This window comes from Antechinus flavipes, chromosome 1, assembly GCF_016432865.1.
Source record: "Antechinus flavipes isolate AdamAnt ecotype Samford, QLD, Australia chromosome 1, AdamAnt_v2, whole genome shotgun sequence".
Taxonomy (NCBI): Eukaryota; Metazoa; Chordata; class Mammalia; order Dasyuromorphia; family Dasyuridae; genus Antechinus; species Antechinus flavipes.
The window spans coordinates 633,015,813-633,087,901 of record NC_067398.1 but is presented as its reverse complement, the minus strand read 5'-3'; positions in this window follow the sequence as shown (position 1 = coordinate 633,087,901).

The following is a 72,089-nucleotide window of genomic DNA, read 5'->3' as shown; positions in this document are numbered from 1 at the left end:
AGATGAGAATTCAGAGATCATGTAATATAATACACAAGAATTACTGTAAAATATACCCTTCCATGTAACTCTCAAATACCTTTCTTCCTTTCCAACCTTCTTATAATTTGTTCTCTTCATCTCTATAATGGAAGGACTCTGGCTTCCTTGCTGCTTTTCACAGTCAAGAGTATGAGGACCTCTTTCCTGAGTTCCCACCTTCTACTCTACCCCCATGCCTGGAATATTCTATCTCTCATAGATGCAAATTAAGCTCATCCTTGTGGAATATCCTTTTCCTGCTACAGCTAAATAAATCTCTCTCTCTCTCTCTTTTTTTTGGTTACTATTGAAAGACCCACAAATGCCTTACTTTGTCCTCATTATTGAGAGCCATCATACACAGAAACAACCATTACACTTTTTTGGATAACTATTGTGAGGGACAAGCAATATTTTGAAACTGTGATTTCATTTATCTCCATGAATGGTAGAGAAGTCTCAGTGTGAAAATCCCCTCCTTGAGCCAAAATCTTCTTGACGTCAAGAATGATCCTCTATTCCTCTAATCACCAGGTCATTTTGATCAAATTGATACTCAACCTTTGATATCCCTGCCATCCATATGTTTTCTCTCTCCATCTTGAAGAATTGAGAAAGTATCCAATTATAATAAGGGAAGGCTAGCTAATATGGTGATTGTGATGATCAGTTCATAATACAATTGCTCTCAGCTTCCTTCCACTGGAGAAAGAACTTGGGTGAGTCTACTTTGGACCATGAGTGATTGTAAAATTGGTATGATGTGATAATGAAAAGTCTTCTAATTATTGATAAAGCTAGAAGAACCTAAGACTCCCAATGGACTGAGACAATCATTTAAACATATATATATATATATATATGTGTGTGTATATATATATTTCTGGGGATGCCCTATGCCCATAAGTCAAAGAGCACCATCGTCTCTAAAGAATTAAAATCACAGGTCACCCAAAAGGCAGTGGAAAGGTACGTGGTGGTCATGAGTAGACATCATCATACTACCAATGGATAAATGATACAAAGATGGGGTACAAGATGTGTTGTCAGAGAGATTTTTAATTGGAAAAAGTGGTATAACATCTAAGCACTACCAAGAGTGAGGAATAACTGGTGAATAGCCAGTGTCTCTGGAGCAGTATCAAATTCAAAAGATCCCTGCTGGCTCTATATTGCCTCTCCTTGCTTAATTGCATGTATTAGAAGTTTTTCCTCCTAGCATTAAACTACATACACAAACATGACTTTTCTCTATTCGCTCTCTTCTCCTCAAAAAAGTTATGTGGGCACTAATGTAGAGTACAGTCTACTAAAAAAAAAAGTCAGATTTGAATGTTTCATAAAACAAAGTCATTTTAATGACATAGTATAGTTACAAATGATCAGGAAAATGTTCCCGGCATGATATATGAGTGTAATGTATTACAAAAGGAGGAAGGATGGTGAAAGCTTTGCCATTTAGCTATGACCCAAAATGCATTCTCTCCAAGAGCCTCTCATAGATACTATTCAGTGACTATTATTTCTATGGTAGTAATTCTCCTCAGGCACAGTTCATCATACTCAGATGCTGGGCTGGCAAACCAAAATGATCCAGTGGTAAGAGAACCAGTATTGTGTACTAGATTGGGCAATGGAGTTGGAATTAGGAACAAATTTTGCCTCAGCACTTGCTAGGTATGTGTCTCTGGGAAACTTTCTGTACATTAGAGTGGGGACTGCCTTCTGGCTTTCTTTGTATTCTTAGAACTTAGTACAGTGCCTGGCAGACACATAGTAGGCCCTTGATAAATGTTAATTGTCTTGATTCATTTTCCTTATCTATAAAATGAAAGGATTTTTTTTTTAATTTCCTGGCTTCTAAGGTCTCTCTTCAAACTCTAAATCTAACATACAAAAGAATATTTCTTTTATTGTATAGTTAACAGTGACAAGAGATTTTTCTTAATTAAATCTTCCTGTACTGGGTAAGATAAAAATGATCTAGATTATACAGAAATACAGATTTAGCTGTATAAAGAATTTTCTGAACATAGTTAATTGGTCATTGTATGTGGAATAAGGTCTCTAATTGAATGTCATTGGAATCTGTTCTTGACCTTACACAATTTAACAATTTAAACAATGACATGGATATAAACATAAGATAAAAATAATTCGCTAAATTATCAGATACTACAAAACTAAGAGACAGCTAGCATGTGATTTAATAATCAGAATGTTAAAATAAATCCAGCTTGGCTAAATATCCAGTCAAATCTAATCAGGTGAAACTTGAAAGAAATGAGATAACTGAAACTGAGAGAGATTATAACTTGCCCAAGACTGCCATGTAGTAAAAACAGAACATGGATTCTAACATAGATTCTTTGATTTAAAATGTGGTACTCTTTAGACTGAATCATGCAGTGTCTCTTCAATTGCCAAAGTAATGTAGAGTGCCTCACATCCAATTAGGTATCATCCAATTATTGTCCGTATGTACTGCCAAGAAAGTAGAGTGATGAGTTTTGCCTGCCCAAATTCCCTCAAGATTTCTCAGTCTTCAGAACTTTTAACCTTCTCTCACTAGCAACAAAGTACACCACAATAGTTGTATACAACTGATCCATGATAGACATGTAAGCCTTGAATTCTGGACATTAATAATCAAGTAGAAACCTTGGCCCTGAATTTTTCTTTTTCCTCCATTGTGATATTCTTATCAACAACAGATTTCTTCTATTTTTTTTTTCCCAAATAGTTGGTCCTTGACAGACTGTTATTTTATTACTGGGCAGGTTACAACACTGATTATGCAATTTAGCATTCTCTAACTTATTAACCTATATCAACTGTACAAACTTATGTTACCAATTTCACTATAACTATTGTCTTATTAACTTAATACCATCCTTCTATTATTAGCCCGTTTGTCCTCCATAATTCTGATCCCAAGAATATATACTACTAATCTTTCATCCATAATCACAAATCAAAGAATCAACCAAGCAACAAGCACTTATTAAGCGCCTATTTGCACAAGACATTGTGCTAGGTATTGGGGATACAAAAAAAAAAAAAAAGATTAATTACCTGCCCTCCAGGAGCTTAGCTTTAGGAGTAAAGAGAATTAACTTCCACCTACTGCAATCCCCATAACTTACAGATAATAAGCATGAGGTCCAGAAGGAGTAAAGGATAACCCCAAAGTCATAGGTTTTCAAACTCCAAATTGGGTTTTCTTATCATTTCATCATACTATGTCCCCTGTTTTCTGCAGTAAAGAAGTTGCAGAGGCTGGTTTAGGTTTAATGTTAAGAAAAATTTCCTCACATTTAGAGTTGTCTCAAAGTGGTATAGTTTGCCTTAAGAGACAATGGCTTTCCATCATTGAAAGTCCTTAGACAAACATTGGATGAACACTAACAGGAAAGGTTGTTGTCTCTTTCTGGAACAGCTTGGTCTAAATAGCCTTTAAAACACTTTTCATCTCTGCAATTTTTTGGCATGATTTTATTTTGTGATTGTGATTTTATTAATATTTTAGGTAAAAAAATTTTAAAAGAATATGATTAAGTACATGAACAAAAAGAGTCTAAATTTTCTAGGCATTAGTGAAGATTGTAGTAGTCAGAGAAACCTTTGTAGAAAAAGCATGGTCACATGGGTACATGGCTGCCCCCAGTTCTCAATAATTCCTGGGTAATTTTAATAAAAATAATGACTCACAGTTTAATAGTACTTGAAATTGTCCTATCCTTATAATAGCCTTTTGAGGTAAATATTCCTAGTTTTACATTTGAGAAAAGTCAAAGGGGTTTAGAGACAACTAAAATCATACAGCATTTAGGATGGCACATCTTGTTAACTACAAGTCCAACACTGTTTCCTTCTTTCTGCTTCCTTTACTGAGTTAGTAATTCATTTTTTTTTCATTTATTCATCCATTCATTACACCAAGCTATGTCATCGACATTGGTGATTAAATAGACATGGTGGTAGAGATTAGTTCTGAGTGTGTAATACTGGTAGAATAATGAAGAGTGTGAATGAGAAGTAATGTGACACGTGACTGAGGAAGAAAGAAAAGAAAGAAGATAGGAAGGAAGGATAGAGGAAAGAAAAGGAGGGGGAAAAAGGGAGGGAGGGAGGAAAGAATGAAGGAAGGAAGGAAGAAAATGAGGAAAGGGAAGAAGGAAGGAAGGAAGGAAGAAAATGAGGAAAGAAGGAAGGAAGGAAGGAAGAAAATGAAGAAAGAAGGAAGGAAGAAAGGAAGAAAATGAGGAAAGGAAAGAAGGAAGGAAGGAGAAAATAATTTATTAAGCACTTACTATTTTAATTTACTAAGCATCTATTATATTAAATGTGTTAAGTGTTTTACAAGTATTATCTTATTTAATACTTCTAACAATCTTATGAGGTAAATACTATTATTATTCTCTTTTTATAGGTGAAAAAACTTAGGCAGACTGAGGTGGAGTACATTGCCCAGAATCACAAATCTAATATCTAAGATCTTTCTGATTCCCAGTTAATTACTCTATCCACTATGCTACCTAACTTCAGAAAAGAAAAGGGAGAGACAAGAAGAAGGAATGAAAAGGAGAGACAGAGACACAGAGACTTAGTGAGAGATAGAGACAGAGAGAATAACTGGGAGAAGGACACCTGGGCAATAATTTTGTGTAAAGGACAGAGAATAAATGCATCTCCAGACGTTAGAAGCCGGATAGCTTATATTTGATTCTTGCTTTGAATGAGCTTGAGGAGAATTACTTCCTGGGCAAAGGCACATGTACATGTACATATGTATGTATGGATTCACATGTTCATACTTATATGTGCATTCTGTGTATGAATATATGTATATTTGTGGGTATGTATATACACAATATACATACAAATAAATCATATGTCTTTAAATATATACCTAAATGTGTGTACATACACAAACATATACACACACACATGGGTGGAATCCTGAGAAACTGAATGTAGGCTCTGGACCCTGGCGTCTATCGGGCTGGCAGCAATGATAACAAAGTCCTGTCGGGTTCTGCTCATCCAAATAGAACATTTATGAATTGTCTGTAGTTTCAGGGCCTGTGACTTGGTTGGAGATAGTGCAAATGGATCTAAACTTCAGGAAGTGAGATCAGCTTTTCTGTGAGGAGATCCAGGAGGGATGAAACTGGGTGGGGTGTGTGGTGCCCTAGAGCCCCAGAGTAAATAAGGGAACAATTTATCCGTCCTTCCTGTGTATGCAAATTACAATTTGTTCTGAAGAATCCTTCCCCAGTTTTATATCATTTGCAAATGTGAGAAATTGTTTCTACAACAGGTGTGCATGTTCATTTTCCAGGTGCATAACCACAACCACCTCTATTAGAGCTATCCCCAGGCACTCATAGCCTGCAGTAATATCTTTTCAACATGGAAACATTCATTTTTATTTTAATTAGAAAAGCTAGGATATCTCTCTATATATAATACATGTGTATATATATACAAATATATACATACTATGTATGTATACACATATATAATACATGTGAATTTACATATATACATTCTTGTATTATACATATTTATTTTGCTCTTATCAAAAGTTCAAATATTTTAAGGTTCTTGAGATACTTAGACTTTTAAGCTTGCTTTATTTTCCTTTTCAAATATTACCATTGAGATTAACTGTCAAGTTCATAATTCTCTAGAATGATCAAGTTATTAAGACATATGAAGGAGGCACAGCTTCTGAGACAATTTCTGTGGTGAGACTATGTCTGTGTTCAGTTCTAGACAGATTTGTAAAAGGATGTCCATTGATCAGTAGAATCTGAATGACCATCACGAGGCAGGCTTTACTGGGGATTCTTTGGGGGTATGAGTGGGACTAAATGGTCATTGAAGTCTCTTCTAATTCTGAATTTCTGTGATTTGCAATTTTGATTTCCAATGTTATCAGTTCATTGCTATGTACTTGCATTCAAGTAAATTGGGTCTAATGGGTATATATCAGAAGATTAAAGGTTTTCACAAGATCAAAGTACTTCAGGGATTAGCTGATCCATCTGAACATTTCAACCCATCCCTTACCTCCCACCCCAACACCCCCCACACACACTCTTAGCACTTTAAAATAAAGAGAAATGATTTGCTTGATATTTCCATGGCAACCTAAGATACAACTCTAGGTGGGCTAATTCCAAATTCATTCCTCCTTGTATAGCGTTTACTCCCTGGCCCTCACGGCCTAAGAATTCCGGGTAAATTGGATTTCATCCTCTCTCAGATACCCTTAAGAGGATTGGGGTATCTTTGCATTGGTACTAGCCCCTACTGATAGTGATCCCTCAAGTTTAGCAGGGAATCCACTTCATCCTTGCCCCATTAAGTCACTAACTGTCAAATTACAAAGAATATTTACAAAGAAATATTTACTTCAAAAACTATCACAAGCATACAGATTTCCTCCCTTTCCCCTCAACATGCAGGAAACATAACCTTTGACCACTACTGCCATTATCTTCGACTCTGGGAAAGGGAAAGGGAATAATAACTCAGTTCCTATAGTTCCCATAGCCCTACTTCCAAGTACAAACCCTCTATAGGGTCATTCTAACTCCTCAGAGCTTCCATGCTGGGATAGCTGGCCATAATATCCCACCTGAAACGTTAGTTCCAAAGTTGCCATTGTTCAAACTACCCATCCAGTGGGGGAAATCCAGCACATGAAACTGAGAAGGATGAATAACACAACAGAAACTTAGAAGTGGGGTAAAAGAAATGAAGCAAGGAGAGGAATTTCGTCCTCCTCACCAGTTCAGTCCAGTTCAGTTCAGAACCTGCAATGGAGGTAAACTGTAATCTTCATCTTCTGGAGTCAACAAGAAGGAACACAGAAAAGAGGGCTAGAAAGAGAGTTCATCTCAGTTTAACCGTTTAAAAATATCTACTTTGCCTACACTGTCAAAGGATTCTACACGGCTTCTATATCACAGAGGCTCCAAGTCAGGTGACTGGACACATCCAGACAAGCCTCCTTATAATTCTTTATCTATAGTCATTATTTTGATTTTATTACCCTATAAGGGTAGAGCTCCATATTGGTCACACTAGAAGATACTGTTTCTTGCCCCTTAAAGAGTTTACAATCTGAGACAAAAGAATAGGTACATACACTAATAAATATATGCATAATATTATAATATATGTGTAATATTATATATAATAATATCATTTGACTTTGTCAAAGACTGAAAAGCTAATATGAGAAAACTGCTTTCAAAAAATTCAGATCAATGACTTACATGAACTGATGCTAAGTGAGGTGAGTAGAACCAAGAGAACATTATACACAGCAACAAGATGGTTTTGGCTTTTTTTTTTTTTTTTTTCAATAGTGAGATGATTCGGGCCAGTTTCAATGGACTTGTGATGGAGAGAGCCATCTGCATCCAGAAAGAGGAACATGGGGACTGAGTGTGGTTTACAACATAGTATTTTCACTTTTTTTTGTGGTTGTTTACTTGTGTTTTTTTTTTTTCTTTCTCATATTTTTTTACCTTTTTGAACTGGTTTTTCTTGAGCAGCATGATAATTGTGGACATATGTATAGAAAAATTTCACATGCTTAACATAGATTGAATTATTTGATTTCTAAGGGAAGGGATTGGAGGAAGAGAGGGAGAAAAAACTGCAACACAAAGGCTTTGCAGGGGTGAATGTTGAAAACTATTTATGCATGTGTTTTGAAAATGAAAAACATTAAAATTTAAGAAATTATGGTGCTCAGAACTGAACCTAGCACTCTCAGAGTAGTCTCCTTAGGGCAGAGAACAGCAGGACTATTACATTCACCAGTGGCCTGCCTTTTCAGTTCTTCTAGGGCAAAGCCAGATGGTTATTCTTCTTTCCAAGAGGCTGAGTTCATTAATTCAAATAGAATTTCTAATTTCTATCTAGAAGTAAAGGCCTAGGAATTCAAATACAACTTCTCTTCAGGGGAGAGTTGTTTGGATAGACAAGTTCCCACTAGCCAATGAACTCAACTTTCCTGTATAGTCTGTGGTGTCTGCCATTGGACGTATTTGACATAATTTCATTCCCTTTTTAAGGCTGCAGTCCAAGAGGTTTCATACTTCAATCATCTTCACTAAAATGACAACGGGTAATTTTAGCATCTGGGCCTAAGGTACTTCCTGCATCATTTCAAATTTTAAGTGCATTTTAATCATCTTGGTCATCAATTATCTCACTTTAGTATATAGCTCATAGTTCTATGTAGCTTTAAGATTTATAATACACTCTCCTCATAGATGTCCTTTAAAGGTAAATAGTATTATCACCCCCATTTTACAGTTGAAAAAAGTGAAGTAAAGACAAACCAAATGACTTTTCTAAGATCATACAAACATTTAACAATGAAGTTTGAATCCAAGTCTCTTGACTTTAAATCCATTGCTCTTTATAAAACATTACCTTATATATCACACACATAAAGAACTTACCACTGCAAGCAAACTTCACTTACTAAGGAAGAATGACATATTTCAGGTAATTGAACTTTACTATTAAATGAGAATTATATCTGAATTCACCAAACATTTTGACAAGTTAGACTATTGAGCTGAATATAATAAGAATTATATTCATTAAGGGGGAAGTGTAGGCTTATGCATGGTTTCAAAAAAATTCAACTTTACAAAAAAAAATTCAACTTTATAAGTTCAAGGAGAGCAGAGGCATGGATTAAAAAAAAAAAAACAGATTGAGAAAGATCTTGACCTTTAGGAAATAATATATTTGGTTTCAAAGCTTTTGGAGATACTGGCCAACCAATTTTTAGGACTTCTTATTTTCAATCATTGCTTCTTGTAAAGTCCGGACTAACTCCCTGGAGGCCTCAGGATCAGCCAAAGTCAGGATAAGTAAAAGTCCTTGGTCTTCAAGTGGAAAAAGGAAGGAGACAGACAAACTGCCAGGAGTTTTGCCAAAGATCTCTTCACGATTCTGGAGTCCAAAAGCGTCTTCTTGTCTTCTCAGGCTCAGTTGCTTCCAGCAATCTGGGCTTCTTGCAACTGCTGGGATCATGACCAAAGATCTGAGTTCTATTCAGAATGTTTATACGCATCAAAATGATTGAAGAACTTTAAATGGGAAGCAGAGTAAAAAAAAGAAAATTGTAAGACATCTACCAAGAAAAGAATAAGTAAACAGATATCTCATTGTACTTCTAGAAGCTATTTTTAAGAGAGAGACAGAGAGACAGAGACACACATACAGAGAGACAGAGAGAGACAGAGAAAGAGAGAGAGAGAGAGAGAGAAGAGAGAGAGAGAGAGAGAAGAGAGAGAGAGAGAGCGCTTTCTTGGAATGTTTCAAATGCCTCTCATTTACAGAATGTCCATTTTTGGTTATTAATTGTCAGGATCAGGTTTACAGATTCTGACTCAAAAGCATACACAACATCAGGAAGAATAAAAATGGTTAATGATGTAATACTGGGAAAGTAACAGAAAGATTGTTTTTGTATCTGATTAATACACCAAATAACTTCACTGGAGAAAGCAATTGCATGAAGTTTCAGTGAATTTCTTACAAGCCATTTCATAAACTGTTAAAAATCTCAAGACCTGATTGCAATTTCATTTCAATACTCAAACCGTAATACTCTGACCTGGGAAGTATGATACTGCCCAAACAGTGAGCATTCGCTAAGTGCTTACTCTCTGCAAGCTAAGCTCTGGGGATTCAAAGAATGGCAAAAGTTAGTCCCTACTGACAGAGAGCTCACAGTCCAAAGCAGGTAGCAATATGCAAACAATAAGTAATAACATTTAGCATTTATATAGCACTGAAGGTGTGCAAAGTGCTCTACGGATCTCATTTTATCCTCACCAATAACTTGTAAGGGAGGTGTTATTACTATCATTGCCATCTTACAGACTCATGTCTTCCTGAGTCCAAGCCATCCACAGAGCTCCCCGGTTGCTCCTACACTGAGACTAACTAAGGTTACTTTGTTCAGTCATACAGAAAGAGGCTGCTAAGAAGGTGGTGCCATTGATGGAGAATCCTTATCACCTGCAGGACCAAATTCAACATCTGTAGTGGTCAAAGCCCTTCATAAGCTAGTCCCCACTACCGCCATTACTGTCCCCCCTCCCCCTCACACCTTTCTAAGTCTCCTCATACCTTATTCCCTGCCAGGTCCACTCCATTCACTGACATGCTCTCCAGGCTGTTCTACAAACAAGGTATTTTCTCAGCTAGAGAATTTTCTCTGGCTTTCCCCCATGTTTGGAAGGCTCTCTCTCCTCATCTCCACCTCCTGTAATCCCAGCGAAAAAACAAACTTTTATAGGAAGCCTTTTAACTTCAGAGCCTTCTTTAATCATTTCAATTTTTCCTATAGATTGCTTGTGTTTACATATTTATTTGCTTGCTGTAGATATTATAAGCTCCTTGAGGGAAGGAATAGCCCCAACTCTTTTTGTATCTCCATTGCTTAGCACAAGGCTTGGGACTTAATAAAAGCTTATGGACTGTCAGACACTATCTTCCTTTGGAGAGAGGAGCAGCCTTTGTTCAAGTACTAATCAATTCCTGGACATGAAATGAAATGAAGGAGGCATATGTCATGGAGTTAAAAGAAATTGAAATCTAGGAGAGCCACCTGGGCACCTTGTGGTTCCTGCCTTCATCAGCATGTCTGCTTTTGTTTGCATAATCTGATCATTGGTTCTCTAGAGAATTTTTATTTTATTTTATTTTTTTGCAATTCTCTTGGGGCTCCAGCTAGGGGCCACTGAGAGCTGTACTTGGGAGTGACTGTCCCATGTTATGCTGAGGATATTGGAACAGGTGCTGATGTAGGAGACCACAGTCGGGGAAGTGGTCAGTGGGGTGCTTTGACAAGAAAGCATTATGCTTTCCTGTGTCACTTTGAATAAATGCTCTACAAGTAATGACAATTTAAGTTCCTCAAAGTCAGGAACTGTTTCAATTTTGTCTTTATATTTCCAGTGTTTAAAAAGAGCCCCAACACACACACACACACACACACACACACACACACACACACACACACACACAGATTTTTTTAAAAAGTCATATACTCAAAAAAATAAAACAATTCATGCAAAAACAGCATTGCCAATAAAAGCAACTCTGAGAAAATTTAGAAATCTGATTATGAAAACAAAAACAAAAAGTAAATAAAAAACAACAACAACAACAAAAAAGAAATCTGATTATGATAAGTCATGGTTTATAACCCAGACTAAAAATGAAACACCCTAGTCATCATTCTCTTCCTTCCTACCTTTTTCCCTTTTTCTTTCTTTCTTTCTTTCTTTCTTTCTTTCTTTCTTTCTTTCTTTCTTTCTTTCTTTCTTTCTTTCTTTCTTTCTTTCTTTCTTTCTTCTTCTTCTTCTTCTTCTTCTTTCTTCTTCTTCTTCTTCTTCTTCTTCTTCTTCTTCTTCTTCTCTTCTTCTTCTTCTTCTTCTTCTTCTTCTTCTTCTTCTTCTTCTTCTTCTTCTTCTTCTTCTTCTTCTTCTTCTTCTTCTTCTCTTCTCTTCTTCTTCTTCCTTCTTCTTCTTCTTCTCTTCTCTTCTTCTTCTTCTTCCTTCTTCTTCTTCTTCTTCTCTTCTTCTTCTCTTCTTCTTCTTCCTTCCTCCCTCCCTCCCTCTCTTTCTCTTTCTTTCTTTCTTTCTTTCTTCTTCTTCTTTCTTTCTTTCTTTCTTTCTTTCTTTCTTTCTTCTTCTTCTTTCTTCTTTCTTTCTTTCCTTCCTTCCTTCTTTCTTTCTTTCTTTCTTCTTCTTCTTTCTTTCTTTCTTTCTTTTCTTTCTTCTTCTTCTTTCTTTCTCCTTTTCTTCCTCCCCCCCCCTTTGTTTCTTCTTTCCTCTCTTGGTTTCAAGTTCTCTTCCACAAAATAACTAATATGGAAATGTTTTACATGATTGCATATGTATATATATAACCTATATCAGATTGCTTACCATTTCAGGGAGGAGGAAGGGAGGGATGAAAGGAGAGAATTTAGAACTCAAAAGTTGAAAAAATAAATTATTAAATATTGTTTTTACATGTAATTGGGGAATAAATAAAATATAATTTGAAAAATGAAGTGCAATCCTATTGTCACTGGAAAGTTAAAAGGACCAGCCTTGAACATACCAGAGAATGATTGTTTAGGAACACTTAGCACAGGAAGCTGTCACAGAGTTTTGCAGATCATCCTTTTCTTTACTTCTTTCCCCTGTCCAACACCAACATATTTTTGGAAATTGAACAAGTTGTTTCAACATTGCAATAATTAAAAAGCAATCACCAGTAAAAAGCAAACACATTAAATGAAATTCATGTGATATGTGGAGATTAGGAGTGTGTCTGTCTTTAGTTGGCAGACAAAAATTTATTTTTAAAGTAGAGTGTGTGTCTCTGTATGTCTTTCAGTATTCAGTTACCGCCTACTAAAGGGCTTGGGAACTGTTCCATAAAAACATATTCTTCACTCTTAGACACACATCATCTTGAGAGCAACTTGTGAGTGACATGATCAACAGCTGTCTGCAGATCAATAAGGGTAGTTACATTGTCTGAATAGAGTACTAAGCTTGGAGTAAGGAGGACTCATCTTCCTGAGTTCAAATCCTGTTTAAGACACTTCTTAACAATAAATGGACAGACACCAAAAAGTACCAGGAGATCTGTGTGCTGCACTCAGTCTGATGCAGTAAGTTGTATGAAGGGTTGATGAGAAAAAGTGGCCTGAAGGTCAAGACCAATGTCAGGATTCATTTCTTTTTTTTCATGATAGAATTCACTTGAAAGTGAATTGAAAGTAAAAACACTAGAAGGTGTTTTATTATTTCAAAATGAACATTGGAATATTTGCTACTATAAAAGTCACAAAAGTTCTGAATTTCAGAATTTCCAGAATTAGAAGTTATGTGTTCTAATTTGTCAGAGAAGCAAGGAAGAAAGAAAAAGAGAGGAGAGGAGGGGGGAAAGGGGGAAAGAGGAGAAGAGAGGAAAGGAGGAGAAAGATCAGAGTAAAGGAGAGGAGAGGAAAGAAGAGAAAAGGAAAGGAGAGGAGAAAAGAAGAGAGAAGAAGAAAAGAGAGGAGAGGAGAGGGAAAAGACAGAAGAGGAGAGGAGAGGAGAAGAGAGGAGAGAAGAGAGGAAGGAAGAAGAGAGAAGATGAAAGGAGAGCAGGGGAGAAGAGAGAAGAGAGAAAGAAAGAGGGGAGAAAAGGGGAGAGGAGAAGAGAGAGAAGGAGAGAAGGAGAGAGAGGAAAGAGGAAGGGAGGGGAAAAGAAAGAAGAGAGGAAAGAAGAGTAGAAGAAAAGAGAGGAAGGCAGAGCAAAAGAGAAGAGGGAAAGAGAGAATGGAAGAGAGGAGGGGAGAAGAAGAGAGAGAAGAAAGGAGAGGAAAGGAGAACAGAAGAAAAGAGAGGAGGGCTGAGGAGAAGAGAAGGGAGAGAAGAGAGGAGGGAAAAAGAGAGAAGATGAAAAGAGAGAGCAGGGGAGAAGAGAGAAGAGAGAAAGAAAGAGGGGAGAAAAGGGGAGAGGAGAAGAGAGAGAAGGAAAGAAGGGGAGAGGGGAAAGGGGAGGGGAGGGAAAGAGAGAGAAGAGAAGAAAGAAGAGCAGAAGAAAAGAGAGGAGGTCAGAGGAAAAGAGAGGAGGGGAAGAGAGAATGGAAGAGAGGAGGGGAGAGAACAGAGGAGGAAAGAGAAGAGGTAGAGGAGGGGAGAAAGGAAGAGAGGAGAGGAGGAATGAGGAGAGGAGAAGGAAGGAGAGGGAAGAAGACAGGAGAGACAGAGAGAAGGGAGGAGTTGATTCATCATGTTCCTTAACACAATACTTTAGCCATGATCTGGCAAAGATATAACCTAGCAAAGTTATTACTTCACTCATTTTAACTATGGACTTTTATTAATGGAGCCAAAGATTGCTTCAGCAGTGATTGACTGTGAAGAAACCAAATCACAGGGGTTAGAATGAATCTACATAATATGACTAAAGAGCAGGATTGTTCTCCTCTGTGTTATACCTTTCCCATACTGTTAAAATATATGAATCACATCTTCTCATTATTCTGATTCATAGTTATGATACTTTTAATTCTTTTATGTTACTTATAACAGAAATCCAATTGGAGGAGATTGCCATTTTTGAAAATGAAATAAACATTTATTGCACACCTACTGTGAGGAAGCACTGTGCTACATGATTTACAGATATCTCATTTCACTCTCACAGCAACCACATAAGGTAGATATTTATTTATGTGTATATATATATATATATATATTTTTTTTTTTTTTTTTTTTTGAGGAAACAAGTGAAGTGACTTGCTCCATTGTCACATAGCTAGTAAGTGTCTAAGGCTAAATTCGAACTTGTTGCCCGGTGCTCTTTCCACTGTGTCATTAGCTGCCTCACATTATTTGAGAAAGAATACTGGAACAGGCATTGGGTATTAATTGTCTGATTATGTATTAATGGTCTGTGCAATGTTCTTCATATCACTTAACTCCCAGAAACCTCTATTTTTTCATTTGAATTATGAAATGCGATGAGGTTCAAAGGAGAATCTAGATATGAAACTTCTTGGTAAACTCTAAATTATTCAAGTAAAGAAGTCACTGTTATCATGAAACATAAACTCCTTAAGAGCAGAAATTGTTTCATTTTGTGTGTTTTTATCCACAGAGTTTAGAACAGGGCTTGGCACATAGCTGGTGCTTTAGAAGTATTTATTGATTCATTAATTAATTTTCCCCATCACTATCATTCTCTAGCAAAATGGGAAATAAGGCAAGAGAAAAGGAAAAGAAATCCCAACGAAAATTTCCTTAGAATGACACTTCTTATAGCTAAATAGAATTTCAAAAGATCAATTGTCTCAACCCTGTGCTTTCAAGTAGGTAGTATTATCTCCATTTTACAGAACAGGCAACTAACACTCAGAGAAATATGTCCAGAGTCAAATGCCTATTAAATGAAAGAGCAAGACCAGAATCTAGGCCTTCTAACTTCCAGGCTAGTGTTCTCTGCAAGACATTGCTGCACCTAATACATCCCACTCTGCTTCATTTGTCCAGTGATAAATAGCGCTGTCTCCTATATTGCTTTGTGCTGTGAAAGCATTTTAGTTTCACACAAGGACCAGCAGGTGAACTTTAGAACAGGAAGGATTCAATCCTGATAGCCTGAGGTACTTAGGTCTTTGTTTACTAGTATAATTCAAGGATACACTAGCTGACATTTATATAGGACTTCAAGATTTGTAAAACACTTTATTTTTTTTCTTTCATTTGATCTAGAATACAGCCCCGTGAGGTCATTTCTAGCATTAACCCCATTTGCCTTATTAATAGAAATTTTGGCTCAAGAGCAGCTAAGTGAAGCAGTGGATAGAGTGCCAAGCCTGGAGTTAAGAAAGACCTGAATACAAATACAGCCTCACACACTTGTTGCATATGTGATCCTGAGCAAGTCACTTAAATCTTCTCCTGTAAAATGAATTGGAGAAGGAAACAGTTAAAACCTCAAAAGGGATCACAAAGAATCAGACATGACTGAAAATGTTTAATCAGAATAAGTGAGCCATCCATGCTCATAGGTGAGAGAGTGAAATTTGAATTTGTGCCCAAGCCGTCTCTTTCTGCTGCAAACTACTAGGTTTATGAGCAATGGGGATCATCAATTTAAAATTAGGAGTAAAACAAAAACTAAGAGCCAATGGAGTCCAAAACTCTTGTTTTACAAATGAGATTATGGAAGCAAAATAAATGAGAGGAAGTGATTTGTTCCAGTTCACTTTGAACTCAGATCATCTGACTCCAGATTAAATGCTTTGTCCATTTATCACAATGATTTACATGTCCTAAGAGAGCCTATGTGGAATCAGGCCTCCAGAGTAGAAGGGAAGATATGTAGGTTTGGTCCCGGTCCTGGTATGAGTTGCAAATTACTCCATTTCTCTAGGCCCCCATCTTTTCACCTTTAAAATAAAGAATAAATGGGTAGATAACAGGCTATAGAAGATCCCTACCAGCTCTAGCATCCTATGGTTGCTATGGCACCCTGATACTCCTAAAGTAGAGGAAACAATAGCTAAAAGCACCAGCACAATGGATCAGCCCAGTGCCTAAGGCCTATTTAATGGCCTTTTAATTATTTTCTTTCTATTAAATGAAAGAGCAAAACCAGAGTCTAGACCTCCTAACTTCCAAGACACTGCTGCACCTAATACCTCCCCCTCATTTGCCTCTTCCCTCCAGGAATATAGGAGTGAGATAAATGGGAATCAGGATTACAGACCACAAACAGACATGCAGAAGTCCTTAATACTTAAGTCTCTCTCTTAAGAGTTCCATAGTTGATAAGTTTTCAAGACCAAAGATATTTGAGTGAATAATCCTACACAGAAGCAATAAAGACAGAACAACCCAACACTTCTAGGGTTCTCTCTCCTAATACCTGGAATTCGGCCATAGAAGGCAGAAGGGACTTAACAGGAACTCATTTCATTATCTACTGCGGTAAAAGTATGCTTGGATTTATTTCCCTTCTTAGTTCTCTAAAGGAAAACAATAGAGTTTGGAATGAGAAATGAAATTCCTTTGTCTTTTTAACAATTATAACAGCACAGAAATTTTCAATTCAAAATTAGCTGAGATGTTATATAATCCAATCCTTTTTCCTCACCCCACTTTCATTGCATCACTTGCCCTGTACAATTCCAGACTGATGGTCACACTGTGTTCCACTTACATACATTTACAGTTTTGGGGAGTTCACTGTTTAGAGCAGCTCATTCCATTTCTGGTTTCTTCATTTCCTCCTCAACACACTGACACTCTGCTCATGTTGTGTTTTCTCCCAACTTCCCTGATTATCCCCATCCCCATAAAAAAGATTTCTCTCATGTTCATTTCTTTTTGATGCTCCTCACACTTGACATTCTATTCCCCAGCTCCCTACCTTTGAAATTGTTGATCCCATGTCTATAAAACACTCTCTTCAGAGCTCTGCCTCCTGGTTTCCCTTGCTTCCTTCAAGATTCACACCAATTTCTACCTTTTGCAAGTGTCATTGCCCAGCCTTTTCCTCTCCCCTGTTCCCATTGCTAATCCAGCCTTTTGAGACTGCCATCTTCCCTCTGCTCAGGCAGCTTTAATGATCTTTACATTTCCCCCATATTAAGATATAAGTTGAGGAACACTGTTTTTGCCTTTCTTTGTAGCCCCAATATTTAGCACAGCACCTGGCACATAGTCAGTACTTAATAGCACATACTTGCTGAATTGTTCACTCACATACAAGCACATTCACAAACCTTTCCCTAAAAAGCCCTCTTCCTTCAACATGAGTACAAACCAGTCCTCCTTAAAGCTTTCCCTGACTATTTTTTCCCAAACTGATGTCTCCATTGTCTGTCCTCTCAGGGCACTTTTGGTCTGTACCACATAATTTAGCATTTAATGATATAGTGTCTTGTATTGTTCCCTATTTCACGGAGATTAGTTTTGTCCTACACCAAAGTCAGCCACCAATGACTCATTGTGGTATGGAGGTGACCCTGGGTTCTCAAAAGCTCTGCCTTTAGAAAGGAAATTCTGAAAGGTTCCTTCATACCAGAGACTTCCAGCTTGAGCCCTCTGATAGACTGATTATCCAATGACTGCTTAGGTAAGTTTGATTATTTCAGTTGTATACAACTCTTCATGACTCTACTTGGGATTTTCTTGGAAAAGACCCCGCTATGGCTTGTCATTTCCTTCTTCAGGTCATTTTACAGATGAGGGACTAAGGCAAACAGGATTAAGTGACTTGCCAAGGGTCACACAGCTGGTATCTAAAGCTAGATTTGAATTCAGAAAAATGAATCTTCCTGACTCCAGGGCACTCTATCCACTGTACCTCATGTACTACTGCCCATAAGCTAAGGTTAGTGGTTAGCAACCGGGTGGTGACTTTTCAACCCTAGAAAATTAGAAATACCTGTTACAAAGGGGTTGTGTTGTGCATCCCAGATTGCTGAAGTGTTGAGGCAGTCTTGTCTCTCTAGCCAGATTGCAAAGTCCTCAGAACAAAGACCATGTCATATTTCTTCAGTGTCCAATTCATCACCACATAGGTGCTTTTTAAACATTTCTTTGGTGGTTTGATATATTGTCAATAAGCTCCTAATACTAGCCCCTCTCAGGCCTGGAGTTTAGATCTCATAATTATCTACACTGGCTGCATCTGCTTTGCCAAAGCTAAAAAGTCATCTCTGTTTCAGTTTAGTACATAAGACTATAGAATATTAGACTAGAATATATGTTTGAGCTGAAAGGACCATAAAACTTAGAATGTTAAAGAACATAGGATCTTAAAGATGGAAATTAACCTTGTAAATTTTCTCTTCTAATCCCTCTTTTTATGGATGGGAAAACAGGTTCAAAAAAGTTATTAAATAGTTTACTAAATTCACACAGCTCCTCAGCCAACTCTCCTAACCACAAGTCCAGTGTTATTTTTCACCATGGCTTCTTGCCTTCGTAATTCAGTTAAATTTAAGTCAACAGAACAAGTCCTTATTGATGCTGAATATGTCTTCTTTTGAAGAATATTTCTTTTCAAACAAGCAACCTCCTTCCATAATAATAATGATAGAGAGCATTTATATAGTATTTTAAAGTCTTACAAAGCATCTTACAAATATTATTTCATTTGACTTTTACAGCAATTCAGAGAATTATAACCCCACATTATAGATAAGAAAACTGAGGTTGAGCAGTTAAATGACTTCCCCCAAGTCATATTGAAAATAAGTATCTAAGGCAGGATTAGGACTGAAGTCTTTCTGAGTCCTGATTTAGCACTCTGTCCCATTGTACTACCTCTTGCCTCAGTTTCACAATCCAAAGGTTTCTACTGAGCCAGTACAAGTGCCCATTGAAAACTAAATTGATTTCTATTGGATTGTATTGACCATGAAACATCAACTTCCACAATGTGCTTATAAAAGCAGTAGGCTGGAATCAAGGATAATGCCCGGCTGACTTGAAGTTTCAATCTTGCCATTATCTTCCAATATGATACTTATTACCTATGTGACTCTGCAAGCCATGTAATCTTTCCCAGACTCATTGTTGAGCCATTTCCAGTCATATTCAATTCTTTGTGATCCCCATTTGAATTTGGGGTGGGTTTTTGGGGACAAAAACAATAGAGTGGTTTGCTATTTCCTTCCGCAGCTCATTTTAACAGACAAGGAAACTGAGGTAAATAGATTGAGTCACACAGCTAGTTAAGTGTCTAAGATCAGATCTGAACTCAAAAGATGTAACTTGGTGATGATAATCCCAGCTTTCTATCTATTGTCCCACCTAGGCGCCCTGTGTATAAAATGGAGAATAGAGTTGAAGTGAGAATCAAAAGAAATAATACAAGAAAAGCACTTTGCAAAACTTACAGGGCTATATAAATACTAACTACTATTATTTTAATGCCTCAGAAAATACATTTTGAGTTGATAGAGCTTCTCCTAACATGTACTTTTTTTTAAATGCATCTCATAGCATATGTTCCCCCTCACCAGAAATAGCACTGTCCCACCTTAACCCAGGATGTAGGAGATAGACTTAGATGAAGCATAACTCCATTGCTCAAGGAAGAACTACCTAATGTATGAAAGCATGATGTAATTGAATGTAGCCTACATCTTTTGCATAATGGTTTCTGTGTTTTGCAGCTTTTGCCATTATTTTCATTCTATTTACTTGCAATGGCTTTATCTGGTCTTCTAATCTTGCTGGGTAATAATGATAGTTGAAGCTGTAACTGGAATGGGGCAAACAATTTTTTGCTAAGGTGCTGACATTGGGGTGAAGGAAAATTACCTTCCTACCACCTATACCATATCTTGAGATGCTCATTGAGAATTTTTGTGGAGAGAAGCTATCTCTTCCTCTGGCACAACTAAACCCCCATTTCTATGTTTCTCAGTGCCTCTTCTTACCCACCGACTGTCTCTCATATCCTGCCAGTCACTGTGCTAAGTACTTTACAATTATCATCTCATTTCACCCCCACAAGAGCCCAGAGAGGTAGATACTACTGTTATCTGTATTTTAGAGAGGAGGAAACTGAGGTAATCAGGGTTTAAGTGACTTGCCCAGAGTTATACTATAAATATATGAAGCCTGATTTGACAATTCCGGTGATAACTCACATTTACATATCACTTACAAACTGCTTTCCTGATGACAACTCTGTGAAGTAGATGATCGTAACTCAAACTCATGCAGTGCTTTACAAGGCACCTCTGGCAATCCTGTGTCTCTTTTTCTTCGCTTGGAATGAAATCCACGCTCAGCTCTACATTGTGGAATTCCTAGCATCTCTCAAGGCTTATCTCATCTCCTGTTTAAAGCCTTTTCTGAGCTGCTTCTTCCCATACTCAAATTATTTATATGTGTGTATCACATACATACAACATCAGCTTGTAAATCAGCTAGACAGGAAGCCAAGGCTAGCAGTCTCAGTTTAGCCTTTACTTGAAAAGTGATGAGTTTCTACATCAGCTCCATATACAATTCTATATCCTAATATATTTACACTGGAAATGTAAATTTTTTTGAAAAACTTTTGTTTTTATTTCATTTATTTCAAATTTCATTTATTTCAAAATTGTTAAAAATGTTAAAATGTTTGCTAAGTGAATGTAGCTTACCTTCAATAGAAATTAAACATCCTGTGGGCAAGAATTCCTTAATTATAGTATCCCTGAGCCCCAGGATAATAATTTAGGGAGAGTTTCATAAATGCTCATTGAATTGAGTTGAATTAGTAGTACAAGTAATGGCAGTATCATTTTGTTGATAAATAAACTGAGATTCAAAAAAATGGCCTGATTTGTTCCGAAAGCCAGAATCAGAAAATGAGTTAGTTGGAACTCAGATACAAGTCCTTTCATTCCAAAATTCAGGTGTTTTCCATTCTACCATACTGCTTCCCAAAGGGGTTTAATCCCTGTCAAAGATCATATAACACTTTCTGAACTCTAATTCTAATTCCAAACTATGCACACCACTGTCTATGTCTTTCTCCTCCAGTACCCCAGGACGGGGCCTTGGACAGAGCAGAAAAACAATAAATATTGATTTCTTAGATTATTTTTGCCCATCAGATTTGGAACATTGTTCTTAATTTTCAAAAGGGATATCTAAACAATCTCAGTTCACAAAAAAGCCCCTATTTCTACCATTATTATTTGTTTATTTGTTTTGCCCTGTTGATACCAGAAAAGGAAAAGATTTATTTCACCCTTGATTGAATCCCAGAAGGCTATATTTAAAGCAAGAGATCTTGCTTTGTTTGTTGTTCTTATATATTTCTTTATTTTTGTATTCTGTCATATATCAGGAATTCTTAACCTGAGATCCAGAGACACAGATTAATTTCAGAAAGTCATGAACTTGCATGAAATAAAATTACATCTTTATTTTCACTAATTTTCAATTTTTATACTACTATACCTTTCATTTTATGCATTTAAAAACATTATTCTGAGAAGGATCCATAGTCTTCCATAGACTTTCCAATAATCATACACAAATCAAGACAATTAGTGGTTACTGTGTACAAGCACTGTTTTAAGTGTTAGTGATACAAAGAAAGGCAAAAGAAACTAATAAAAACCCTCCCCTGCTCTCAAGAAGCTTACAGTCTAATGGAAGAGATAATATGCAAACTATGAGCAAGCAAGTTCTATACAGAATAGAAGCCCAAAAAGCAGGCTGTGCCCTGAGCTTGGAATAAGAACAATCCTTTGCACTCTGGATGATCTCACCTTCTGGCAGAGTGTAACTGAGAAAATTATGATTTTCATATTAATCAATAACTGTTTAGATTTGTTGGAGCTCTACCTATTTCCCAGGGACCTGAGAGCCAAAACAGCCCATGTGCTGCAGCCTAAAGCCATCCATCACATTTTTTGACATGCTCACATTTTGGTTCTTGTATCTGCTAAGTGAACCAAGCCAGATACTACACTCCTGTTCCCGCCATATTAATTTTTGTTCAGTAGTACCCTGCTGAATGATCACAAGACAATTAACTTGGAGCCTGTTCCTCAACCCAGGTACTCCTGCATTGTTCATACCAACCATGAAAACTGTTACTCAAGTCTAAGAATGATTGTGTTGTGGTCCAGACCTTTTGTAGTTTTGCATGTATATGAGTCCTGTCTTTGCCCCAACATATTAAGCCCCTTTTCTCAAGAAAGGGGGCTTCTTCTTGCAAGTATTTTCCTCACTTTAAAATTAATTAAGCCCCTACTTGATTTTTGACACACCTGCCCCTTGTTTTCTCTATTTGGCTTTGGACAATACCGACTTAGAGAACAATTCCTGTCTGACAAAGGAGGGAGAGAATGCTGGCATGGAGAACACCCCGATGGAGCCCTTACTTCAAGGACCAGCAAGGAAGTCAATGTCATTGGAACATAGAGGATGTGAAGGGCAGTAAGATGTAAAAAGATTGGAAGGACAGGAAGGAACAAAATTGTGAAGGTATTTAAAAGCAAAATAAAAGATTTCATATTTGATCGTTGAGATAATATGAAACCATTGTTTTTTGTTTTTTTTTTTTTTTCCTGAATGGGGAAGGAGGGAGGGAATGCATAGTTCACCCCTATGCTTCCACCCATATGACAGAATCAAGTGGCCTGATTTGTTCTGAATCCCAGAATTAGGAAATGAGTTAGCTGGGACTCAGATACAAGTCTTTTTATTCCAAACTTCAGGTATTTTCCATTCTACCATACTGCCTCCCAAAGGGATTTAATCCCTGCCAAAAATCACATAACACTGTCTGAACTCTAATTCTGATTCCAAACTATTCACAACACTGTCTATATCTTTTTCCTTCAGTACCCCAAGATAGGGCCTTGGATAGAGTAGAAAAACAATAAATATTGATTGCTTAGATTATTTTTGCCTATCAGATTTGAAACATTATTTTTAATTCTCAGTATAGTCGCCCCTATGCTTCCACCCTAGAAAGGAATTAGCCAGAGTGGATGTGGTAGGGGATAAGGTGGTGGGAAAGAGGGAGGAGTTAAAGATGACAGGGTGTAAGCCCAGGTGACCAGCAACCAACAATTAAGTAGAAAAGAGGATTTGGGGGAAAAGATGGTGAGTTCATTTTTTTCACATCTTGGGTTTATGATGTATATGATACATCTAGTTCTAAATATACAAGAGGCAATTGGAGATGAAAAACAAGAGTTCAAATGTGAGGTTAAAAAGAAAATTTAGTCCATAGGAGCTAAGATCAATAAGCAAATAAAACAGAGGGAAAAGAGAGATAGAGCCTTATGGGACACCCATGATTAGCAGGGCCTCTCTGGATGAAGATATAGGGAAAAAACTCAAAAGGAGTAACTAGATATATAAGAGGAGAATCAGAAGAGATTCTCCTGAGAACCTAGTAAGAAAAAAGTGTAAAAAAAAGAGGTTGATCACCAATGTCAAAGGATGTGGATATAACAAAAAGGAGGAGGACTGAGAAAAAACCCCAGGATTTTTATCATTAGAATGTTGGTAACTTTGGAAAGAACAATTTCATTTAAATGATGAGATCAGAAGCCAATATATAAAAACTATTTTTAAACAAAAAAAAGTTAAGAATTCCAGAGTCAGAACATAGACACCGATAAGAGAGAGATTGACATCTCTAGATTCAGAGAATATTGGGCCTGGAATTTTCTCAAATTATTTCTTTTAAGAAAGAAAAAAAATAAAGAAAAGGAAGATCAAGTGAATTAAGAACAGGGATACGGTCAGAACCCAGATGTCCAGCATCTCATTTCATGGTACTTTCCAGTACATAGTCACCTTAACTGGCATCTTTGAATTTCAAAAAACTTCAAGTAAGCCTTCTCATAGATCCCAATTCTTGATTCTTTAGGAGTCCTCTAGAAACTTAGACAAGGTCTGGGAAACTTTTATCTGAGGATTTTGTTCTGATGGAAAAAGAGATCTCCTATTTCTGTGAATATCTAGGGAGAAAAAAGAACAGGGACAAAAGAAAAGGAAAAATAAGAGGGTTGGACTGGGCAAAGTGTATCGTTTCCTGTTCTATAATGACACCTAATTAGGGCTTTCTATCACTCTCCTCTCTCAGCATTTTTGCCTATTTCTTGTCCCTAGTGTTAAGCAGGGAAAGTATTCTGAAGAAAAGTGAGTGACCTTGAACCACTGCCCTAAAAGTTCCTTCAGCAGGTGGATTTTTGTGTTCACCCATCCTCTGCCTTTGAGAGGATTCATAAAGAGCAAGGGAGATGGAGTTCTAAATAAAACTTGAAAGATCATTGAAGCCCCTCTCCATTTCTTTTCCTCCCCTTTCCCCCATATTGGGGATAATCTACCTGGAAGGGATTCCTGTTTACTTTGAAATGGGCTAAAATAAACACTGATGGCCCTAAATGTGAGATTCCATGAAATGCATTATTGGAAGAGGTAAATAAGTTTAGATAACAACCTCTCCTCCTCCAATCTCATATTTAAAGTCAAATTTGGATAAAAGATGATAATGATAAAGACTGGGTTTCAATCTCAAGATGTGCATTTAAATCTACATTTTGTCAGTAATTAGCTATGTGACTCTGGGCCACTTCACTTTGCCCTCTGGGTCTCACTTGTCTCCTCTATTGATTGAGAGAAAACGTTTAGTTGATCTCATCCACCCATCTGGCTCAGTAACGAGCTGTGTGCTCTCTTCACATGAATATACACAAATGGAGTTACTGCAAGCTTTATATAAATGCTTGTAAGAGTATTTATATAATGCTTTAAGGCTTGCAAACCACTTTCAATATATTATGTCATTTGATCCTCTATGATCAAACTCTATGAGGTAAGCTGTATTTTTTATTCCCATTTTACAAATGAGAAAATGGAGTCTGAGAGAGAAGTTAAATGAATTACCCAGGGTCACACAGATAGTAAGAGTCTAAGGCAGAAAGTCAAATCCTATATCCCCAAAGCCAAGCTCATGCCCCAAACTGTATTCCAAAACCTCAATTGACCAGCAATGAAGTTTGTTTTATTTTTTTTCTCATACTTGTATCACTGAATTTTAAGGAGGAAAATATGTCCATGTTCAGGGAATTGCTGGAGCCAGCTTGACACAACTTCAGAGTCAGTTGTTAAATTTTTCAGGGTGCGCATTTATACTTCAAAATCAAGCAATGGTAAAAATTAGGGCTTGGTTTTTTTTTGTTGTTGTTAATTGTCTAGACTTTAAAAATAAGTAAAAAAACTTTAATTAAAGTAGTTTAAACTTTAAAGTGTTTCTTGCATGTATTTTTTTTGCCCCTGGGAAGCAGCTAATCAGCCAAATGCCTTCATCTCTCTGCTGTGAGCAAGCTTAGTTTGCTTGTCCTGAGTCAAGGCAGAAATATTTCTAGCTACTTCCCCAGAGAGGCTCAACTTGGCTCAAAGTTCTTTGAACTAGAAGCCAGGAAATTGGGATTCTAGGGTCTTTTCTGCCCTTCCCTCTGGGCCTCTTTTTTCCTTCTCTGAAGAAAAAAGAGGGAAAGGGGGGCACAAATAAGGTAATGTAAGGTCTCTTTCATTTCTAACAGTTTATGAGTCTAAGAAATTTGAATTTCACTGGATTCTACCGTGGCTCAGACTCAGTTTCTGTGAATCTGAGAAAGTTCATTGGTCTACTCTGGTCTTTTTTTTTTTTCTTTCTCTAAAATGTAGGACTTGGACCAGCTCATTTCTATAGAATGATCTATATCTTCAAGATCTAACATGATGTTTTGAGGATTTTTTTTTGAGGCAGGAATTATGGAGGGACTACAATTGGCTTCTGTCTTTTTTAGTTTCTTCCCCATAGAGATTCATCTATTTGCTGCAAAGTTTAATATTCTAACCCTAATCCTCCAGTAATCAGGCACTGTAAGATGCCAACTGACCTCAGTACCTAGTTATAAAAAATAATGAATTAAAATAGGAAGTTACACAATGTCTTGCTTTCTAGTGGGGGTGGGGTAGGGAGAAGGGTTTTGTGCTGGAAAAAGTGGATAGTCTCCCCAGCCTCGGTGTCTCTGTCTCACCCACCACCCCCATAGGCAAGTGTACACCCCACCAGACTGAGAACAGCTGTTGTGCCAACTTGTAGAGATGTTTGTTGCATTCCTAATATTCATTGATTTTAGATCTAATATTTGATGGTTCTACCCTATGATTAGGAATTAAATCTCCAAATCCATACTAATTTTCAAGGGTATTGTGATGCTCAAATGAGATAACACGATTGCAAACCTTAAAGTCTATATAAATGCCAGTTGTTTGGGGTTTTTTAAAATAATTATTAGTAGTAGTCTATAGTAGGCCTTCAGTCTGATGATGACTTCATTCCCTATTCCCCGAGGCTTTTATTGATCAGGTTGTGGGGGAGGTCAGAGACAGAGAGAAGACAGAGAGAGAAAAAGAGACAGAGAGAAGAAAAGAAGAACAAGGAGAAGAAGAAGGAGGAGGAGAACAAGGAGAAGAAGAAGATGAAGGAGAAGGAGAAAGAGAAAGAGAAAGGAAAGAGGAAGAGGTGGGAAAGGGAAGGGGAAAGGGAAGAAAGAGAAGAAGGAAAAGAAGGAGAAGGAGAAAAAGGAGGAGGAGAAGAGGAGAGGGAGAAGGAAGAAGAAGAGAGAGAGAGAGAGAGAGAGGAGAGAGAGAGAGAGAGAAAGGAGAAGAAGAAGAAGAAGAAAAAGGAAGAGGAAGAGGAGGTGGAGGAGGAGGAGGAAGAAAGAGATTGAATATTATACAAAAGGTACTAACCAACCAAAATCAACTGTTTTCTTTTTTAGTTATGAATAACTCAAGTATTAACATACGTTTTCAAAGCAAAAGAAAGATTTTGGCTAGTGCCTGCCTTTTGTATGTGCAGATCTGGATCATCAGTCATTCAACAGGCTTTTCTTTATCATTTCCTAAGCTCCTAGAGAACAGTCACAATAGAGAATATTTTCACAGCTCTGAAGTAGTGAGCTGGGCCTCCCATCCCATATAATGACACATTTCCAGAACAGCCTCACAGCCCTCCTCCATGTGGGCCAGCACCTTTCTACTTCACCTTTCCTGCATATGATCCCAGGACTGAGCCCTCTTGTCCAGTCTCCCATTATACTTCCATTACCTATCTCAAGAAGCTATTGCGAGGAAGGTGCTTTGTGAGCTAAACACAGTCTCTAAATGTGAAATATTTTTATTTTAATTTCCCCAGGCCTCAGTTTCTGAAGCTATAAAAAGAAGATGGTGATCCAATACCCACTCTGGAATGTTCATAGGGAATCACTAATCAATCAATTCCAGTGATTTAGGAAATGCCAAGTACTGTATCACAATAAAGCAATCCTTAACTTCTTTTTTTGTTCTTAGTTTTAAATTACATTGAGCTCATTCTTCATTTAGGGATTGCAGGCAGAATTCTAACTAGGTTATTTCAGGATAGACATAAATAGCATAATCTATTCCAACAGGCCAGAAGCTAGAGCTGCATCATTAGTCAGCTTTTCTTCAACATTTTAGAATTTTTTTTTAACCCCCATATGGGGCCCAGAGAGTTCTGAGAAGCAAGATGGGCCCCAGGCAACATGGTGAAACAAGAGAATTTTATTCATGGCCCATGTTGAAATAATAATGACACTTTAAGTTAGCATAACACTTTTGAGTTTTATAGACTCATAGAACATCAGGGTTGAAAGATAGATGATAGATAAGTGGATAGATAGATAAGGTAGATGGGTAGGTAGAGGGGATATTTATTAAGCACTTGCTGTGTGCTTAAAAGAACTTTAAAGATAATCTACACTAATTCTATCACATTACAGAGAAGGAATCTAAGACCCAGGGAAGAGATAATTAAATAAAGCCACAATTCTTTAGTGGCAGAGTAAATTAGAATTAGAATTAGAATTAGGATTAGAAGCCCAGTTTTTTGGTCCAGGCTTCTTCCTTTTCAATCATTTTTCAATTATGTATGATTCTTCATGACCTCTTTTGGGGTTTTCTTGGTAAAAGTGCTGGAGTGATTTGCCATTTCCTTTCCAGGTCATTTTCCTGAGTTCAAATATGACCTTAGATACTTACCTTTGGGCAAGTCACTTAATTATTTGTCTCAGTTTCCTCATCTGTAAAATGACATGACTGAAGTGACTGAACAACTACAATAGATCAAGTTAAGTCGAGAAGCATTTATTAATTACCTACTAATGCTAGACAAAGTGCTGAATCCTGGGGATCAAAAAAAAAAAAGGCAAAACCAGTTCCAGTCTTGAAGGAATTCCCAATCTAATGAGAGAGGCAATTTGTAAACAAATATGTATGAACCAGCTGTATACTGAAGAACTTGGAAGTAATGAAGGGATGGAAGGAGGAAGAGATTTTTTGCCTATAGGAATGAAGATCAGTTAGGGCTTCTTGCAGACAGAAAGATTTTAGCTGAGATCTGAAGTTAGCTAGAGAATCCTGAAGGAATTCAGTCAGAGGGAACAATCTGCAAGAGAGAACAGTCTGGTCAGGAACAGCCAGGAGCCTAGAATCCCTAGAAACACTAGATTATAGAACAGAATCATGGGAAGGAGTAATGTGTGAGAAAGCCAGAAAAGTCTAGAGCAGGAAGAGCTCATTTCACAGGATAAAGATATCCAATCAGCTTGCCTTGGGTATCAGAAGCATTAGCATCAAAAGTGAGGTTTGAACCCAAGACTTCTGACCCTTAATGACTGTCTCTGACTGCTAGTTTTAACATTGTCTCATTCTATTATCCTGGAAGAAGTTGTACCCATATGACTGATGAGGAAACCAAAGTCCAGAGTAGTTTTACTTCTCAAGGTGGTATAGCTATTTTGTGGCAGAGTTAAAATGAGAAGCTGGCATTCTTACCCAGCCCTGACTTCCTTCTGCTACTCTACACTGCTGAAATGGCGATTCATTCGCTCCAGTTTGTCTTCTTAGAAAAAAAATCTCTTCTCCTGAAACAGGAGAATTAAACACATAAACCCTTTCATGGCAAGATGTGCTGGAGATTAAAGAAATAACTATCTTTCATAATTCACACATAGAAGTGGTGAAAAATAATCTGTTATTATCTAGAGCAAAGAAAGAGTAATTTATAGCCAGTCATGAATACTTAATCATTAGACCAAGTGATGCTGCTCATATTAATACAGTGAAAATAAATCAGTCTTTAAATCTGCAGCAGACTTTAACTTGGCATGTTGAAGATAAATCAGCTACGTCTGTCACAGAAGAGTCTATCTGTGTTACAGAATTATTAATAAGAACTAACTCTCCACCCTGCTCTGCCCCCTTCACCAACCTGAGTCAACCAGGAATAGAACTAAGACTATAACTTTTACATCAGCAACAATGATTATATAGCAATTCAGATTACATTAATTATATTAATTACCCAAAAGGCCCAGAGATTTGTCTCCATTAATTTTCCGTTGGATAAAATCACTATTAAAAATAGAACGAAAATCTCAATAGTTGAGTGAATATAGAAGGGAATGAGCTCTTATATAGTACCTACTATATGCCAGATATTTAGCTAAATGGAATACATTCTGAATGATGAGAAGGTCATGAAATGCACAAGTCTTTAGTAGGAAGTGACCATTGCTGTTGCTGTTTCTAATTTCCATCCTCCTCAAGACTCTCTGGCATGTCTGGTAGTTTGAGCTTTTTCACAACTGATGAAATAGAAGTTAAGGGACTTGGCCAGGACCACACAGCCAGTAAGAATCTAAAGCTAGATTTGAAGTCAGGCCCAATATTCTATGCACTGAGTTGCCCCTAATGTTGAGCAATAAACAATATCAGAAAAAATTCTGGAATGAGAGATGGGACATTGGCTTCTGGTCCAGAGTCAGTCAGTACCTGAGTCTACTTAGCATAAATCTGACCTTAAAATCAGCTCCAAAAAGATCCATTTGTTAAATTCTAAATGTGACCATTACTCCTCTGAAAATAAGCACTACAAATCTGTGCTTGTTTTGTGGTAGTAGTTGTTTGTTGCTGGTTGTCTAGACTTAAGAAAGTGAAAGGGAAAATGTTAATGCAGTTTAAACTTAAAACTGTGCTCCATATACATTTTTGGAGAGCCACTTGTTAAATATTTAAACACACCTGCCTAGAATCTAAAAATTTCAGAGTAGCTAAGATTTCAGAGATCATCTAAGTAGAGTCATATATGACTAGCAGGATCTGCTGGTCCTGAAATCAGGAAGATTTGTTTTCCTGAATTCAAAGCTAATCTCAGATATTTCCTAGCTGTATGAACCTAGACAAGTCACTTAATCCTGCTTGCCTCAGTTTTCTCATCTGTAAAATGAACTACAGAAGGAAATTAATGGCCAACCGCTCCTATATATTTACCAAGAAATCCCCAAATAGAGTTATGAAGAGTCAGATGACTGAAATGATCAAACAACATAACAATATATAAATAGGAGTCTCTCTACAGAATCAATAACCCACATCCAGGACCAAGACATTATTCACATTTCTTCTAAAGACCTCTAATCTGAAGGAATTTACTACTTCCCAAGACCCTTCATTCCATTTAGAGACCATAAAGGGATTCCCTGAACTTGTCTTTTTGAGTTGCCATATCTTCCAGAAACAAGATAATTTTATTGATTAAGAAATGTTTTCCTTATATTGAATTTAAATCTGAATCTCTGTCATTCCTATTCATGGTTACTAGTTTTATCCTCCAAGAATAAAATGAATATGTCTATTCACTTTTCCATATTAATACTCATTCAAATTCTTGAAGGTGGCTACCCCATCATAAAATCATAGGATGCAGAGCTGGAAAGAACCTTAGGGAACATCTAAATCTAACCTTGTCATGTTCTTTGGCTCAGATATTAAGAGACTTATCTTGACCATATAGATAGTAAATAAAAAATGAGTTTTTTCTCTGTGGGTTTAAACAATTTGTTTTCCTTCTTGGGAACTCAATTCCCCATTTACAGTACAGAAGGTTGGATTCAATATCCTCTAATTCAGACTAATTAGAAGACAACCAGTCTGAGTTAGTGAAATGTCAAAATCGCACCTGATTTTTTTTTTTTTAAGGAAATTAAGTTGATCTTAGAAAAACACACTAACTGCATCTATAATAGAGCAACATGACAGACCAATAGTCCTGTGTTTAGACTTAGAATTTTGTACTTAGATTCGGAAAACTGTACTTAAGTGCTGGTTTACACATTTACTCACATTTGGGATCTTGTATGCTCACTTAGAGATAAAGTAATATGAATAATGGAAAGAGATATGAAAAGAGATATGAATAAGGGGTCTGAAAATCTGGATTTCAATCCTAGCTCTGCCATGTCTCACATAACTATGGGAAGAAAATTTAATTCTGGATTTACTTCCTCAATTGAAAAATGAAAAGAACTAGATCTCTAAGATTTTTAGATTTGAAAATTTGAGCCTCAGTTTCCTAATCTATCCAATGGGCATAGTAGAATCATAGAATGAGAATTTGACAGTATCACTAAGATCATCCAACCCAGACTCAGGTCAAACAAGGTTCCCCTAACTGACTTCCTTGCCAGAAGGTCATCAAACCTCCTCATAGAGTTTCCAATGATGAAGAAACCTTTTCCATTCTTTGATCATTTTTTTAATTTCTTCCATCTCTTTGATTTGTTTTCCATTTGAGACAGCTCAAATTATGAGAATGTATATTCATTATATTGATCCAAAAATCTACCTTTCCTTATGTTCCATCCATCGGTTTTAATAATAATATTAAAGCAGCTGTATGGCACAGTACATAGAGTCCAGTACCTGAAATTTGTAAAGACCAGGGTTCAAATGTGGCTTCAGACACTTATTAGCTGTATGACACTGGGGAAATCACTCAATTGCTATCTACCTCAGTTTGCTTATGTATAAAATAAGGATAATAGCATCTAACTTGTAAGGTTGTCATGAAGATCAAATGAGATATTTGTGAAGTGCTTTGCAAACCTAAAGAATTACATAAATGTTGAATATTGTTATTAATACTTACACTGACTATTTCATGTAGTACTTATGATTAAAAGCCTTCTAAAACTACAGAGCTCTATGTTAAATAACAAATTTTATTATCATTATCATATTATCATAAAATCTTGGAAAAATCAAAATATATTTTCCAAAAAAATGTATAACCCTAGTCCTTAGGCAAACTGCTCAAATGAAAACATAAAAATTTGTAAATAGAAATCAATTGGTTAAAAATATAAACTGCCAAAACAATTTATAGACTCTTTTCTCATCCCTCCATAAAAATGGTGTTTTCATTTGGCTTAGCTAATCCCTGCCCAACTTCTGAATTATCCTCAACTCATCCTTCTTAAAAGAATCTGATCCAATGTGTTTCTTCCCTTTTCCTCAGCCTTTCTTTACCAAGAATGATTTCCATTTACTGAAGAGGCATTTGATTAAGGTCTGAGACTCCTGCAGTGGGTTACTTCCTGTACAGATTCCCAAATACATATTTATTAATGTGTCTGCCTGTCAGAAAAGATCTTCTATGTTGGGTTATATGTAATTTATATAAATATAAAATATTCTCTCAAAGTGAATGGAATAACAATTGCCTCCTGATGTGTGGGCTCTCTCTCTCTCTCTCTCTCTCTCTCTCTCTCTCTCTCTCTCTCTCTCTCTCTCTCTTTCTCAAACACACACACACACACACACACACACACACCATATGCCATATGTCATTCTTCATCAAAATATATTGCTTGTTGAAAAACAATAGAGTGATGCCCTCAATTTCCTGGCTCTCCTATTTACAGTGACAACCTGGGTGGTGATTTCTGTAACCACAGCATACTAATAGCATCAAGTCCCCAAAGCAGTAGGGGCTGAAACATGGAGAACCCTTAGAGGTACCTCTGGCCTCATGTATCAGGCAATGTCAAGACAGGCCAGTTAACAAGAATGCTCTGGGGATGAGGAGGGACGTGAGACATAGTGCAGAGGAAAGAACATTGGATTTATATTCAGAAGAACTGTGCGTACTAGTTACATAAGCTTGGTCAAAAGATTTAACTTCTTTGAAGTTATTTTCCTATTTGTAAAATGAGAACAATATTTTTTATACTATCCTATTACAACCCTGTTGTGAGTATCACATGATAAAATAATGCATTTTAGTGAATGGGGAAAGGTGATATGGAGACCCTTGATTATCTCTTCTCAAAGACTACTAGATAAGATGTAGAATATAAGAGACAAGAGTAATATGGGTTACCCTGCCCTACTCCATTGCCTAAAGGTCAGATGTGCTATATTTCTTTCCCTCCCCCAGATTTCTACAGTACCCTTAAGGGAGTTTAGGGGAATATACTCTTTTACATTGTTTCTGGCACCCATAATTTTGTTCTCTCAATTGGTCAATTACATCCCAGTTCTGGTTAACAGATTATCTTTTACAAAAGAACATATACTTCAAAACTATAGCAAAAACATACAAAATATTATTTCCTTTCCCCAACACAAACACACACACTCAAACACACATACTCACTATAGAGGATATAATCCCTTTTATATCAAAAGACCCAAGAGAATAACGCTTAACAGAGAGAATATATCTTATGAGAAACAAAATATGTACATTATGGTGGGATAAGGATCAGGGCAGTATCAAAAGTATAAGTTTCAGTTGGTAGATAGAGCACTAGACCTGGAGTCAGAAAGTTCTAACTTCAAAATTTACTTCAGACATTTACGAGATGTGTGAGCATAGGGCAATTTAGTTCACTTGTGTTTGCCTCAGTTTCCTTAATTGTATGGGAATAATAAAAGCACCTATTTCTTAGTTGTGTAATGACTAAACAAGGTAATATTTGTAAAATATTTAAAACAATTCCTGGCCCATATTAGACACTATATTCTTCCCACCTTTCCCTCCTTGGCCTACATGTTCCTTACCTGTATCCCCAACTTCTTATAAACTCTATGGATATCCAATCTGGATATTTATGGAAGGTGTGGGTGGAGGGGAAGATGTTTTATTGCTACTTTTATTACTATACCACTTCCCACTAGCTCAGTAAGTATCTTTGCGTTGAGTTAATTGTATCTCTTGACTGATTCTCAAAAAATCAGTTCAATTGGAAACTAGAGAGAATACCCATCAGTTGGGGAATGGCTGAATAAGTTATGGTATATAAATGTAATGGAATATTATTGTTCCATAGGAAACCATCACCAAGATGATTTCAGAAAAGTCTGGAAAAACTTACATGAACTGATGCTAAATGAAGTGAATAGAACCAAAAGAATATTGTATATACAGCAAGAAGATTATGTGATGATCAACTGGGATGGACTTGTCTCTTTTCAACAATAAGGTGATTCAGTGATTCAGAACAATTTCAATAAATGAGTGATAGAGAGAGCCATTTGCATATAAAAACAGGACATTGGGGACTGAATGTGGATCATAACATAGTATTTTTATCTTTTTTGTTGTTATTTGCTTGCTTTTTTTTCTTCCTCATTTTTTTCCCTTTTTGATCTAACTTTTCTTATCATACAGCATGATAAATGTGGAAATATGTTTAGAAGAATTACATATGTTTAACCTATAATTACATTGCTTGCTGTCTAGGGGAGGAGAGTGGTGGGAAGGGAAGTAGAGGAATTTGGAACATAGAGTTTTACAGAGAAGAATATTGAAAACTGTCTTTGCATGTATTTTGAAAAAAGGAGTTATTATTTTAAAAAAGTCAATTCAGGTTTATGAGTTATTGTTTTATGTAGAACCAGAGCCCCTAGAACCTAGGATAGTCACTCTCTAGATGCAGAGATCAGTATAGGTTGGTGGGAGTAGCTCAGAGGTAGCCACACAAAGAGTATATTGGTAAATGTTTAATAATCAGTTCTCAGAGGTGTGAAGGGGAAGGATATGTAATACACTTTAAATTATATTATCTATTAAATTATTATTATATTACTATTATTATTTATTAAATCATTATATTACTCTTATTATTTATTAAATTTAATTTTAAAGTTAATTGCTCTATTAATATTTTCCCATCACTTCTTAAGTCTAGGCCATCAACAAAATAACACATCAAGCCCTAATTTGTGGTGTTGGCCATTTTCTAAGGGATGAATTATCACAGTGAAAATTGAACTATCAGCTCTCTTGAACCAATTGAACCTGACTCCAATATATCCCTGAAACTCCCTGTAAAATGAAAGAATTGAACTAGATGACTTTTAAGGTTCTTTCTATCTTTAAGTGCCATGATCCTGTGATTTCTTCATGGTCACTAAAACAAGTTAGCAGAAAAAGTTGGTCTGGTATTCAGGTCATCTTCCCAATAAATTTCTCTTTGTCACTTTCTATGTACCTTTTTGTTGTGTTTTTTTGGTCATTTCAGATGGGTCCAACTCCTGGTGGACCCTTTTAGGGTTTTCTTGGAAGAGATACTGTAGTGGTTTGCCATTTCCTTCTCTAGCACATTTGACAAATGAGGAAATTGAGGCAGAACAAGGTTCAATGGCTTGCCTAAGATCAGTAAGTGTCTTACACCAGATTTCATTTCAGTAAGATCAGCCTTCCTAATTCCAAGTCTGGTGCTCTATCTACTCATTACCTAGCTGCCTTTTGTCTCTCTCTCTCTCTCTCTCTTTTTTTTTTATTGTATTCTTTTCTCAAATCCCTACCACGCCCCCATAGTAGGACATTATAACATACAATAATATATTAGACTGTTTATTCCCACATAATGAATCTATATGCTGCTAAAATTCGTACAATTCTGTGTGTGTGTGTGTGTGTGTGTGTGTGTGTGTGTGTGTGTGTGTGAGCATTCACATGCCTGCTCTTGTGCAGGATTTTTGTTGCTGTTTAATTTTCTATCCTTAAAGGTATAGCTCTCAAACTGTCCTTTATGAGGTTACCCAAGAAAATGGCCTTGAGGATCTGATTAACAGTTATTCAGAATGAATTTTTTCAGTGGATAGAAATGAGTTGCACTTTACTGTAGTCTATTACCAGAGGGTACCCCATGGTATTTTTATTCACCACATTTGACCTTAAAAATGTTTTGTAGTTGTCAAGAATGTAATTTTTCACACAGTCCAGCTGCAAAAACGACTAATTAAATGGTGTTTAATGACTTTTGTTCCTTAAAGGAGGCCTGATTAAATGTAGCATATAATTTTTTTTATTTACCAAATCAAGTAATTCAGCCAATTTTCAAGTGTGTTTAATAAACTAAGTCTGAGTCATTTGAGGGCCTTGTGGTGCAACAACCAGAGTTGCAGTTGGCAGGGGTTTTCAGCAGCTTAGTGCACACCCTATTCTTTAGCAAAATCACTTCCCTTCTCAAGAGTTCACCTTCCCATGTGCAAAATGGAAGGGTTGGACTATCTGAGTTCTAGAGTACCTTTTTGCTTTATCCTACATTCTTTCACTTAAAATTCTAAGGTTACTTTCAGCTCTAGCATTTTATATTCCTAGGTTCTTTCCAAAACTTAACTTGTCACAGATTTTGAGAGTTGAACTATGGCAGAAATTATCCTTTATAACTTTAATCTAAACAGCAATCATCTCAACAACACAGAAGACAAATGATCATTCAACTATGCTTCTGAGCCCCCAGTACGGAAGAAACTACTGTCTCCTGAGGAAAACACTTCCTCAGTGTTTGGGGACTGAGAGAAAGTTTTGTTTTGTTTTATATCAAATCCAATTTGTCTCTTTTGAGCTTTTATATAGCATGTTTTTAATATTTCATCAGCCTAACAGAATTAACTAAGAAATCAATTAATAAAATTTTATTAAGTACCTATTGTATGCCAGGTATTTGTACTAAGCACCATTTATATGTTAGATATTATGCCAGGCTCTGGGGATCCACAGACAAAACTGAAAGAGTCTTTGCCCTCAAAAATCTCACATTCATTTGGAGAAAATAATTGATATTAATTTAAGTAGATATAACACACATATGTGATATATAATAATAATATATACTAGATATATGATATATAATAAATGCAAATATATACATATATTGGATAGATAGATAATGATATGATATGATATGATACACTTTGACATAAGTGACATAAGTGACAGGAAGTGCTCTGATGATACTTATGAAAGGATTCATGCAGGAGATTTCACGGAATCTAAGCTGTGGAAGAAATCAGATGTTCTCAGAGGCACAGAAAAACAGGGAGTATATTTCCTGCATAGGAAACAGACAGATTGTGACAAGATATAGAGATAAGAGGTATATTTGTATGTATTAGGAACAACAAGTAAATTTTACTATAATGAATAGAGGAGGAAAGTGAATAATGTGTAATGAGTCTGGAAACTTAGATCTGAGACAAATTAGGAACTATTTTAAATATTAGAGAGAATGCATGTCATGGTAGAAGAAATAAGAAGCCATTAGAACTCTAGGAAAATGGATAGATGTGTACAGTGATCGCAATGTGGGTAGAAAGAAGGCAAGAAGTGTCAGAGATTATAATGGTGGGATTCCCAAGGCTTAGCAATTACCTAGATTTGGAGGGTGAGGGAGAGGGAAGAACTGAACCTGACTTCGTGATTATAAATCTTGCTTGGAAGGGTGGTAGTCCCTTTGCAAGAAATGGAGAAGTTATTCTATCCCTAGTTTCCATGAGAATACTTTGTGTTTTTCCCAACAGTTTTTGTCAAATATGGAGTTCTTGACCATGTAGCTGCGATCTTTGGATGTCCTAAATACTGGGTTACTGTGCCGATTTACTTCAGGATATTGTGTCCCTAGGCTGTTCTATTGATCTATCTTTTTATTCTTTATTCACCACCAAATGTTGTGATGATTTAAAATAATATGAATATCATCCAAGAATGATTTGGAGATCCTAACCTATGTGACTGGAAGGATGTCCAAAGATTGATTCCTATTCTTTTATGCTTCTTAAATGAATCCTCCTGTCCTAGACCACATGCACAAAACATTAATTATATCTGTGGCCTAAGACCATTATCATACCTTTTCCCCATCAAAGTACTCTGAGCTTACATCGAACCAGTTTGATCTTGAGAGTTTGATACTCAGGGTAGAGGCAATATGTCTCTTTGGCTCTGTCCCATCTTTGCCCCCAGTACAACTACAGGAAAATCTCTAAGACAATCCTTGTATATGCTACATGTCTAAGTGTTCCCAAATGTATATAGCAGACTTTTACTCCTACATAGACACACAATGAACATATGCATCAGGTATTGAACAGCTTTTATCCATCACAAAAAATACATAAGATGCAAAAAACTCATGGACTCACATGTGCAAATATAGAAAATATAAAACACTCAGTTAACCTCAGTAAAGTCGTTGAATGTCTCTGAAATTTAAAAGCAGTTTACAACGAGCAAACATTTGCCATTTATCTGGGACCTGCACCATTTAAGCAACTCAAAATAACACTAAGGTTTGTTAAGGTCCAGATTTGGCTTCCAAGGAGTGACTATAGTATTCCATTCTTGGTGGTCCTCTCTTCCTCCAAGAAGTGACTTCTTAAGGAAATCTCTCGTTCTTATGTCAGCCTTACTCAAGATTAGGAATTCTCCAATTCATGGATCTCCCACCAGCTAGAAATGTCTGTTCTCAGTATCAGTTGTCAATGGCTTACTCTCAAAAATGGAATTAGAAGTCAACAGGATCTGGAGGTCTAGAAATTTTAGTCTCAAGTTCACTTGGGCAAGCATAGCCTCTGCTTAATGTGATCCTCCTTCTAGGGGTCATTGTCTGCTGCTGGAGGAAGGGAGAGAAGGGAGGAAAGAGAAATCCCCTCCTTTACCATCCTGCTGCCATGGATATTGGAAGTCCAAAAAATAGAAAGCAAAGGTTTAAATGGGTGGGAGTATATCATAGCTCACACTTAAAAGAATAGTCAATAAGATTTAAGAGCTGACAAAAAGCCAAGCAGTAAGGTAAACACCCAAGAAACAAAGAAAGGTCTTCAATGACCTAAAGATAGTTCCTTCAACAATTGTTCATCTTCCTGAACCATGAACAACCATCAAGAGAAATCCCTGGTCACTAGTAACTGAATAAAACTTTAAGACATTTTACCTGAGGTAAAACTCCTCTGCCTGGCTGTCAATGCCCTCCTCCACACAACCTTTCCCAATACTGTTTCATTAGCATTCCTCCTCAATACATACCAGTAGCACTAGACTCCTTCATAATCCCTTCCTAGGCCATACTTCTTCCAGTTTCAGTGCTTTTGCTCAGACCCTGTCTGAAACCTTCTCTATTGCTTGTTCTACTTATCTCAAATCTACTCATTTTTCAAAGCTCAATTTAAACCCCATCTCTTTCAGGAAGTATTCCTTGACTACCTCATCTCAGAATTCTCTTTCATTCCTCTGAGTTCCCAGTACACAGATAATTAGAACCTCACTAATTAGCACAAAATGTTTGTATTGTTATTTAATTTAGTTTAGGTTTTTCTTAATGTAAATTCCTTGGAGGTAGAGACCATATTTCTCTCTTATCCCACATGGGTTTAAGCATGGAAATACAAAGATACTCTCCTAAGCCACCATCCCAATACATGCTTATTTACTACCCAATTTTTCTTATAACTCCTGATCACCATAATTACAGTTATTTTTGTTCTGTGATGAATCATGGAGCAAAGAGGGAGAAAAACATTATTTTATTGATTTATTGATAGCAGTAATCAGTCCTGATATTCAATCAACAAATTTTATATAGTTCAGGTCAGTTCAATTCTGTTTAAATTAGCCCTGAGGCACTGGTCAGGTCAAATCATGTCAACAAGCTTTCTTTAGCACTTACCATGTTCCAAATACTGAGGTAAGTTCTGAAAATGTCTATAAGCAAAGAGAAAGATAGTTATAAGCTGGTAGCGAGAATATGAAGTAGCTCTCTAGTCTCACAAAGATTGCAAAGTACTTTGAGTAAATGTAAATAGCAAAAGGAGTTCCAACTGTCCCATGAGAACATTTGCACTTGCATTCCTGCCATTATGTCATTTTTGTTCTGTTTCTATATATCTAACCTGACCTGGGTTTGGTGTAGGGACCCATCACACCATTTGATCTGCTGCCACCCAGGATAACTGGTGTCATGAGTAAATTCCTTTTTAAAATCTAATTAGCCTACCAAACCCTAATAAATCTACATATATTTAATATCAGGCTATCATGAGCCACTCCTTTATTGGTATCTCAGTATTATTTCAGAGAACTGGTATATCAGAGAAGACTAGATCAGATCCTTTCATTTGAATTTATAATCAGAGTAACTGGCAGGATAGTCTGCCCCCTTTATAAATATTGTATCCTTATTGTAATCTGTCCTCAAGAAGTTTAAACTCTAATAGAGGAAGACAATACACCAAAAGATGCTGAAAACTATAGGAGAACAGAAGACAAAGTCCTCTTGTGTCAAAACTTGTCAAAAATGGTAGTGAAGTCAGGAAAAAAAAAAAGGTATGTATGAGGGAAAGGAGTGAAGGATGACTGACTTGGACATTTCCTCAAAATGGAGACTCTGGGAAGGATTTAATGGATCATGGGGCTTAAGGGCCAGAGTAAGAAGGCTAGAGAAATTTCTACTATAATATGTACAAAGTCCTTAATTCAAAATTAGAAATACAAAGATAAATAAGACACATCTGCTGCCCTCAAAGATTGTGACATTAAATAAATATAATAATATGTATGCAAATAACTAAAATTTAATGACTTCCATTAAACAGGTCAATAGCCTGAGATTTCTGAAGAGGGAAGATCATCATTTAACGATAAGGAAGAATAAGGATAGGGAGAGGTTCTGGCATCTGAAGCTGAGAATTGTAGTAAAGAATTTTGACAGATAAAGATGGAGACAGTCATTTCCTGGCATGAGGAAATGAATATGTGGAGATATATAGAAGCAATAAAGGATTCAATGGAGGGAAAGGAAGAAGTGCACATTTCACTAAAATATGGAATATTTGAAAGAGAATAAAATGAAATAAGTTTGAAAAGGTAGTTTCAAGTCAGATCATGGATTGCAGGCCAAGCTAATACCCTTACTTTTTATTTGGAAAGCAATAGGGAACCACGGAAAGTTTTAGAGCAGGAAAAGTGATGGAAACAGATCTATGCAATAAGAAGATTGTTTTGATGCTTATGTGGAAATTGAATTAGAAATCAGGTAGGCTATAGGTTAGGAAGCTAGTTAGACTGCTATTAACATAGTTCAGATAAGAGATATTTTAAGTCTGATTAGGCTAATATAGAAAGAACAATAGCTGTGAAAGATATTTCAGAGGTACAACTGATAGGACTTAGCAATGCATTATGTATAGAATCCTGTTTAGAGTGCTGAAAGATTGCTCAATAATACTGTTCCTTTCATCAAAGAGAAGCTTTAACAGCCAGATTCTATAAAAACAAGGGTTAAGATAAGTTATATAAAGAAAAGACAGGTTAGAATTTAAATGAATAAAGAAATGAACTTACCTCAGGTATTATCTCCTTAATGCAGCCTTCCTTGATTCTCTCAATTGATAATATTCTCTCCTGCCTTAATGAATTTATATTATGCTCTTAGTAGCATGCTACATACCCCAAAATTTAATGTTTGCTCCTGGAAGGCAGGTACTTTTTAATTTAAAAAAAATTACTCTTCTGTAAGAAACGATCATCAGGATGATTTCAGAGAGGCCTGGAGAGACTTCACATGAACTAATGCTGAGTGAGATGAGCAGAGCCAGGAGGTCATTGTGTACAGCAATAACAAAATTATACGATGATCAATTCTTATAGATATGGCTCTCTTCAACAATGAGATGATTCAGACCAGTTCCAATGGTCTTGTGATGAAGAGACCCATGTTCACCCAGAGAGAGGATTGTAGGAATTGAGTTTGCTTCACAACATTGCATTTTCACTCTTTTCATTGTTTGCTTGCATTTTCTTTTCTTTCTCATTTTTTTCTGGTTTTATTTGATTTTTCTTGTGCAGCAAGATAATTGTATAAATAGGCATGAATATATTTAATTTAACAAATATTTCTACCATGTTTTACATATATTGGACTACTTGTCATCTGGGGGAGAGGGTTAGGGGAAGGGAGAAAAACTGGAACACAAGGTTCTGCATGGGTTAATGTTGAAGAATTATCCATGCATATGTTTTGAAAAATAAAAAGCTTTAATAAAAAATTACTCATAGCAGAAACAACTCACACCCCATACCAAAACAATGTCAAAATGAATATATGCTTTGGGTATAAATGGTGATACCATAAGGAAATTAGGAGAGCAAGAAATAGTTTATCTATCAGATCTTTGGAGAAGGGGACAATTTATGACCAAAGAAGAATGAGAGAACATTATGAAATGAAAAATGGACCACCTTGATTACATAAAATTAAAAAGATTTTGCCCAAACAAAACCAAAACAAACAAGATTAAAATAGAAGTACAAAACTGGGGGAAAATCTTTTATAGCCATTGTTTCTGATAAAGGTCTCATTTTTAAAATATATAAAAAAGTGTCAAATTTCTAAGAATACAAGTCATTCATCAATTGATAAATGGTCAAAGGAATGAGCACATAATTTTCAAATGATGAAATTAAATCCATCTATAGTCATATGAAAAAATGCTCTAAATCACTATTGATTAGAGAAACACAAATTAAAACAACTCTGACGTACTACTTCATACCTCTCAGATTGGCTAAAATGATGGGAAAAGATAATGATGAATGTTGGAAGGAACGTGGGGAAATTGGGATTCTGATGCATTGTGGAGTTATGAAATAATCCAACCATTCTGGAAAACAATTTGGAACTATACCCAAAGGGTTATAAAACTGTGCATACCCTTTGATTCAGAAGTGCCTTTACTGGGTCTGTATGTAGTATGTAGAATATGAGGAAATAATAAAAAAGGGGAAAAGGACCCACATGCGCAAAAATGTTTGTAGCAGCTCTTTTTGTGGTAACAAAAAACTGGAAAAGGAGTGGATGCTCATCAATTGGGGAATGACTAAACAATCTGTGGGACATTAAGGTAATAGAATATTATTGTTTTATAAAAAATGATGAATAAACTGATTTTAGAAAGGCCTGGAAATATTTCCATGAACTGATGCTGAGTGAAACAAGCAAAACCAGGAATACATTATACAAAATCACAGCAAAAAAGAATGATAAACAACTATGAAAGGCTTGGTTCTTCTCAATGGTTCAGTGATCCAAAGCAATCCCAATAACCTTTGGATAGAAAATGCCATCTGCATCCAGAAAAAGAACTATGGAGATTGAATGTAAATCAATCCGTGCTATGTTCACTTTAAATTTTTTTTCTCTTGTGGTTTCCCCTTTTTTCCCTGATTTTCTTTCCCAGTATGATTCATAAAGAAATATGCATTTAAAAAGTTAATGTATATATATAAACAGAAAAATAAAACAATTTGAAAAATAAACAAAAAACCCCAAATCTAACCTAGTTCTTTGTACAGAATAGTATTAACAAATATTTGTGCTTTAAAGTTTCAAAACACTTTATTTTATTTTAACTTTATAACAATCCTTTAGAATTAGGGATTTAAAACATTATTCCCTTTTTACAGATGACAAAAATGAGATTCAGAACTGGCAAATAACCTGGTCATAACTGCATGACTAGCTAGTATTGGATGTAGGATTTGCTTTTGGATCTTATTTATTTCAGTTCTCATATTCTACCTACTATATCATGAGTGCCATTAAGTAGAAATGTGGGTACACTGATTTGGAGCATAACAAAACTTATGGACAAAGGTTCTGGAATCAGGAGAGAGTAAAAATAATGGTCAAAATTCCAAAGACTTGTGCTGAAGAGAGGATTATGGGGACTGAATTTGGATCACAACTAAGTATTTTCACCTTTTTTTTTGTTATTGTTATTTGATTGCTTGTTTTTATTTCTTTCTTATTTTTTCCATTTTGATTTGATTTTTCTTGTGCAGAATGATAATGTGGAAATATGTTTAACATATTGGATTACTTGCTGTCTCGGGGAGGGAGGAAGGAAGAAAAAACATTTGGAACACAGGGCTTTCAAAGGTGAATATTGAAAATTATCTTTGCATGTGCTTTAAAAAATAAAAAGCCAATATGAATATCAGGAATTGCACAAGGACTTCAAAGAACTGGATTAAGACCACTCACTCATTGCTTCCCAGAAATCATCATATGCTACTTTTATTAAGAGCTCTTTCATCAGTATGAACTTCATTTTCCTCAGAGTTAATACTCTGCTTTCCTATTCTAGATTTTTTTCCTCTAGACTTACAATTCAGATAAATCAGATTTCTCACTGGTAACACCCCCTTTAGGATTCTTCTTCTCCAACTTCCATTCACATTGGTGATACAGATTCCCAAAAGGCAGGTGACAACTTTTCCTTTTGGAATTCGAAAGGGTAATCCTAAGGGACTGAGGTTTCGAGTTCTGTTATTCATGAACTGCACCACCCCCTCCAGCAGCAGTATACTTTCCTATTGATTTTTAGGCAAACAATTCACTTCTTAAAATGGTATTTTTTTAAAACAAATTGGAACAGAAACATCTCCTCAAACTGGATGAATGTTCTTCCTTTGCACACACAAGATCCCTGGGGAAAGTGGTCTCATATTTAGAGAGCATATATGCCCAAAAGATAAACTCACAGCTCCTTGTTATTGGAAACCTCTTTTTTCCTCCTTTAGTATAGTCCTCATGAAAGTTCTCATAAAAATTCCCTAAGGTGTAGCTCTGTGCTCTTCTCTGAGAGTTGATTCTCTTGTATAGTCCTAAAATGAGTTTATTCAGTGTGTCCCATTTCTTTCTGGTGTGTAACTTATTCAACTTGCTTTTCTGCTTATTGCTTATTGCCATACAGAGATTTTGATATCAACTCTAGGCAACACAGCTACCAACAACACTGGGGATTTTCTGACCTTTTGGAGTTCACAGAATAATGACTTGATCCATAGTGGGAAAAGAGGATGAAAAACAAGAAAAGAAGAGAAAAATTCCCTCATCCTGCTCCAATTTCCTCTCAGGAATCCTTCATCACTAGATAATACCACCACTCAAGTGAGCTGCTTCTAGAATTCATGACTTCAAGTTAGTTTGTGGTATAAGTCCAGTAGAAGTGTCTGATTCTTTCATCTAATCTCAAAATATTCTCTGTGTGGAGAATCTGCTTTTCCTCAATATTTGAAACACTTTATTCCTTCTAAGATGACTAAATAATGTTTTCTCCTGGTTTAAAACTTTGATTAATTCAATCTAACTGTTTCGTCTTCTGTAATTATATTATTGAAATGGGATGGAAACCCTAATCTTACTCAGCTAAACATTTTGATGGCATCTATCACTCTTCTTGGGAGATCATTCTTATTTCCTATATAACTATTTAAACCTATAACTCAGAGGGTTATTAGAGGTATTAGAGGCCACCTAGTCTGATGCCTTCATTTTGTAGATGTAAAAAAGGAGGTTCACAGAAATTAAGTGATGCCCCCCTGGTCACAAAACTAGTAAATGCCAGAGGTGAGATTTATTCCCAGGTCTTTGTAATTCCAAGTTAAGTACCACACTGCTTCTCTGAGATGCTATGAATTAGCAAATTGTCATATTCATAGAATGAATGATGAGGCAACGTGGTGTGATTCTCCAAATAATACACTTAGAAAGATTCTAAATACATAGCTGAACTTGAAAATACTGTAATCTTATTTAACTATGAAAAACTCTGGCACATTTGACCTTTGGCAAAATTTATTGATTCCTTTTGGCATTTTCATACTAGGTTTTTCCTTTCAGTCAGGTAATTAAGAATTACCTTCTAATATAAGAGATCAGCACAATTCCATGGAAAAAACATTGAACTAGATGTTAAGAGACCTGGGCTTTTGTCCCAGCTCTACTACTAAATAGCTAAATAACCTCGATTGACTCTCTGTCAAATGCAGAGATTGGACTTTGGGATAGGAGAACTAACATGTTTCATGATAGAATCAGAATCCAAAAAAAAAAAAAAATCTTGGTAGGTTAGAATAATGCCCCAAATTTAATAAGATGAAATTTAATTAGGAAAATGAATTCCAAAAAATACTCAACCTTCATAAGAATAAATTAGAGAACATGTGCCAAACAATAGTTCATGTACCAAAAGGTAATAATTTTAAAGAACTTCAAACTAATTATCAAACACATAGTAAGCAGTGAATATGATCTTAGATTAAATAAAAACATGTTGCCCAGGACAACGGAGTGATATTCCCCTCATACTCTGTTCTGGTCATACCATAATGGGATAATATTCATAGAAGTTTTCTTACCCTCTCTGAGCCCTGAATTCCTCTTTGATTGAGTGAGAGGATTAGAATAAATAATAGGATCATAGCTTGAGTTAAGGGGCAGCTAGGTGGTGCAGTAGAGAGAGCATTAGGAAGAATTTAGGAAGTTAGAAAGATCTCCTTCTTAAGAACAGTTAACAATTGCAAGAAAACTTAAAATTCATCTGAGTTAAATTTTCTTGTTTTATAGATGACGAAACTGAGGTCCAAGAATTAAATTATTTGCCCAAAGTTGCAGAGAAATTAAATGATAGTGCTGGATTAAATTTAAATCTTTCCGCTATAAACCCGTTAATCTTTCTACTATAGCATAACACTGTCTTCTATCTCATTGTACTTCTCCCCCTCCCCCCCCCAAAAAAAATCACGTATTAGAACAGATAAGGGCAGATGACCCATTTAGTGATATATCAAATAATATGAAAACAAATTGAAAGGTCTGTGAAAAAAGATATTCTATGATTTGGCTTCCAAAATCATCATTCAACTGACACTGTTCTTTCCAATGTTGCCCAATGATGTTAATGGCCAAATCTGATGTCTTTTCTCAGTCTTTCTCCTTCTTAACCTTTCTGTAGTATTTGTTACTCTCTGCCCTCGTTAACTATCTCCTGTCTAAGTTTTTATAATACTTCTTTTTTCTGGTTCTAATGTGTTGCAACTCCTTTGTTAGATTTTCATCAAGTTCATATCCATTTAGTATGGTTATCTTCCCCAAACATAAACAGCACCCCTGTTCCAAGATTATTTCCTAAATACACTCCTCTATAGCATTTGGTGATCTCATCAGCTCTCTATTGGCTTCAATTATTGATATGCAGATAACCTAAATACACAAAACCTAATTTTCCTCCTGAGCTCTCCTAGTTTCATATCACCAACTGTCTTTTGGATATCTCATCCAATTTTCAATGTGTCCAAAGCAAAACCTGTTCCATTCTCCCCAAATTGTCCCCTGTTCTAGTCTTTCCTATCCCTCTGTAGGTAAACTATTCTTTCAAGTAACTTAGATTCATGACTTTAATGTCCTTTTCAACTCCTCATTCTTATTTGCCCCACATATCCACTCTCTTCTCAAATTTTGTCATTTCTACCTTCATAGTTCTCTCCTGCACTTCCCCTTATTACCTTTTACATGACTGTTGCAGAGTTTTCTAACTCAGTACCCTTGTTTCAGCTTTCTCTCTACTCTAATCCCTTCTCCACTTAGCTACCAAAGTGAGCTTCCTCAAGTGCAAGTTTGACTATGTCACCCCCTACTTCAATAAACTCCCTAATACATTTAAAAGTAAATATAAAATTCTTTATTTCATATTTAAAATTCTTCCCAATCTTGTCACTCCATATTTTTCCAGTCATTTTATACTTAATTTCACTTTTGAATGGACCTGCCCCAACCTTCATTAACTTGGCATAACCTTTAAGAATATTTGGTTATTCACTCACCATGAAGAATTGGATTTTAATGGAAGAAGAAAGCATATCCTCTCTTCAAATGAAATCAAAGTGTAAATTCAAACCATTGAGACCCAGGTAATATTTTTTTTCTAGATTACAACAAAATCAATATTTTTTTTGAGATTTCACGAAAAATAAAGTTCTTTTAAGCCAAAAAATTTTTTTCCAGATATTCAAAATTAAGGAAAACATAGATTGTGGAGAAGGAGAAATTGGCAAATGTAACAACAATTTCTATCAAAATTCTAAATAGATTATCAAACAGTTGTTCTTTAAAGAAAAAGGATATGCAGAGATAGGAGACAAGAATAGTGGCCATTACAGAATTGCCACTTTGAGTCTGACTATTTCCAATGTGAGTAGGGCAGACATTGAAGGTGGCAGCAGCAACTTTCTATTTTCAGTTACTTTTGAGAAAACTGGAATGTGTAAAGTTATGACAAGTCATAAAAATGTACACATTCTCAAAGAAAACTGAGTGCAGTAAATAAAAGAAACCATTTCATATAATTAAAACTCTCACTGTTATCCTGGTATCTGACTCGTTAGTCCAGTTTATTGACTCATACTACATCGCTGCTTTTGATCAGGATCCTGGTACTGTTTCCAGTCCAGATACTGTTCTCTGTCCTCAGGTTAGCAAATATATCTCCCTTGATATTCATTTTAACATTCCGTGATAAATTGACAATTGTTGCCCTTCCATAAGCAGAAGTTTTCAGGTCTTCTGTTTTACCCCAAACAAGGGAATCTTAGCCTGCTTAATAGAACATTCTTAACTTTTATTTAGTTCATGGCCCCATTCCTCATTCCCAGATTGCCTTCTTAATGAGTTGAGCCATAAGAAGAAGAAGAAATATGGGCTAAAAGATATCAGGGTCAGATCAAGTGAAATGATTTTTGAAAATGGGGGAAACCTAGATATTTTTGTAGAAAATAGAGAAACATCAGGTAACAGGGAGAAATTGAAGATGAGAGACAGAGAAGGGGTAGGGGGAGAGAGAGGAAGGGGAAAAGAGAGGAAAAGGAAGAGACAGAGACAGAGATGTTTGATAAAGGAAGCAATCAGATGGAAAAGATGCGATAGAATGGGATCATTTGCATATACGGAAACATTTGCCTTGATGAGAAAGGCCACCTCATTATGTGAGATGTTGGGGATAGTGGCAGAAGATATCTGGGCAATGAAGTATGAGGAATGAATGATCTTAATTTTTTTTCAGTGAAATAAGAGGCAAAATTCTAAGCTAAAGATGAGCCATGGGAGATTTGAAGAAGAATGAAAAGGTTAGGAAGAGCTTATATGGTGAGTAGAATAATGAATCAATTAGGGCAATGTAAAAAGACTGTCTTGCAACAATGAAAGCCTCATTGAAATTATGTCATAAATTTGTAATGGACCCAATCAACTTAGTTATGTGATTTTTGTTCAGCTCTATTCAACACCATCCATTTCTACTAAAAAAACAGGAATAAATGTACCTCTCCTTACCATAATTGGGGTATGCTTCCCTCCCCATTGTGAAAGGATAGAAATGTAAAAGGATAGAAAGCAGCAAATGGTGAAAGTAATCCAAAGCTAAAGTTAGGAAGAATTGAGATTAAGCTATACATTTAGGAAATAAGGAACGTTAGAAATGAAGGCAGTATAGAGTTGAACTGGAGCAGCAAGATTTCAAGATAAGGAAAGGAGGTGGGTATAGGCAGTACATGGGTAATAAATTGTGAAAACCTGAAGGGTGAAGGGTTTGGAGGTTGCAATGAAGATGAAGAATAGGATTTGATGTTGCAAGGCAAATGGAGAAGTAGACTAAGAACAGATTATGATCAGACAAGAGAATTTGAGTTCATGAACTTGAAAGTGGCACATTGGTAGGTGATGGATGGCACAATCCAGAGTATAAACATCTCTCAGTATTGGTGAAGTGGGATGGAAGAATAGGTCATGAGAAATAAGTTGAATAACTGAGAAATTAGAATATTGAGGAAGAATCAATATGCATGTTGAAGTCCCCTGGTATTATGGAAGAAGTTGAGGAGGAAAGAAAAGACTATGAGCCAAAAACTAAATCATAGAGGAAAGAAAGGGAGAGACCTGAAAATCAATAGATAACAGAATTAAAATCTTCTATATAAATGGAGTAAACATCGAAAGAAAAGTGACTGAATGATGTTAGTAAGGGTAGGGAGGTGACAATGTGGAGGAAGACTTACTCCAAGGAAAGGTCAATTGATTCCAGTGTTTTTCAATAGAAATAGATGCTGTATGTTGTCAAAAGTTCTTTCTATATCTATTGATGTAGAATATATGATCCTGGCTGTTTTGTTATTTATACAGTCAATATTATTTATAATTTTTTAATATAAAAACATTTACACAATGCTTTTAAGGTTTGCAAAGTGTTTCATATATTTTATCCCATTTGAGAAAACTGAGGCAATAAGAGATTAACATCCCTAGTAAGTTATCAAGACATACTCATACTCATACTCAGGTATTCCTAATTACAAACTCCACATTTACTGCTCTATCTACTTGTCTCCAAGTACTGCACTAGCCCTTTTCTCCTTGTATAAATCTAACCCGGTCTTAGTATATAATCTTTGTCATATTTTGCTGTAAGTCCTATAAGTGACATGTGTAGGGTCACAAAGCATCTGAGGCTAGATTTGAAATCAAGTTTTCCTCTCCAGGTCCAAGGCTCTATCTACTGGCCAAATAGATGCCTCAACTATCTAGTATCCATCTTTCCATTTATTGTAAAATCAACTTCTACTTCCTTATTCCTTTATTCTTTCCTTCACCTGGACTTTGATTATGATTTCTTGCTTTTTCTTTCTTTGCATTTATATTCCTCTTCAAAATCCTTTCTCTGAATTTAGGATTTATTTTGTCTAAGGTAATTTTCCCCCTAAATCTATATTCCCCTTTATTGCCTTCATTTCCCTGTTTTCCTTCGCATTTTTCTTGTTTCTTTGCTATTCGATGTAGGTCTACATCAAACTAACTGACCCTCAGTCTTTCTCTTTCTCTTTGTCTCTCTGTCTTTCTCTTTCTCTGTATGTGTATGTGTTACCTTTCTTTGTGCCTACCTTCCTTTGACCAGTTCAGATGAAAGTAAGGTTTTAATGATACCATTTGTGACAACAGTTGCTCCACTACTTCCTCAGTAATATTTTAACTTATGCTCCCAAATTACATAAATTCACACCATTTCACCCTTTTCTTTATTATATCATTCCCCTCACCTCTTCTTTTCCTGGCTTCTTTTAAGATTATCTAAACATAACAAAATCACTCTTAGAAGCTCTGTTCTATTTGACATCCCTCTATAATTCCTGATAATTTATGGTTTCTGAGGAAAATTTTCTATCATCTTTTCCCAATACATTGTAAACACTTCATTCTTAAAAAGTCCTTTCTGTATGATCATTTAAAATTATCTTTTTATATTTCTCTTTATTTCAATTTTATTTTTCAAGGCTTTTACTCATCTACAGAATTTTCATGAGGAATATTTGGAAATGTTCTATCTCATTTAAGGCCATTTCCCTGCCTGTACAATAATATTATTTTTCTTGGTATATTATTCTTCCTGAAAATGTGTATATGTATATATGTGCATGAGTATATAAACACACATATGTGTATATACATATATTGTATATTTGGAGATGATAGATATTGCTTTTTATCATACTGTATTCTATGCTTTCAACTATTTTATGTGGTAGCTACTAAATATTGCATAATCCTTTCTGAAGCTCCCTGGTATTTGAATATTTTCTTTGTGACTGTTTGAACAATTTTCACTAACCTGAAAGCTCTGGATTTTAGCTATGTCATCTTGGTAGTTTTAATTTTGGAGTTTCTTTAGAGAGGTGATTGGTGTGTGCTTTCAATATTTCCATTCTATATTCTTTTTTCTAATATATCTAAGCAGGTTTTTTAATACCTACTTTTTGGAAGGTGATATCTAAGCACGATTTTTTGTTAAACTTTTCAGGTTGTCCAACGATTTTCATATTATATCTCCTTGATCTATTTTCTATGCCAATTGTTTGGGATATGATGTATCTTACATTTTCTTCTATTTTTCTCAGTCTTTTTTAAAACATGTTCATAAACAAGTCAATACAAAGCACTATGGGAGAAGGAGGAGTCATAATAACTGGGAAGATCAGGCCACTTTCATATTGGAAGTGACCTGATAAGACTAAGAGTCTGAAATAAGGAAAGGAATAACCCAAACCAAGAGGAAAAAGGGGGGAAAAATAAAGATTCTGGGCAGGAAATCTTCACCCACTCAATAGTTTTGCATAAGCTGGCCCAGATTTTACAGAACCAATTTTGTCCAGAGCTAAGTGTCTCATTCTAAGCTACTCCTCTGTTCCTCCTGCAATAAGTCTGTAACCACAGTAATCTGCTTTAATGATGCTAACAGCAGCTGCTACCTCTCCATCCCTGAAAACCTGTCTCTGAGACCCAAACAGGTGTTCCCCTCACACGCTTGATCAGGCATATTGGCAAACAATGCCCTCCTCAGTGCTACTGAGAATGGCAGATTCAATCACTCTTCCCTTTTGATCAGAGGTCCACTCACTCATGTAGAAGGTAACTCCATCTTTTAGTGTAACTGAACAGTCGCTGGTGCAGAATCACCCGAGTGGCAGTGTGGTAAGGGTAGATGAGAAAGAAGGGATAGCAATCTACATTTTATGAAATGAATTTTTGAGCAGGAAAAAATGAAAAGATTCAAAATCCATCTCCATTTTACAGATAAATAAACTGAGGTTCAGGGAGATGTCATGGCTTCACCAAGACTGTTCAATTTAATTCACTTTTTGAAAAAAAAAATTGCAAAGTATTGGAGATATAAACATTAAAAAAAAAAAACAACAACAGAACATGGCAAAGAGCTGGATTATAATGAGGCTACTGTTAGAAGGCTGCTGCTCAGGGGAAGAATGTCAAGGTAAGGAAGGGCTAGGGTAGAACTCACCTCAGAGCATAGCAATTGAGAAACAAAAATATCCATCGGGTAGTTTTCTATTAACTTTTTTTTTTGTTTACTACAAGTTATATTTAATTGTTTCTAAATTGTGAAAGACTGCCAAGAACTGTGAGTGACCTGAAACTTTCTGCACCTTTGGGGCAAAACCCCAATAATTCTTTTCTCCTTAAGAGTTCTGACCATTGGTGTTTTTGAAGTTACTAGAAATTGCATGCTGAGGAGGCTCAAGGAAACCATATCTATTCTGTAAATAGAAGCTATAAATATTCTCCTGATGAGCTTAAATTATTTTGTTGACCTGGTAGAATGACACTCTAATATACTAGAATCAGCCCTTGATTAGAATAAAACATGAATTAAAAAAAATCATGATATGTCTGCTGAGGCTTTCCTTGGAAATGCTGAGGAAATGAAAACTGATGAGATGGCACTGAGGAGTTTAAGACAATCAAACCTTAAGTCTAATTTCCTACTTTGCACCATCTGCACATTTGATAAATAAATAATTTATGGCTTTGTTCAAATTTTTGATAAAGATGTTAAAAAGATCTGGACCAGACAAAGCTGCCCAAGAGGTAACCTGGAAACTTCTTTAAAATAGGCATTAATAATAACAAAACCATGGGCAGCTAGAAGGCATCGTAATATATATAGAACACCAGGACTGGAAAAAGGAAGACCCATTTTCATGAGTTCAAATCTGCCCTCACTCATTTACTAGCTGTGTGACCCTAGGCAAGCTGTTTAATTCCATTTTCCTCAATCCCCTCATCTGTAAAATAAGCTGGAGAAAGAAATAGCAAATCACGACAGTATCTCTGCCAAGAACTCCAAAATTGATCATAAAGAGCCTAAGCCTAATCCAACTGAAATAATTTAACAATAAAAATAATAATAGCTGTCATTTTAAACACATTGTAAAGTTTACAAAGTGCTATACAAATATTGTCTCATTTTATCCTCACAACAAAGATAAAATGAAACATATTCCTATCTACCCATTTTACAGATCAGGAAGTTGAGGCAGAGAGCTCTTAAGTCAATTGTCATATAACTTGCTAGTGTCTGAGACCTGATCTGAATTCAGTTCTTTCTGATTCAAGGCCCAGCCCTCTGTCTACACTGAGCCACGCAACTGCTTTTAATGACAACTATGGGTATGGTCATTCAACTAGTTCTAAATCCACTAAATTATACAATTCTCTAGTGACCAGGACTTAAACTTTTTTCACTTGTGACCATTTTTAACCTGAGAAATGTTTACATGTCTCTGGGCATATAGGTATCTAAAATAGTTGTACAAATCAAACATTTGCTGATAATAAATAATAATTTTGCAACAACCACATTCAGTTATGAGATTTCATATGGAGTTATAAACCACAGTTAAAGAAGTTGGGTGTCTTGTCCACATGTCTCCAACTTATCCTCAAAAAAGCATGAAAGATTTTATCAGATGTTTTGCTAAAAGATAGATTATAACATTCTTCTGATCTTTATTTTATTTTTTAACAACTCAATAGTCTTTTTTTTTACTTTCACCTTTGATTTTCAGGCTTTTCACTTATTCTTTCCCAAATATTTTTAGTTGCTTTCATTGATCTATTCTTTTTCCATTTTGTTGATGTAAGAATTTAGAGATATAAATTTTCCCCTAAGTACTGTTTTGGTGCATCTCATAAATTTTTCTATGTTGTCTCATCACTGTCATTCTCTTTAATGAAATTATTGATTGTTTTTAAATTTTCTTTTTTGACTCACTTATTCTTTTGGATTAGATTACTTAGTTTTCAAATAATTTTTAATACAACTTTCTACTGCCCTGTTGAATACAATTTTTATTCCATTACGATCTGGAAAGAATACATTTAATATTTCTTCCTTTCTACATTTGATTTTAAGGGGTTTATGCCCTATTACATGCCTATATATATATGTCTATTTTTGTTTAAGTGCTTTTTTTTTAATTTAACTTTTATTTTCAGTTGCAAGCTCTTACTCTCCCTCTACCTCTCTACCATCTACTGAAAAAGTAAGAACAAAAATTCCCATTACATGTAAAACCTGTTTTTATATCAAGCATTAACTTTTGTAGCACCCCTCTCTTTTCCACACTGTTTCTAATGATTGATGACTGTAGCTGAGTAAAGACATTTGTCACTTCTTTCAGTGTCCTAACACTAAATCATACAAACTTCTTACTTGACTTTGGTTTCCACTTCCTATGATTCCTTTTTTTTCCCCTTGCTTTTAAGGTCTAAAAACCATTTTCCTTGGAAAAAGAAATTAGAATCAAAGGAGGATTTTGGTAGTACTATACTCTCTCCATCATCTGTTATCATTAATAATAATAACTATAGCTAACATTAATAGAGAGCTTTCTGTGTTCCAGGTACCATACTAAGTGTTTTTTTTGGTTTTTTTTTGTTTTTTTTTGCTGAGGCAATTGGGGTTAAGTGACTTGCCCAGGGTCACACAGCTAGACAGTGTCTGAGACCAGATTTGAACTCGGGTCCTCCTGACTTCAAGGCTGGTGCTCTATCCACTGAGCCACCTAGCTGCCCCCATACTAAGTGTTTTATAATTATTATCTCATCCTCACAATCCTGGGAGGAAACTGAAGACAGCAGAAGTTATAAGACTTACAGCTTATACAGCCAGTAAGTGTCTGAAGTTGGATTTGAACTCGGGCCTGCCTGACTTCAGATCCAGCACTCTATCCACTGTGCTACTACCAACAATAGCTATAATACCCTTTTCTTTCACCCTTCTCTAAATAAAGTTTATTTTTTTGTAAAGCAAAACAACCTTATTAACACCCTTATCATTTTCCACTAGTTTCAACTCATGCTGAATTTCACAATATCTGACATTATCCTTAAAATGTTCTCTTGTATTTAATCCTAATCGTAAATCCTAAACTTCCACCACCTGTACTTTTTTACTCTTTAATCTATTTTGGGTGATGAATTATTTTGGTTTGATTTTTTAGACCCCTTTTCTCCTCATCAGAATCATTTCTGTTTCATTTTTCAGAATTTCATCCTTAAACCTTCTTCTTCCCCTGCAGAATTTTAGTTTTGTGTATCCTACAATGTCTTTTTCCTTAACTCTGAAAAACAGTTTCCTCCAAAGTTAGGATGCATGTGGTATCACACTCATCTTTACTCTTTCTCTATCACAAATTCTAAGATTGATCAGTATTTTACCACTCCAACATTCCTATCATTTCTATTTTAGCAATCAGTTCTCGGTCTTATTAGTCTGAATCAGTTCTAGGAGAGTGATTCTATTTAACTCTTCTTCCATCTTTGAAAAGATGACATGATAGAGAAGTGATCCTGAGTTCTCCATGTTTTTTTCAGGAGATCACTAATAACTTGGAAAGACTTAAATTATGGGCTTGATGACAAACAGACTCTTTTCTCTACCAAATACATAACCTTGAACAAGTGACTTAAAATTTCAGGACATTGAAAATTTCCTTAGCTATGAAATGGAAAGAGTGGACTAGACAATCTTTAAGATTACTTCCAGCTCTACCATTTTGTATTCTGTATTTTACCATTTTTTTGTTCCAAGGCTCTATTCCAGCTCTTCTTTTATTTTTCTACAATTCAGAGATTTTTAACCCTAAATTTCTGAACTCTTTTTATTTTTAATTTTACTAATTTTATTTCACTATAAATGGTTTGTTTGATGTTATGTGTTTTATTTTATGCCTTTAAAAACATTATTCTGAGAAGAAGTCCATGGGATTCACCTTCTCCTAAAGGGTCCATGACACAAAAAGGGTTAAGAATTTCTGTTCTATACACATAATCTCTTGTTTATCTCGCTAGCTCCCATGGATTCAGTTATCACTTCTAGGAAGACTACTGTCAGATCTATTTCTACAGAAACTAGCTTTCTCCAAATCTTCAGTCTGGAATTACCAACTTCCTAGTAAAAAGACATTTCTACTCAGATGTTGACATCTCATTTCCATTCAAAAGGTCTCTTACCTTTCTCTATATCTGTTGATAACACCACTACCCTTCCAGATACTCAAGTTCATGACCTTAAAGTCAACTTAGCTCTTTCTTTCCTTCAACTCCAGAACCAATCAGTTGTAATATCTTATCAATTTTTACCTCTCATAATGTTCTTTCTATTCACATAAGCTCTATCTTACTTCAAACATTGTAATATCTCACCTGGATTTTTGCTTCCCAATTGCCTCTTAATTGTTCTCCCTTATTTCAAGGTCTTTCCTCTAATCCATCCTCCACACAACTACTTAATTAATATTTCTAAAACACAGTTCTGACCACAGCTTTATCTACCATAGATGACTAATTCAGAGATTGTCAGTGGCTCCCAAGTGCCTTAAAAAAACATACAAACACCTATCTCTGGCATGTAAAGCCCTGAAAATATGATCCTGATTTACTTACTATTATTCAATTATTCAATCATACTACTCCTCTTTCTGAGCTCTTTTTCTGTCAAGTGGTCTGCCGGCTAGTTTACACTAATATTGCCCTAGAATCTCATTGAATAAATGATCTCTCATCTCTGGAATGTATTTCCTTCTCATCTCCACCTCTTATAATAAATCACTAGATTTCTTCAAATCACACTCATCCTAGGCCTTCAAGTAACTCTTAGTTGCCATCATTCCCCTCCCCCCAAAATCACTTGCTACTCTGTCACTAATAGTCCAAAGGAAAGGAGCCCCAAGTTTAGGCAGCACATGTGCCAAATAGGCAACACATAATCATTGGTGACTAGAAATCCTTTCCTCTCTTTCACTGGAAAGTTAATTGCATAACAGGTTTCCTGTAGGGCTTCTGGTAGCATCTTGAAACAGCCCTTGCTCTTGTTTAATTCTGGATACAGATGCTTTCAGGAATGATGATGTAAATGCCCAAATTCTTCATCCCAGAAGGCAGGGAAGAGTCCGGGCTGAGGCTGAGTCAGTCTCTCCACACCCCAGCCCCACTTCCAAACAGTATTCTCTCTCAGGTGCACTCTTCCCTGGCTCACCATTTACTCTAAAACTCTGATTCCAAGCAGCTTAATGGTTGTTAAACAGGGGGAAGAGAATAAATATGTTCTGTAGTGTTCTTTTGTACCATTCATTGGGTTAAGTGCTTTTACAAATATTATCTCATTTGATCTTCCCAACAACGCTGGAAGGTATGCCCATTTTATAGTTGAAGAAATGGGCAGAAGTTAAATGACTTGCCCAGGATCACATAGCTGGTAAATGTCTGAGGCTTCTTGTGGTGGTTTCAAATGTGGTGTTCTTGTTCTTTTTTAGAATATTATAAAAGTTCTCTCTGGGTGCCTTCCCTGGAATCAGGATTTTGTCAGTCCCTATTTGGGCGCCAAAATGTTGGAGTTCAAATGTTGGAGTTCTTGTTCTTCTCAAAACACAACCGGTTTAGCTTAGAGCCCTCCGGATATCTCCAAATCCTAAGGTTTTGTCTTTCAGCCTCTGCCTCTGCTTTCTTCTGCCTCCAACCAGCACAGAGATGGAATGAATCTCTTGTCTCCTTCACTTGGGGCTCGGCTAGCTTTCTGGTGAGTCTTTCAGACCAGCTTGGTCTCAGTGGGGGGAGTGCAGGAGCCCAGCCACCTACCACAGTGGTGTGAGATGAAGATGAATCTGGTTGTCCACTGAACTCTCGACTTGTAGCTTCTTCACTCTGAAGGACTTCTTTGACTGGCCCATTGAAGCTCTATTTATGCTCCTTCAAGAGAGGGATTGTGGGTTTTCTCCCATAGTGCTCTCTGGCCCAAAGAGCTTCAAGGGAGGTGTGAACTCACGAAGGTACAAAGTTTACTTTGTGAATCTGGCATACTTGTGAACTCCAATGAGTAAAGGTGCAAACACAAGCCTTGTACTAATTAGTTCTACTTAGTACCTTGTTTCAGGTTCTGCCCAAAACATCTTCTTGTAAGATTAGATCAACTCTAATTAGTTAGCAGTTTGTAAGGATTCCAACAGCTTCTGACCTCCAGAATAATAGAGGGCTAGACTTGGAGTCAAGAAGACTTAACTTCATGAATTCAAATATAGTCTCAGACACTTCCTATCCACATATTAGGAAACTGAGGCAAACATGATTAAGGGCAAGGCACTTAATCATGTTTGTCTCAGTTTCCTAAAATGTGAAATGAACTGGAGAAGGAAATGGAAAGCCACTCGTGTGTCTTTGCCAAGAAAATCCCAAATGGAATCAGGAACAGTTAAAGACAACTGAATAAAAGCCTTAGTTGCCTGTGGTAATGTTATCCCTATCCCCTTCACCAAAGGATGTTGTCAAGTCCCTCAGCTAAACTGAACAAACTTCAATGGAACTTAGTAAAGTTCACACTTGATAAACAATCATGAGGTGTTCTCAGTTAGTAAATTTATCAGAGCTAAGAAGGGAGGAGGGAGTACTGATTTGACTCCAGCCTTACAATGATTTTCTTTGTTACAGACCTGTTCCTTTTTTATTTTGTTTGTCTCCTTACCACCATGTGTCATGCATAGGATGGGCCCAGAATAGCTCTTGGTGCCTGACTGAAAACCAAGGCTGATTCCTTTCCTCTCGGCAACTAAGCCACTATTTTCTCCCATAATAATGCATAGGGGGAGTGTGAAGGGCACAGAGCAAACCATGTGTATCTGTGGTCTTGCCCTGGTCTCTTGTCATGGTCCAGCTTCTCCATCTGTGGAAAGGAGATAATCCAACTAGTTTCTCAGACTTAGTAGAGTTAATGCTCACAAAGCAAGAAGGCATTGGTGGGGAACAGAAGCAGCATCTGGGGAGTGTGATAACAGCTGGGCTGATATTTTGACATATAATAGTTTCAAATGATTGACTGAGGATTGAATGCTTTGTGCCCATAATCTAGTGGGAATTGAAGGAAATCTATAGAAGACAGAATCGTATCAATTTGCTTTTCAAGGAATGACCACTTCATCTTCTTGATTAGAATAATATAAGCACAGAATGTCAGGACTGCAAGAGACATGCGAGATAAACTAGTCCAACTGTCTCATTTTCTATTTGAGTGATAGGAGACTCAGAATTTTAGTAACCTGCCCAAAGTCATAGAGCTGGATAGTAGTGGGGTTGGAACTGTGACTGAAGTCAGCGCTCTTCCCACAGGAAAGATTAGGAGACTCCTGCTGCAATAAGAGCAATAAACCATCAACATTCTCCCAAGGCCTATGTGGGTATGAATGACATAAACATAAATAATATTTCTCTTTTGCTTTCTTGGGTTTTCATAAACAGATGACTTTCTTACCAAATTGTTCTGCTGCATCTGCCTTTATTACGGGCCTTAGGATGACAAGCATCTGGGCCAGCTGTGCTGCATTCTGGTCTCACCAATGCTCAGAGTACTTGTAATAAACTAAAGAAAGCCAAAAGCTTGATTTCCCTGCAGATCTCTGGAACAGCATGGGCTTCATCATTGCTTGTGATCAAGGAAATTCAGGGGCATGAAGGAGAGTTATATTTGCAGACAAAGAAGATCGTTGTTGTTCAGACATTTCAGCTGTGACTCCATTTGGGATTTTCTTGGTAGAGATACTGGAGTAAATTTGCCACTTCCTTCTCTAGCTCATTTTACAGATGTGAAAACTGAGGCAAACAGGGTAAAGTGACTTGTTCAGAATCACACAGCTAGTGAGTGTTTGAGGTTAATTTACACTCTGGGCTTGATTCCAAGCTTAGTGTTCTATCCACTATATCACCCCAACAAAGGAGGTCCTGAGGATAAAAATCAAATAAAAATCAAAAACCCTAATATCTGGAGGTGAGAAACACAATTAAGAAAATTGGTGTCCTGTTGATCATTTTACTGTGAATACTATACATGTGTTCATTTAAATCAAACTTTATCTCCTGATGATAGAGAAGATATTATTTGGTTCAGTGAGAAGAGAACTGAGTGTGAAGTCAAAAGTTGTGAAGTTCACCCAGGTCCACATCTCTCTGAGTTTATTTTCTCTTTTACAAAGTGGGGCTAATAATATTTGCACCATCGGGTGTCAGATTAGAAAAGTATTCACTAAGCAAATACTCCTATTATAAATTTCAATTCAATAAGAATTTTTGAAGTGCTATTATTTACAAGGCATTGTTATAGACATCATTTTGAGGAGTTGGATATTAGGAATAAGGAAAGAAAGTACTGACCTATAATTTCAATGTTGGGTTCTAAGTGGAACAACTTCCTCAGCCTAAGTAGACAGGTAACTCTTTTGCATCCTATCATTTTAGAGTTGTCAGGGCACAGGGATGTCAAGTAATGTGGTAGTGTTACACAGTTAGTAAGTGAACTCAGGCCATATTCTCTCTTGTCCTAGGCACAGATTAAAGAAAAAATAGAAATAAAAACAATTTGGGATCTCAAAGAACTTACATTCTTTTTTAGTGTATTTTATTTTTTCAAAGATATGCAAAGACACTTTTCAACGTTGACTTCTGCAAAACCTTGTGTTCCAAATTTCTCTCTCTCTCTCTCTCTCTCTCTCTCTCTCTCTCTCTCTCTCTCTCTCTCCCTCCCTCCCTTCTTCCTCACTAAGATAGCAAACAATTCAATATAGGTTAAGCATGTGCAATTCTTCTAAGCATATTTCCACATTTGTCATGCTGCACAAGAAATATCTGATTAAAAGTGGAAAAAATTCTAGAAAGAAAAGAAAAAGAAAAAGCAAACAAACAATAATAACAAAAGGTGGAAATACTATGCCTTGATCTATATTCAGTTTCTGTAGTTCTCTCTTTGGATGCAGATGGCACTTTCTATCACAAGTCTATTAGAATCTCATTGTTGAAAAGAGCCAAAGGAGCTTAAATTCTAATAGGAGAAAATGACCCATAGACAGAGAAGTCAACACAAAATTTATACAACATAACTTTGGAGAAAAGGGTACAAAACACTTGAAGGATCAGTCAGGAACATGTTCATGTAGAAAATAACATTTGAACAGAACCTTGAATGGAGCTAGCAATAAATGTACATATATATGTATGTATATAGAGGTAGAGATTCAGATATCTATATATAGATAGATAGATATAATGTGTGTGTGTATATGGTGCTCAGGAGGAATAATAAACCAGGGAGAGAGATTAGCTGTTATCAAAAGCATGGGTATAGTGGATAGAATGTCCTCTATGGAAAGTATCAATTAGGTCCATTTGAATAAAAAAGAGTATGTGAATGGAAGTAGTGGAAATATTTTTTTTTAAATAGATTGGATTTAGATCATGAAGATATTTCACTGTCAGAATAGTTTGTATTTTATTGAAAACCATAGGGAGCCACAGAAGATTTTTTTTTAGCCATGGATTAACATGGTCAGAGTACTTTGGCAATTGCATACAGAGTATATTGGGGAACAGAAAGATTTTATGAAAGGAGAAAATATTATTAGTTTAGGTAGGAGGTAATTAGAGTCCTGAAAAGGCTGGTGATCATTAAGTGTAGAGAGAAGGGAATAGATGTGAGAGATGTGACAGTGGAGTCAATAAGACTTGGCAATTGATTAGACAAGATGGCTAAGGGAGAGGGAGGAGTTGCAGATGCTTCAAGGGTATGAATCAGAATGACTAGAATGATCCAGTGCCTTTGGGAGAAATAGGGAAGTTTAGAAGAGGAGCAGTTGAAAACGGCTTTAGACATTTTGAGTTTGAAATGAAAATAGGATAATCCAGGTGAAGATGTACAACAAATACAAAGACCATCATTGAAAAAGTCTATAGCTCAGCTCTATTCAGTGAACTACCTAGCCCTAGAAATGGCTAAACAGTAAAGTAAAAAATCAGTTGCCCTTGGTTCAGGAATCAGATGGCAGAAATAAATATCCTGAGATTTATCTTGATCTTCCCACTGAGTCTATCCCAAATCAAAACTGCGTCCCTAAAGATGAGCTGGGGTGATGCCAGATGCTAATTAAATGCCTTTTTGTTTTGTTTAATTATTTTCTTACAAGGTCTTTTAAGGTTTATCTCAAACATGTGTCCATTAACTAAAGTAATTTGTATCTTTAGGACTTAATCTTTCTAATCAAGTAAGGATACAAGAATATTAAAAAGAAAGAAAGAAAGAGGTAGTGAGACATATAATAAACACATATGGCCAAGAAAATGTACCTCTCTGGAAAAGGAAGAAATTCCTTTTCTTTATTTTGGTACCCTACATAGCAACCAGCTCAAACAAGGGTTTAATTTCCATTGAAACCTTTGCTGGTATCCTCCCTTGTTGACAGAGATCGATCATATCCTTGAAACTGCTAAACTGCTTCCTCTCTTCTTTCTTCCTCATTTTTCATTCCTTTCTCTCCATCTTCTTCCTTTTTTCCTCTCTCCCTTTTCCTTCTCCTCCTCCTTTTCTTTTTCTCCTCTTTCTCCTCCTCCTCTTCCTTCTTTTCTCTTTTTCCTTCCTTTCCCCCTTTCATTTCTCTGTGTGTTTCTGTTTCTGTGTGTATGTCTGCCTGTCTCATCCTTCTGTTGCTGTAGGAAGGATGGGGAGAGAATGCTTGAGATTTAGCAGCCCTGATCTCCCCTCTGACTCTCCTCCTACCCATTTAACTGCTCCTTCTGAGACTCCTTTTACTGTCACTCTAGTCACTCCCTCTCTGCATGAGGGCATCCCAACACTCTCTCCTGGGCCCTTTTCTCTTCTCTATCCTCAATATCTCTTGGTAATTTCATCAGCTCCCATGGGTTCAATTATCTTCTTTATGTAGAACTGCTCATCTAAGCCTTGTCTTTATCCTAAAGTGCAATATGAGACTTTAGGCAAACACAGGCTGTATTCCATATGTTCCACATGGCCATTTTCTGGTCTCTTGTCTGAAAGGGCAAAGGGTCAAAAGAGTGGGCCATTTCACAGCTCATTTTTATAAGCCAACAGATAGAAGTTCTTCTCAGGCATCAGTTGTCTTAAAGACAGCCTCCATCAAAAGGGTTTCTTCCATTCTCTCAGCAAGAAGCGAGGGCAGGTGGCTAGCTCCATGGGAGGTGATCCCCCAAACAAAGGTCCATGCCATAATCTCATCAAACTAATTGTGAGTCTTTTCAAAATAAATAGTCATTCTTCTAATCATTTTCCATATACTTGAAATTCAAAGCTTTTACATCCTCTGAAGCTATCCTAGTGAGGCAACATGCTATGGACAGTACACTAAAGTTCAAAGCAAAAAGGTATGGATTTAAATCCTGCCTAGGAAATTCATTTAATCTCTCCGTGCCTGCTGGTCAGTATGCCTGCTTTAAGTGTCTCCCTCTCCCAGTCTGTCCTTCACTCAGCAACTGAAATAGACTTCCCAAAGTACAGGTCTGATCATGTCACCCTTCAGAGGCATGGTGGTAAGCTAAAATCTCTCCATAAAAAGCCACTAAATGATGAAGTTACAGGCTGTTGGTCCTCAAAAGCATATTGCAATTATGTGCTGATATCTCAAGGTGTCTTAAAAGACCATACAGTGGAAACTGATTTCTTGCTGTTCCTTGTACACAACACTCCATCTCCTAACTCTCTGCATTTCATTGGCTGTCCTTTGCATCATCTCCATCTCTGGACTTCCCTGTCTTCCATCAAGATTCCCTCATTCTTTCTTCTCTTGGCTCCACTCCTGAATTACAGGACTTCTTTCTCCATCATACACAAACCTCTTTCCCCACAAGATCAATCCTTAGAATTCTTCGTCTATGAGTCAGTTTCTCCCAGTACTTCCATTTTAAGGAAGTAGTCCAGCCAGCCACATTTATTCCTTTATTCTTCTCTAGATTCCTTTGGGATTCTCTGGAGTTCTTTCTCTCACCCCTCAACTTAAGTGCCTTCTGCTCCCTTACCCACCCAAGTGCTTTTAAACTTCTTTTTATATGTAGTTTTTACTTGTTACAATGTAAGTTTCTATGCCCCAAAAGCTATAAAACTGTGCATGTCCTTTGATCTGGCAATGTCTCTACTGCATCTGTATTTCAAAAAGATCATAAAAGAATGGAAAAACCTCCACATATGCAAAAGTGTTGGTAGCAATCCTTCTTGAAGTGGAAGTGAGTGGAAGCTTACCAGCTGAGGATTGGCTGAATAAGTTATGGTATATTATTGTTGCATAAGAAATGCTGAGCAGGCTGACTTCAGAAAAGTTTTGAAAGACTTGCATAAACTGATGCTGAGTAAGTGAACAGAAACAAGAAAACATTGTACACAGTAACAAGTTATTTCATGGTCAACTCTGATGGGCTTGACTCTTTTCAACAATGGGATGATTCAAGGCAATTCCAATAGACTTGTGAAGGAAAGAGCCATCTGCATTTAGAGAGAGGACTATGGAGAATGAATATGGATAGTATTTTCAATGTCTTGCTGTTATTTATTGTTTTTTCCTTCTTGTAATCCTCCCCCCCCCCGGCCTCAATCTGATTTTTCTTGAGCATCATGACAAATATGAAAATATGTTTAGAAGAATTGCACATGTTTAACCTTTGTCAGATTACTGGGGAGACGCAGAGGGGAGGAAGAGGGAAAATTTGGAACATAAATTTTTGCAGAGGTAAATGTTGAAAAATATTTTTACATTTATTTGGAAAAGTAAAATACTATTGAAAAAGATGTAATTTCCTTAAGAGCAGGGTTGTCTTTCTTTTTGCTTCTATTTATGTTCTCAATGATTAGCACAATGTCTGGTATTAGTAAATACTGTAAAATGACTACTGACTTACTGAATTGACATTGCTCAAATCCTTCTTTCTACATGAAACTATCTACCTTGCCCCCTAACAAAGGGTTTTATACTCTAGGATTTACTCTGTGTGTATACATATATTTGTGTATACATATACACACATATAATATAGAAAAACGTATTATTATAATTATGTGTGTATATATGTATTTAAAATATGCATATATATATATACACACACACACACATACACACACACATACACACACACACACACACACACACACATACCTACAATATATATGGCACATTGTCTTTCAATTGATTGCCAGTTTCTTGATGCCACGCTCTATGTTTTTTATCCTTCTCTGTATGCTAAGTGTTTAGCACAGTGACTGGCACATACTAAAAAAGTAATCCTTGATTGATTAAATGGCCATGACTCAGTATGACCAGTTCCAAAATTTCTTGGGTCCAATTCTATCTTAATAGATCAAAATATAGAAATAGTCCAAGAATTTTAAGAACCATTATGTGGAAGTGATAAGAGTATAAAAGATACCAGATAGCCCAGAATAGCACTATCAAGAGAAAGCTTAAATTTTAGAGCCCAAGGTCCTCTCTGAGGATCACTGATTATCTTGACCTTTTGATCTTAATTTGGGTCTTTTGTTACATATAAGTGGACTTTTATTATAATCTCACCCCCGTTTGAATTCTTAGTTGAATTTTTTGCATTGACAAAACATCACTTCACAGTTACTGCATCCAATCAGAAATACAAGTTATGATTCCAACCCCTGAGGTTATTTTACTCCTATAAAAATCTTTCTTTATCTCCTTTTCTTTACTAAAACTCCATATGGATTTAACCTGCTGTTAGCAGCATAGTAAAAATCTTTGTCTCTTGATTTGGAGATGGTTTAAGCCTACAAATTTTTTTGAGACACTGGTCTATAATCCCAGTATTCTTTTGGGGTTCATATACCCTCACTCCAACATTTGGTGGGAAGCCCCATCAGAAGAGTGAATAGATTCATTCATTTGAGCCTAGGACATTACCTATCAGAAGAGGTACTGGATTTGGAATGAGAATTCCAAATCTCACTTACTTTTAGTTACTTTAGAAAAAAACATCTCACTACTCTGAACCTCAGTATCCTCAAGTACCAAATGAGAGGATTAGACAAGATGACCTTACAAGTTCATTCTGTCACCAAATATATGATCATCAGGTCATATAACCAATAGGTAGGATCACAGGAAAACAGATTTTGTCTCAATACAGGGGAAATTTTTATAGGTATTAAAGTTTCCTTCCAAATAAAATTAGTTGTTTTGGGGAGCAATGAATTCACTGTATTTAGCTGTCCTAAGCTGTTGTTTATCTTTCCTTTTCAAAGAGGACCATAACATCAGGGAGGTGAAGTCACCTAAGTGAGATGGATTTAAGTGCAAGTGGGCTGTGCAAAATCGGCAGCTTCACTTTCTCCTCCAAAACAAAATCTGGATGACTGGAAATGGCCTTGGATGCAGTAAGAAACCTTGGTCTTTCTAAGTTAAAGTCTTTAACAGGTTGACTGAAATAAAATTCATTGAGTGATTAAAGATAGATAAGAATTAAGGCACCACAATGTTCTTTTTTACTCAGGCAAAAAAAAATTCAATCTGAGAAGGAAACAAAGATAGTTGCTATTTACATGCACTCTGAGTCAATCATCAGTGCCCAACTAAGACTGAAAGAATCTTTGTAAACATGTTGTCATTGGGATATCAGTTCAGGTAGCCATTGGCTGAGGTCCTTCAATCTGAATTTCTATAATTCTAGATTTTGTTCTGCTTTTTCTCTTCTATGAAAAGGAATTACATAAACTGTCCTGGTAACCTGACATTGCCTCAAGTCATAGCTGACATCTTTAATTTAAGATTGAGTCCATTACTAAAGTGACGTAAGTATAGCTTCAAAATAGTTTATTCCAGCTACATGAACATACACTATCTTTCAAAGTAATCACCTACTAACTCACTTCATTGATTCCTGGTGCTGACATGCTTTCTGTTCCCATCAAAAAAAAAAAATCATGGTTGATAAAGAGGAGGCCAATTACAGCACTGGCTTATGAAACATCTAGTACCATAAGGGAATATATGTCTCCACAGTGAATTTTAATGTAACCCACTTCTGTGAAATTTAAAAAAATTTAGCAACCTTTTATTAAACACCATGTACAAAATACTGAGAAGATCTAAAGAAAAAAAAAAAAAACTCTACCTGTCTTCATGGAAGTCCCTAGCTAGCAGAGAGATATGATATGTCATACACTTATAGAAAACAAACATTCAAAATTAGTGATAATATAGCCACTGTTTTACATAATTGAGTGTCCTAATAGAGTATTAGAAAGATACAAAATACTATGTGAAATGTCAAAGAAGAAAAATATTTGAGAAATTTTTTGATATTATCCTGGTATCATTGACATAGTTACCACATTAAAATTCACTTATTTTTAACTTTCAGTGATTTTTTTCAGTCATATCCAATTCTTCATGACCTCATTTGGGTCTTTCTTGGAAGAGATGTTGGAGTAGTTTGCCATTTACATCTTCAGCTCATTTTCTTGTAGTTCTATGTTGATGACTGAGAAAAAGGAAGATTAAAAATGCTCTGTCCAAAATGTTTTGAGTCGTGAGCACTTTGTAGGCACAGTCACAATTGCTTTTCTGAAGGAGTTTATTCATATGAAGGACAGAAAGATTCTCACAAGAAAGATTTTAATTTTTTTAGCATGCTACACTGAATCCTTTGCCTCTACTGAGTTCTAATAAATGTAATTTGCAGATATATATTACCTAGCTAACACATTTCCTGACAATCAGGATCCAAAAAGGTCTTGGCAGATTAGAATAATGAGATCAAGCTAATGAAATGAAATTTTATAAGTAAAGTTTGATATTTGAGATTCAAGAATCTACTATACAAGTAAAAATATATACAATAATTTATATGAAAAATTTGTAGGGGTAAGGGAGATTGGTGGATTGATAGTCACACTGAACTCTGACCTGCTGAAACCATTTCTGAAGTATTGCAATCATTTCTAGATAGAAGTTGCAAAGACAAATTTAGACTTTCTATCAGGAGAACCTTCCTAACAATCCAACCTGTCCAAAAGTAGAATAGGCTACCTGGAGCAATGATGGGCTCCTCCCTTTTTGAAGTTCTCAAATAGATGTCATATATGATCATTTGTCAGGTATTTAGAGTATTTAGAGTAGGCTTTGCTTTTACATATGAGTTGTGCTGTAGCCACTGAGGTCCTTTCCAACGCTTAAATTCTTTATTTCTACTATATTTTAACAACATAGTAAAACTGGAACACATCAGAAAAGGCATGCAAACAAAAGGAAAGGCAGATAACTGAGCATGGTCAGAGGAGAGGACATGAGCTTTGGCTTTCATTGGTAGTATTTAAGCAGGAGAAGTGAAGTCCTGAGAAGGGCAAAAGTGGTGAATATAAATTTATTTAAGGAACTATTTAGGGCTATCTCCCTCTATTAGACTGCAATATCCCTAAGCTAGAGACTGTCCTTTTCTTTTTTTAATTTGTATCCACAGAGTTTAACACCATGCCTGAGACACAACAAATGCTTAATAAAAGTTTACTGAATTGAATTGAATTGAATATTTGAAGAGATGCCATATGGGAAAAGGCGATAATTTGCTTTGTTCTTGCAAAGGCAGATTTCAACAAAACATTCATAAATGCATTTGTATATACACATATAACATACATATAATATATATATACATATAATCTCTCTCTGTGTGTATATAACAGAAACTTAAGGATTTAAGGTTTTCTTAGTAATCTTCACATATTTCATTTGAGTCTCACAACAAGCCTGATATATGCACTATTATTATCCCTATCTTAAAGATGAGGAAATTGAGGCTGAGAGAGTTATAGACACAAGCCCAGGCAAACAGAATTAATATATGTTTAAGGAGGATAGGATTGTAATTTCATTCATCTTGATGCTAGGACTTTATCAACTCTGTTAATTAACTGTCTCTATGCAATTCAAGGTACCACCAAACCAGCCATCCAACCTGTCTGTTTTTTTTTTTTAATCTGTTGTTCAGACATTGAGTTGTGTCCAACTCATCCAGAGGGTTTTATTGCCAAAGATACAAGAGTAGTTTGCTATTTCTTTCTCTAGTGTGTCCCCATTTTACAGATGAAGAACTGAGGCAAATAGGGTCACACAGCCACCGAAGTGTCTGAGGTCATATTTGAAGTCAGATCTCCCCAATTTAGCTCCCTCCCCCTGTTAATTAATCCAAAGGTAAATAAGATTCTAAGACAAGGTGCATTTTCTTATGACTGCATTTTCTTATGGATTGTTAGAGTTACAATTTCTCCCATTAAGTAATAATTACATCTGAATCCCAACCTCAGTTTATTTAACATTGTTTCTTAAATTAAACTTGTTCATCTCTCACTATCAATTTCCCTGATCCCTTAGATTTAGATAAATATCAAGGTTACTAACTATATAACTTATTATCAAGTGTAACAAAAAACAATGTGAATGGAAATAATTATTTTAAATGTGTCAGATATGAGAACAATCACCTCTGCAGTCATTTCCAAGCAAACTCTGACAACAATCCAAACCATTCAGTTCTTTCAGAATGCTGAAGTCTCTTCTCAAGAATTCTCTTCGTGATGTTTCTGCACAAGTTAAGATTTAAACTCAGTTCTCATAGGAAACATCTCTTCAGACTCTTTCTCCATGACAGGTAAATCACTTAGTCTCTCAGGAAAAAAGTTCTCTCAGTACTTTCTATGTATCCTTAATCAGTCTCTCTCCAGCCATTACATTAAAACAGACTCCAGAGTGACAGTCAAGCTGGTATTCTCACAGACTTCTCACAGATGACAGTCAGCTAACTCCTCAAGATTCCAGTCTCTCTTAAAGATACAGCAACAGCACCCAGAGTGACTTTGGGAAAGGCTGTTGAAACTATTATTGCAGAAATGAAAGGAAAACTTCCTATCAATTAGAGCTCTCTGAAGATGGAATGGGCTATTTCCAGAGGACAAGGGATTTCTTGGATGGTGTCACAAATGTTAGAAGATAGATAGGATGATCTTTGGAAACCATTATAAATCTGAAATTTGGGTCATGAAAAATTGGAGAAGACTAACATTTCTGAATAACAACAACAAAGGCTGGGAAAGCAGCAGAGAAAGCCTGTGAAAATAATTCAAAAGAGGGAAAATTAAACCCATTACTTCAGATACTACATAGAAATACTCAAATCATGAATAATCATTTTATACATATTACTGATACTTGATGAAATGACAATCCTGTTGGCAATCTGGGAAGATTTTTTTTTTAAATAACTTTTTATTGACAGTAGCATGGGTAATTTTTTACATTATCCCTTGCACTCATTTCTGTTTCAGCTTTTCCCTTCCCTCCCTCCACCCCCTTCCCTAGATGTCAGGAAGTCTTATACATGTTAAATATGTTATAGTATATCCTAGATACAATATATGTGTGCAGAACCGAACAGTTCTCTTGTTGCACAGGAAGAGTTGGATTCAGAAGGTAAAAATAACCTGAGAAGAAAAACAAAAATGCAAAAGTTCACACTCATTTCCCAGTGTTTCTTCTCTGGGTGTAGCTGCTTCTGTCCACTGATGAATTGGAACTGAATTAGATCTTCTCTTTGCTGAAGAAATCCACTTCCATCAGAATACATCCTTCTAATTACTGTTGAAGTGTATAATGATCTTCTGGTTCTGCTCATTACACTTACCATCAGTTCATGTAAGTCTCTCCAAGCCTCTCTGTATTCATCCTGCTGGTCATTTCTTACAGAACAATAATATTGCATAACATGCATATACCGCAATTTACCCAACCATTCTCCAATTGATGGGCATCCATTCAGTTTTCAGTCTCTAGCCACTACAAAAAGAGCTGCCACAAACATTTTGGCACATACAGGTCCCTTAGTATCTCTTTGGGATATAAGCCCAGTAGTAGCACTGCTGGGTATGCACAGTTTGATAACTTTTTGGGTATAATTCCAAATTGCTCTCCAGAATGATTGGATTTGTTCACAACTTCACCAACAATGCATCAGCATCCCAATTTGCCCGCATCCCCTCCAACATTCATCATTATTTTTTCCTGTCATCTTAGCCAAACTGACAGGTGTGTAGTGGTTGTCTTAATTTGCATTTCTCTGCTCAATAGTGATTTGGAACACTCTTTCATATGAGAGGTAATAGTTTCAATTTCATCATCTGAAATTGTCTATTCATATCCTTTGACCATTTATCAATTGGAGAACGGCTTGATTTCTTATAAATTAGAGTCAATTCTCTAGATATATTGGAAATGAGGCCTTTCTCAGAATCTTTAACTGTAAA